Consider the following 62,652-nt stretch of genomic DNA (forward strand, 5'->3'; position numbering starts at 1 on the left):
AATTTCCACATTTTTAATAATTCAAAAGAACTGGCAATGTTTCAACCGCTGAAAGTACACAGATATTTACAGTATTTGTCACTGTATAACTACTATATTATATATTACTAACCCAAAACAGTTAGGTTCTGTATAAGCAGTTAAAAAACAGGCAAACATCAATTAATCACCTTTTTGTAACCCTCCCATTATTTAAAAAAGGAATGTGACCAATATCACCCAGCAAGGAGTTTATTTGGAAAAGCACATTGTAATAAATAACTGTAATGTTAGTAATCCATTAGAAGCCAGAGATTTTTTTTTCCTTCAGACAGGTTCAGTATATAAATACTTGAAATATAAAAGATTACTGTATTTATATTTTATATTGTAACTGTACTGTAGTTACTGAAAATAAAGTAGTCTATCAATAGAAAACAAACTTTCAATACATACATGGTCTGTTTCAATATTAATTCACTGAAATAAACCAGTGTAATATTAGAATAATGAAACAGCTCAAGTACTGTGGAAACTGGCCATGGTTATTTCAGACAAAGGTACGTGGCGGTTAATAAAGTAGTCTGAGAGCAATGAGTTGTGACCCAGTTAAGGCATCCTAGCCACTGCAAGCTATTTAGATAGCATTACTCAACCTGTGGGCTGTGGACCACTGCTGCCAGACACCAGAAACTGGTCCACGAACAATCTCATTTAGAAGATAAAAAAATGCACATCTATCCCCACACTGTTGGCAGCGACGCACCAGCTGGCAGACAGAGCTGGGAGCCAGTTTCTGGATGCTGCCAGGGACTGCCTGCAGGTGCAGACAGCTCCTTTCCGGGCATGTGAAATGGTCCAAGATTTTTGTTTCAAAGGGGCTCCATTAGAAAAGGCTGAGAAACGCTGACACAGCCAGCCTGCGGGGACCTGACGCTGCCTTCCTCTGGGATACGCTTGCCTACTATGCAGGATTTTAAATCTTGTTCTCCTTGAGCTCACCAGATCTGATCCTAAAGAAAATAATTTTAGGTGCTATTTAGATTCAACATAATGACATCTAGAATATTTGGTCAAGTATGTTGGCTACAAATAATGGTTACAGTGAAAAGTGAAGATATTCTTTGATGCATGCACAGACTTTTAACATAAGATCACTAGAGTTGCCAGTAGGGACTTGGATATCCAGTATCCACTAAAGGATTAAATGCAGCTTTGAATTGATTTTTTCAGATTTCTCCTTAATGAATCCTCCCAAGAAGGTCACAGGTGTCATTGACATATTTGAAACCTCTTTCTTGCAAAAGAGTCCCCATTGCAACCTCAGGCCCTTGTCCTGCCATCATGGCAATCCCCAAACTCCTGCTCCCCCGGGAGCTCCAGGCCCTGCTTATTCAACAACAAAACTGTTTTAAGCACCTGTGAAGCGCTGTCCCCGAAGCAAACTGAGTACAAATACCCGAAAAGCTGCAGAAGAAGAGTAGCTGAAGCCTTGCTCACGACATTAGGGCATTGGTTCAAAAATCATACACAAAATCTATTTCAATAATCAAAATTTACTTTTCTCCTTTCTTTTTTAATTATGGGAAAAGATGGATAATGTGTTTAATTTGACCAATAAAAAGACATAAAATTATACATCTTTATCATCAAAACAATTCACATTTTCATCATTATTTCCCACAGAAAATAAAATCCCAACATTCTCCCAGATGACCGTGAAATAGCACCAAAGTTATGGCAATTGGCAATTTTTTCATCCACTAGCCAAAAAAGAAAAATAAGGCAAAAGAAAAATGTCATTTGGCTGAACCTGGAATGATTTTTTTTAAAATTATTTTCTAAAGACAAAACACATTCATTTTAGGTACATTACAAGGTATTTTTTGGCCTAAAACAAAAAAAATTTGTTTCTTTTTTGCTATTATTATTATTATTGCCTGAGGGCAATTAAGAAAATGAAAACAGTATTTTTAAAGAAAAAATTAAGGTTTAAGTCTGAAAATATTAAAATATTTTTACTTCTTGGTTATTTACCCAATACTATTTGCTGCACTCAGTTGAGCTTTGTAAATAATTTCAGTTCATTCAAAACTGCATTTTTCAGCAAGCAAACTATTCAGAAAGAGTAACTGCCTGACTCTAATCAGGCTAACGGAGGGATGGGAGCTGCCTTACACTGCAGGCTCCAGAAACCCATCTCTGCACCTTTCCAACCCAACGGGGAATTTGTTGGAAATTCCACTACAGAAAACTGTGGCATTTCCTCCATCTCTTTTTTCCATACTGTAAAACAAACTTCTAGATGCCTAGATAAGCTCAAGAGCACATAGAGGAAAAAATAAATAAATCATCTTCAAAAAAGTAAAGGATCAATGTGAAAGAAAACCAGGTATAGCCAGCCAAACCCCTCAGCTGCAATCAAACATTGTACTTTCAAAATCAGAGGCATTTGATAGAGAGAGAGCAAAAACCACATACATCAACTAACTCACATCCTCTCCCTGTTTAAATAGTTGTTATTTAAGGGGGTTAAGATATGGATTTGAAAGAAAAAATGAATATACATAAATCATAATGCAAGGAAAATATTAATGCTACCAGCATCCCTTGTTTCTGAATTGCCACTGGATTCAGAATAAAGTCATAACAGCGCTGGAAGGACAATAGTAAAAAATTCCTGCCCAGCGAAGAGAAGCATTAGAAAATGTGCAGCTTCCCTGACACAATGGTATTTAAAAGTCATTCTAAATTTCTCATCGTTTTTGCATACATATAACTCAAAATGACTTAAAACACTTGATCTTGATTCTGCTGCTGTTTACAAAATGTAATCTAACGAAGCTGACAGAATTACTCTGGTTTAAAGCTGGAGGAATTGAGGAAGAATTTGGCATTTTGATTCAATCTTTAATGTGCTATTTACCTTTCATGTATACAAAGCGTACTGGCTCTCAGGCAGAAGATAAGCATGTAATAAATCAGCTTACATTTTTTTCAGCTCTTACTCACAGTGGAATCCCCAAAATTCATTTTATTTTATCTTTTTCCCACTCTTCAGCTTTTTCTCTTTCATTTTCCTTCCTCCTCTTCAATCACCACAGGTTTGCATTTCTCATTTTCTATTTTACATCACTCCGCTTTGTTCTCTACAACGGAAAGACAGGCAGAAAGAAAGGCAAACAGACAGACAGACAGCAGGGAGAGAGATACGGCCAGTCCAAGGTAACAATCTCGGACACCCACATTCTGGAGGATCTGTTTCTCTCTCAAAAACATTTTAACTTTATAAAGGGAAGGGAATCAAAAATCATTTGCATACGGATTCATTCCATCTATTCAGCTCACATGTTTGTAGCTCTGGAAAGTCCCTTTCTGATTCCCTGGTTGATAAAGAGCCAGGAAGGTAGCACAACAGCGGGGAGAAGTGAGAACTGTTTTGCTGACCTTGCAAGCGGGGCTTAAATAAAGTGCTCCATTCGCCTTGCTCAGAGGACCCAACTGGGAGATTTGGGTGCTTTTTAGCGTTTAGATTTCAAGGCTCAGACCATGCATGTAGAGCTAAAGATTCAAGCCAGAGAAACCCCCACTCTTGCGCAGGAGGAAGCTCTGGTCAGGCGCTCAATACTTCAGCTTCCTGTCTGTACACTCCGCGGTCTAATCTGGGGAAATCCTGAAAACATTATCAGATGCCTGATAAGCTCTTTAGCTTTCAAGTACATAGTGATTCAGTTTCGGTCAAAACCTCATTTGAATACAGTTTTAAAATCTAAATAAAAAACGAGACCCTAATGGAGAAGAGATTAGACTTGTAGTCTAACATCACTGGTATCCAAAATAATGTGACTGATGATTAAACTGGCATAAACAAATCTACTTTTCCATACCTGCATCAAGATGCTCAGTGTGTGTAATTCAAGCTTATTAAAAAGGAGTGGAATTATATGTCTGGTTAATTAAATGCCTTTATTTATCCACAAATAAATAACGCAGCAAAAGCAGCAGCACGGATTGCTTACTCCATCCTGACGTTCACCATTGACTTGAGGCAGATTGTTTCTGAGCAAGAGGGATTGCTTGAAACTCTGGTGCCCACTCATCCCACAGGCTTCTCCGGCAAAGCTGGCAGTGTGGCAATGCTTGTTTTGTTCAATGTAGTCTCTTGTTTACTGGGCATTAGACAGATGTTTCCAAACCCATTTCACAGCTGCTCATCGCAGGCTAACAGCAGGCTCTACACTTTGATCTGTGGATTTAGCCCTGGAAGGGTAAATCTCCACCACCACAGCCTGAACCCCCAACATTTTCCAGTTCAGATGGGTACTGAATCGAGATTCACCCACAGGAAATCACTCCCACTCCACTGGTCTCCTTCATCTCAGTCAGGCCAGGAGGTACATTCCAGGAGGTTCTCCTTCACACACAACTTCTGAAGATCTTGGAGAAACTCACTCCATCTACGAGTCTGGAAGCAACTGGGAACGTTTTCCCAGGTATTGCAGGTCTGCAAGCAGTCAGGGCTTAATCTACTTTCCACTCCCAAAGCATAAAACACATCAAATGCTTTTCATGAGAGCTCTGATGTTTTCTGCTGCACTCACCCTAAGGGTTACCACAACAACAAGCTCAGGTATGGACCAGCTACTTTGGAGAAGACAAAAATTGAGAAGATATTTATTGTTAATAACAACATTCCTCCAAGTCAGTACAAAGGCTCAGGTTGTCCATACTCAGGGCAAAAGTATGTACCATCTTTTGTTTCATCCCAAGATCTGGTTTACAGATCTCCAACTAGGCTAATACACAAGATACATTTGTGTATTAGAGCAGAGGTTTCAGACACAAAACTGAATACATCATTTTCATACCCATGTTAAAACACATAACAACAGTAATTAACACTGGAAAGCAGATCCATTGACATTGAGTCCACATCCAGATGGGAAATAATCCCAAAGTTTCGAAAACATCTGGAACTGGTATTTTGCTTTTCAGCAGCATGAGAGACTTGGTGTTGGCTAATAAAATACCATGTCTGAGCTCTCAGATGCTGCCCTGGGTCAAGTTTGGGCACGGAGAAACAAAGGTCCTAGTAAGACTTAGGATAAGGATGGTTAAATGAATTTGCATAAGTCATTGCACAGGAAGAGAGGAACAGTCATATTTCAGGCTGGGATTCAGCTGTATTTGCAGTGCTTACTGGTACGACTCTCAAAATGCATCCTCGTTCCAGCCCCAGGTTTAAAAATGCCTTTGTAAAAGACACTGAACTAAATTAATCTGTTCCCTGCTGACCAATACATCCTTCCTAGTTCTTTAAGTAAAGATTATTCAAATTTCTTAGGTCCCAAAAGGTAGGTTTCATTACGTGCGTGTGTCACAGCTGGATAACCTAAAGCAGAAAGTAGCTAAACACAACCTGAGTCCCATGGTGAGAGAGTCACATGCTTCAGTCCTCGGCACATCTTCCAAGCAAAAGCAGAAAAGTGACCAGTAAAGCCTAAACATTTACACAGGCCTTTAGAAAGGAAAGATGACAGGACAGGTTCTCCACTTTGCCTTGTGAAACAAAAGCAAAGACTAAAGGGGGGGGAAAAAAGCAAGCTTGTACACAGTGACTGATAAGGGAAGAGACAGACAATATACTTTGCAATGCTCTTGACAGCTGACATCGGTCAGGACGGTTATTATCATCTTAGCATCTCATCTGGAAAGTTTTGACTAACTGAATTTGTTTTTTGACAGGAAGTCTAGATCTTACCCTAATTCAGTGGCTGGAATTTCTTGAGGCAATATTATGTTAGGCCAAACAAGATAACGCTACAGCCCTGAGTGCAGCACTATCAGAAACATAATGTGTGGTCATGCAGTGCTTTCTAAAGGCATTAAATCACAGCCCAGGTGCCGGTATCATCACCACCAGGTAGTTCCAACTTCTCTGCTTTATTTACTGCTGTTCACTGTTATTCTGCATAAATATAAAGGCTGACTTTCTTCTTTCACTGGGGAGGAAGGTCCTCCCAGAAGGGAGGATCTCTCCCAAGCTAGTTAAAATCTTTACAGCAGTATAAAACATGCAGGCATCAGAGATAAATCAGGTCCTGTATATAAAATATCTTTCACAAAAATATAGCCTTCAGAAAGCACAGCAGACATACAGTTAGTTCGTGTATGATATCATAAATCTTCCCTCCCTGCTTATAGTATTTCTTTGTGACAGACAGTGAGATAATACCGTGAGTTATGAATTCCAAGAGGAGCTGGAGCTTGGTCCCATTGAAAACTATGGCAAAATCCACATTACTTTTGAAGACACTGGAATTTCTCCCTCAATACCATTAAAAGCAAACTTTCACTTGGTTTCCCTTGAGAGATGAGGTCTGTGGGTCTTTTTCTACGATAGAGCTCCTTATACAAATGTATATATAATTTTCTACTTTTGTGCATCTAGTTGTCAAGTTTCTTTAAGCTGAATTGACTTACAAATTTTATGAGCTCTCCTACTGATTTCTGTCTCGTTGCTTTAATATCCAATACAACTGATTCAAAACAGATTAGGCTGACAGGGAAACCTAGGAAATACTTTATAAATCATGCACCTTTCATAGACCACTTTGCACATTTACAAAAGCTACAGTCACATCACAAGCCAGGTAGGATTTGATTAGCCAATTCTTATTTTGCACTGTGATGGGCGTATAAATTAGGACACAGTGCTCCCACCTCTTATGCAAGCAGTGAAGAGCTATGTCAGGCATGCTTGGGTAGCAGAGCTGAGAAGGGATGGTAAACAGCCCTTCTGCGTTCTCCTGATGGTCTGTGCAGCCTCCAGAAGCCACAGAGCTCTGCTTGTGGACAGGGCTCACAGAAGAGGGAGGAACATGCCAAGACAGGAGAGCTGCAGCTACCCCCCATGACATGTTTTTCTAAGCTGGGAAGTGTTCCCAGTAGGAAATGCCTGCAGAGATTCATACAGAGGCATTAACCTTCCCCCCAGAGTCTGTTTGTGTACGTGAGTCCTGTGCATGCACATATTTCTTATCCTAAAGGAAGAATTTTGCTCCGCAGTTGCACAGAGGGCTTGGATGTTACCAGAATGGCCCACAACCCCTGCAGCTTTGCTCAGGGTCCCCCACAACAGCCAGATTATCCATCCTAGTGTCTTAAACCCTGCTAGAGTTATTCTCTGCACTCAGGTTTATCATTCTCTTCATTATTTTGCTGTGGCTGGCTTTAAGATCTGTGAAAGCAAGACTGTGAGAGCTGGCACAAGCAGTCAGACCCCAGACAAACTACAGTGCACCCACAGATCTGCCACCGGACCTCAGTCCTGGCCTGCAGCACCTCTGCTGCCTCGCTCCTGCCTGAAAGCTGCTGCCTGTGATAAGCCCTGGGCTTCTGTGCACCCTGCACTTGTGACAAATAGCTCTCGCTAAGATGAATGCAGCATTTCAATGGGTAAAAAAAAAATCTACTGCTGCCCTATCTGCCAGCTTGAGTGAAAAGAAATGATGCAAAGTAGTATCAGGCAGCACAGTACAATTTCTGTAACAAGCTTCATAGATGGCTTCACTAGATGCTTTGCAGTCAGAAGTTAAAGAAAACAGGAAGGTTTCAAACGAGTTACGAAGGCAGGAAGTGAGTCAGCCCTGAGCAGGAGGGACAGCAAACAGCAACCCCTTCCACTGCAGACCCAGTCACGGGACATGGACATGGATGTCCAGAACCAGAGTGAATGAGCCTGAGAGCAGAGAGAGCTAGCAGGGCAGGAACAGAGAGGAAAAGAGATCCTTCTTCGCCAACCACAGCCCAAAGGAGAGAAGGTTTTCTTCATGCAGAGGACTGTCTTCTAACCAGTTTTCCTTCTCCCTGTAGAAACAGCCTAACCACCAAACCACCAGCTCATCCCCTCCCTGGCCAGGCACATGAAAACCTCCTTGCGCAGTTCTGCTCAGGAGGAGTGAGGCTGAGAAGAGTCCTCCAGAATAACTCAGCTGGGATCGGGATTTCAAGTCCCCTTGAGCATCGTGAAATTTGAACGCTGACCTCTCACACACTCAGATGAGTACCGTGCTATTGGAAATAGAAACACCAACACCTCCTCCTCCGTTGCCATCCTACTCTGCTCTGCTTCTTCAGAGAAGAAATTGCTCTGAAAACACTGTCACATCAGCCTCCACAGAACAAGGAGGCCAAGGAACATCTTAGCAGGGCTTAGGCATAAACGAGACTCTGGCTGCTTGCCTAGAAACAGATGCTTATCAGAGAATTCATCTGGAGTAAACAGAAGAGCCATAAGCCATCAGCACTACCGCAGCTCAGCAGCATTATGGCAGGAGTTCTGAGGATCTGCATTTTGGGGATAGGTACAAAAGAGGCCCAGGTCCTTTTGTAGGTGTACCTCCAGGCACACAAATTACATCTAAAAATAGAACCTGGGTTCTGAAGTCACACAGACAGTTTTGAAAATTACGCTTTAGATATTTGACAGTATTGCCCATCACACAAAAATGTTGCATTCCCGGTTGCAGTACCAGGAAATAACATTCAGCCCTTAAGCCTGGACAGACACACAAGCTCCGAGACCTCAGATTGGTAACAAATACCCACCAACATTTGCAGGTTCCTAAATAGGGCAAAACAGTTAAACAATTAGCTGTTCCACAGGTAGTGCATCAGGTTCCTAATATGTTGGCCTCTGTTTCAAGCATACTGTTGAAGCTGTTAGGAGGACAAATCATTTTTTGCTCTCTGTATTAATCAGAAAAATAGGATGCTAGTTCCAAATGAAAAAAAAAAAAAAATCTGGAGGACAGACAGAACTGGCTGAGTTCCAGTGCTAGAAAAGGCCCTTGCCCTCTGCTTCTTCCGAGAATAATCTTCTATAAAGCAGCAAACCACTGTAGCAAAAGACTTAAGAGGCATAGCATGGTCACATACACCAGGTTGGGGAACCAGGACACAACTGAAGTAGAATATGAGCTTCCTCGAGGCAATTAGATTGCAATGCAAAGCATTTCCAGATCCTTCCTAGTTTCAAAAGAAATTCAGAATAAGGTGTGGGAAGATGGGCGCAGAAGAACAAAACACTTCAGAGGAAGGTTTACTAACACTGAAAGAAGCTGTTGAGAACTTCTTATCTGAACAAAAGGCTGGGGCAAGACTGGGTAGAAAGTAAAAAGCAAAATCCAGTACCTAGTTGCAACTTGAAAGTTTTGAACATCTTCCAGTGGAATAATTATTCTTAGAAAAGTGCTGTGCTGTTGGAATCCATTTCCCACAAGAATGTTTCCATTTTCATTTTGATTTTGATTTTTTTCTCTCACACATGCTTTGATAGGTCAGCACGCTTCTGGAACCAGGGAATATTGCATTTACAAAATGAAGTTTCATTCCTAAGTTTTACAGAGTAAGATTTTGTAAGTCAGCTTTGGAATTAGAAGTCTTGGTTTCATAAGAATGGGACACTTTAACTGACAATTTAAGATATCTAAAAAGAATTTATAAGCTCCTTCACAAAATCCAGGAGATGAAACATAATAGGCTCTACTCCAAGCAAAGGATCATGCAGCTGCTAAAAACAGCTCTCAAGGGTTGTGTATTTTTTAAGAAGGAAGGTGATGGGGAAGGACTAGGCAATACCTAAACAGCCTTAGAAAGAAAACGGTACAGGCAAAGCTTTCAAGCTGAAAAGAAGTTCAGAGCAAAGAAACCATCACTCACTGTTTGCTGCTGGATATGTTTAGATGAACAGAACTTGGTACATTCCCTGAAAATAAACAGAATCCATCAGAGAGAATCTGCCTGGATTTTCCACAAGCAGCAGGTACCCAATTCTGGCTAATCAGATTTTTAAAAGGAGGTTGCTACCATGCTGAATGAAATGCAAAACCCTCTGAACTAACAAATTCCCACAGCACCTTGTATTTGATTGAGGAACAAGATGATAGGTTAGCTAAACATGATGTTAGTTTATTGATTCCTGAAGCTGGAATGGTTTTGCTCACCTGGCTTTCAGAAAACTGAAACCAAACAATAACTGATTCAAGCTTGGTTTTGTTGTTTTTTTTCCTCGTTCCAAAACTGAGTCATAGAGACTTTGCAGAACCTGCACTGGATCAACAGCCAAAGAACATATTCCTGTTGAGGACACAGTTCCACTGAAAGCTGATATCCCCCGATGGGGACATCCCAGCACAGAGAGTGTTTGTGCCTGCTGAGATCTGCCACGTGCCGCAGTCCGTCCCTCTCGAGCCAGATGATTCACCAGCGCATGGAGCAGCCGTTTTATCGCTGCCCTGCAGACATATTTGGTGCTGCTCTTCAGATCCCAGCAGGGACCTGTTGACCACACGGACTTCTCACACCTGCCCAAGCTGCTTCAGAAGCAAGGCTGGCCACGGTATTCACCCCACAGGCTGGAGGACTGCGTTATTATTCCGGAGAGCAGTAAGGGCCTGCAGGGCCCTGCGGTTGGGATTTCCCTGCAACAGTCCCAGGGATATCCCTTGCTGCAGGGACAGGCACACGTTGGTTTTGTGTCTCTGTGGACAGCTGGGAGTTTACCAGAGAACCAGGAACAGGATGACTTGCACTTCATGTCCCCAGGAACTCTGCTCGCTCTCCCCCGCGCTCCCGCTGAGGCACAGTTCGTCTTCTCTCCATCTTCTGAGATGCATGCTCGCACTGCAGCTGGAAAAAAACTGTGGGGAACGTGAAAGTTTTGGGGATTTTTGCTTAAACCCACTAATATCCAGTATCCCAGCTGGCTATTTATGGAAGATTAACAGCAGCATCTTGCTTGGATGTCAGAAGAAATTTGAGCAGCAGCAGTGGAGAGAAAAGTGACAAAGAAATATTAAAAGGCACTCTCTGTTGTTGCACAGCAATCACACTGTCACAGTTCACAAGAAAATACGTTTGATTTTTGAAAAAAGGGTCAACCTCTGCCCTCTGGGAAGACAAGGCTCTATAATTCAGGATCAAGCAGAATTCTCCTTCTTATTGGGATCCACATCACACGCACAGACTGCTGTGGCCATAGAAAGAAATGGCAATGGGAAACACAGGGAAGCCCTGCTGAGAGCTGCGGCTGCACGGCTGGCAAAGCTCATGGAGCGGCAATGTACGGAGAAGCCGTAAGGCAGAGGCTCTGCCCCGGCCCTGCCTCTCCCAGCGCTGGTCCCTGCGCTGCAGCCGCATCCTGCACTGAGGCCGGGGCTGGGGCCTCGGAGGTACACCCGGCAACACGAGGAATTTAGGAGAAGCTTATTTCTGCCCGCCTTTTCCCGCTCGCCGGCAGCAGGGCTCCCTCCAGCGGCTCCGCTTGCCGCCAGGCTCAGCTGACAGCCGGGAAAACCCTGGCTGCCAAAAGCCTCAGCCTCGTCCCCTGCTGCCACCTCTCACCTGCTGGGCTCGGTACAGGGTTGTCGCTTCCTACCCCCGGCTCCTTTAGCCCCCTTCACCCCTCCTCACACCAAGAGCTGTCAGCCATGTCCTTACCTGTCCCCTCTTGTCTTTTCACAGCACCCACACTGAAGCCCCTCAGATGCCATTACCGACTTTGGATCCTTCCACAGTCGTCCTGCGTGATCATTCACGGTGATAAAACCCTCTCTCACCGGTGAAATATGTTATCCTCAAGTAACCCAAATCGTGTCATCAGCCTTTTGTCCTCATCCTTCACAGCTCCCACCCTGAGTTTTCCATTTTTACTCAGGGTCTGGCTCTGCCGTCCGCTGGAGACTTGTTTGAACAGCAATGCAGCAAGTTCAACACCTCACCAGAGAGCAAACACCCTGCCTTGTGACTCCTGTGACGATGCACGTATTCATGACATTATAGGAATTATGAACAATTGTCTTTGCAATAAGTACATACAAACATGTCCATATTTAAATTCATATTAGCTTCTGTATTCACAGATGAAGACTGAACTTACACAACACTGAGCTCTTGATCATCCCTGCAATAAAAAGGGCCCGGCTTTCCCCACAGGCAGCAGTCTGGCAGGAGGGGTCTTTCCTCCAGAAAGGCAGCCTTGTCCTTCGTGCCACCACAGGAAAGGGCCGCCCATGCAGAAGGGATGAGGTCTGTCTCTCCTGCCAGCATCAGGAGCTTCCACCTCATGGCTGTGGTGAGGACAGCCCAGTTCTCCCAGTCCCACCTCCCCAGTTCGGCCACTTCCCAGGAATGGCGAGGGGCTGCCTGTGCCAGCCCTGGCATGGCTCCTCGCTGTTAGTGTGGTGACATCCAATTCTGCTCCACACGGGCTTTCCCACCACACATGCAGTACCAAACCTGAGAATTTCGACTAGTTTTCAACCCACAGCAGGCAACAGGGGAAAAAGGCACCAGGAAAATGGCGGCTCCCACCATTACCGCTTAGCTCTGCAGAGACTCACTCTGCAGAGACTTTGTGCGCAGTTTGGGTTTCGAGACATGGCAGTTTCACTACCTTGTGAAGGAAAGGCCAGGACTAGAGGTAGCATTCCCAAAGCAGTGCTAGAGGACAATTCAGGAGAATTCAAAATCCCACACGAGTGCAACGCACCTCACAGATACTGACAATGCCGAGGCCGCAGTCCCAGAAGAAACACCCCGGAGCCGTGCTGCCGCTGGTGCAGCCCCCCAGACCCCCCACCGCAGCCCCCCCGGCTTCTCCCAGCTCCACGCGCCGTCAGGAAGCCTCAGCCGGGAGCTGCGGAGGCAGGTGCTGCCCGGCCCGCGGCCTCTCCCCCGCAGCGCTGGCAGGGGCCCTGTGCCGGCACTGCCCTCCTCCAGCACTGGCTGTCACCGAGGGGCAAAAGGGCCGGACAGCGCAGGCTCCGGAGCGAGGGAGAAGAGCCAGAGGACTATGGTGTCTAAGCCATGAGGCTCAACAGGCCTAGAGCGAGGCAAAAGGGAGCTTGGATGTGTCCCTCCTGTCTGCAGCACTTTTGAAATTCCTGACTGTTTTTACTCAATGCTCTGTGAAGGTTTTGCTTATGGAAATTTTGTCTGAATTAGGAAAGAGCAGAGGATGCAGGTTCTGGTCTCTAGGAAACACTGGAGCAGATCCCACGGGGTTCTTGAGCACCCACGTGAAGGTAGGGCTCAGCTGAGGCTGCAAAAGGCTTGGATTTACAGCATGCACCCCAAGGGTCATTTTTAATTATGCTGGTGTTTTACCTCTGGACTGCTGGGCAGAGGAAATGAGGTCAAATTTTCCTTCAGAGCTGCCCCAACCATGCTCTTATTTTTTTCTGCAGGACTTTTTCTCAAGTTGAAAATATGCTCTTGCCACAGAGAGGCTGTCTGACAGTTCAGCTCCAAAAGATGTTTTTATCAAGGAGGCTCAGGGTTAATTGTGAAAATGAAACCAAATGCATATACCTGAAGCCAAACCGAATGCCTGAATATAAAAGGTTCTTTCCTAAATGTTTAAATAGCTCAAAAAACAGCTGTTTGTCAGGGATTTTCTCCAGGAGTTGTCTTCCTGAGGAAAATATTCAACCCCAAAATACCACAGTTGTGAGCTGAAGCGTGAGTGCCATATAAACTGGGCACTGCTGCCAGAACATGCCTCAATGGTATGGCAAGGTAATAAAGGTTTTTCTCAGGTCAGAAATCAGTGTTTTCTGGGACATTTTGTTGGCTGTTTTAAGATCTATGAAGCTTACTGTGCTGGTTTTGGCTGGGATAGAGTTAATTTTCTTCACAGTACCTAGTATGGGGCTATGTTTGGGATTTGTGCTGAAAACAGTGTTGATAACACAGGGATGTTTTCGTTACTGCTGAGCAGTGCTTACACAGAGCCAAGGCCTTTTCTGCTCCTCACCCCACCGCACCGCTGGGGGGGAGTGAGTGAGCAGCTGTGTGGGGCTTCATCGCAGGCTGAGGTTAAACCACAACAGTCTTTTCTGGCACCCAATGTGGGGCTCGAAGGGTTGGAAATAACAACAGATAGCTGTTATTGCTGTTTAGCTATTAACCAGCAGACTTCTGCGCTTGCCATGGGGCTTGCTTGCCTTACTGTATGTTAGAGTCTAGTGCTTGTTAGTGGCTGCTTTTTGCTTTCTTTTCGCTGCTTGCTGGACTGCTTATCATCTCACTGTGCTGTGCCTGGGAACAGTCTGATAACAGCAATGGCCATGCATCTGGGCTGGCAGATGGCCAGGGCATCGCTGGTGTTTCTGTGCTGCTGCACTGGACAGGCTGGAACTCCAGTGTGAACTCGAGTCGAAGGGACTGTGACCTGTGGATGAGTCCACACAGGAGCAGGAGACCCCGAAATACTTGTGGCCGTGAATAAATCCACACCAGAGCAGCTACATCTCAAAGCGTCTGTGGCCGTGGTTATGCCTGTGCCGTGGGGATTGTGGCCCACGGATAAGTCCATGCTGAAGAAGGTACACCTCGAAGCATCTGTGGCTGTGGATAAATCCATGCTGCAGCAGGCACACCTTGAAGTATCAGTGGCTGTGCAGGAGGTCATGCTGGAGCACCTCAAAGCATATGGCCATGTAAAAGCCCACGACAGAGCAGGTACACCCCTGGAGGGACTGCAGCCATGGGTAAGGCCATGTTGGAGCAGGTTTACTTCTGAAGGGACTGTGGCTGTGGGTAAGGCCACACTGGAGTTAGAAGTTGAATTTAAGATACAATGAGGGAAATGTTGTCACCCAGAAGGATATGTCTCCACACACATCTTGTCTATCACCCTGCATCATTCTGGCTATCCTTTGAATCTTCAGTGTCCCATGCAAAAAAGCTTTCCTGCCCTTCTTTCAAATCAATTTGTGTATAGCTACACCAATCATTATACCATCTCAAAGGAAGCATCTCTAATTCCGCTTCAAATAACTGAAAAATGATACGAGAAAAAGAATCTCCATCACCAAAACAGTACCTCCATCTTACTTGATCTTAAAGGTCCTCAGCAATTCTTAAGACAAGTTTAGCGTCTCAGTTAGTGATATCCTTGCAGACTGGATCTTAGATCTTTTTCAGTGCTATGTAAATCATCATTACTAGTCATAATGAGATCAAACAAAGTCTGATCTTGTTCCTGGTTTAAACTTTTCCAAAGTTAGTGTTTGGGATGGGTTTGGGTCACTTCAGACAGTGATATCAAACATATAAAGGACATACCTGATATATACCCTTAAGCAAAGAATTCAGATCTGCAGGAAAAATACTGACTCGGAACAGTTTTTGAAGCGAATATATATATTATCAACTCCAAGCTCTCCCCTCTTCCAATCTTTACATGTTCTCCCTATGCATAGTAATCTCAATTTTGTCCCCTGACTAATAGAAAGGGGAATCACTTCTACTGGAGCCTGTAGCAATTCACTTAAATTGGCTATGCGATACAGAGGAACTTACAAAATGCTTTTACCCATTGGCTACATATTTTGAGCAGAAGTGCTCAAAGGAAGCCCAGCCTGAGCCACTGAAGAACCAACATCTAAAGGCCTCCAAAGGCTTCACCTTCCATACGGCTTATGGAAATAATTTGGCTAGCACAAAAAAATCAAACACAATACCTAGAGCTAGAAGTATGCCTTCAGCTCCACGAACCTCCCTCCAACTTCATTAACTGGGAGAAATTACCTCACCTGTTAGAAAAAGCATAAAACACCCACCCCAGTAAGTTGTTTGCACACTCCTTTTTCATCCTGGCATTCTTCATAATCCGACTGCAAGAAAATACACATTAGGGCCATTTTGTAACTTTTCCCTCTAACTTTGTAGATCATTCAAGCACAACGGGCCCACCATGCTTTTAACTTCTCCCAAACTGCAGTTAGAGGTAAATTTATCAATTATGCTTTTCTTACATGCTTTGCAAAGTTATATGCAAAAACCCATGCTTGCACAGTCAGATCCCAAACAACCAGTTACTAAATATATATGGTGTATATAAACCTCATTATAGACACGTTGATCTGATCAGTGCCTGTGTCTCTTGGAGCACCACTTTGGGGCTAGTTAGAGGGACATTATTGCATTTCTATACAGTACTTTGCTAAAACTGATAAAACTACAGTGAAACTAAAAGTTACAAGATTCATGGCTTTGCTAACCCTAGAGAGACCAATTGCCTCCAGGCTTCTAATTTCTGTTCTTTTAAAAACCCCTCTAGTCACAGGGTAAAGGCACACTGAATTCCTTAGTGCTGACTCTTACCCTCCATCTCACATTAATGAAGCATTGAAACCCATTACAGACGCCTGCACTGTGCATGATGTACCAAAGGCAAACATCATCACACCACAGCTGTCAGGCTGCAGGAGTGAGAAGCCGTAATACATGCTGTTACCATGGTGCCACCCGCTGCCAGAACATTACAAATAGGATGAATTATCTGACATGCACTGAAGTAATTTTACTCAGCCTGCTAAGAGATTATTTTTATATGAATCTCCAAGTTCTCCTTACAGAAATTCAGGTAAGGATTTAAAGTGATTTTCACAGCCAGAACGCTGTTAAAGAAGATGCTTTACAGAGTGATAACCAACGAAAAAGGTGCCTGCTCTGTGTACTTGGTTACAATCCAGATTTCCCAATCATGATACACAGTTACACTGGCCTATTAAGGCTTGTTCAAACTGAGAACAAGCAACCAAGCAAGCATTCGTTTTCATCACAGCCATACATTTAAAATCACAAATATCTCAAATCTTCGCAGGAAGCGTAAACTGATCAAGCAAGTAAACCAAAACAGTAGAAGCAGTTTTAAATATGACTTCTGCTGTGCAGGGTAGTGCTCAGACACCATTTTGAACTGAAGTTGCATCTATTCCTGGCAATACCCCAACAGAAAATAAAACTTTATAAGTATAAAAAGCTGCATACGTTGTATCAACATTAAAACAGTTAAGGAAGTTGATTTTTCGGTCACCAGTAGAAGTCAGTGTTAACGCCTCACTGAAATGGGACAAACTGCAAAATTCCCAGCGACCAGGCTCCCTGCGTCTCAGGAAGCCAGCACTTCATGGGCTGACACTGGCTAGTTTTGCAGACCTGAGGCTAAGACAGTTGACATTTTCTAAATAGCAGACTATGCTTTTGTGACTGTGATCTTCTCGAGTCACTGCCAACAGGAAGCTCAATCCACAGATTGAGTCTCATCACAGCTTTGTTCTTGTGCAAGTCACAGGAACATGTATTTCCCTTTACCCCAGCCAGCCGAGTTGAAAAGTACATGAAATGAGGAAAATAAAAGCCAGCTGAAACAAATAGATCTTTCTGATGAATGTTTACAAAATAAAGCTTTGTAAAAGCAAAAACTTGGACCTGCATTAACCAGAAATGCCAGTGAGAACAAAAAGCCCCAAATGAGGTACACTACTGTGGGAAACGAAAATATTCCCAATCACCTAAAATTTAGTGCGGAGAATTAACATCTAACCAAAATTGAAGTTAACTTCATCATTCATCTGCTATAGAGACTTCTTACCTCTGGGTTTTGTCACGGATGTGCTTGAAATTGGACATTAGCATTTATTTATTTTTAACCTTTTAAACCAAAAGGATCATGGCCAACATTTTAAAAAGCTAATCAATCTTTAAACACTAAATATTAATTAGCTGTAGTGGTAGTATAAAGAAAACTGATTTTTGCATTGTGTTGCAGAATACAGATTTATATCCCATACACAAGATTCCTAGCAACACCCCTCAGAGTGGGCTCAGAGACTGGCTACGTGATGAAACATACCTTTTTGATCTTAACTATTTACAGATAAAATCTTGAAAACCTTGCTTGCTTCTTACTTCGACTGGCTTGTGTTGCTTGCCAGCAGCTATAAGAGACAGTATCTGTAGAAAATCAGATGAAACATCTAAAAAAAAGGATCCTACACAAAATGCTCATCTGCAGCCAAAACACCCTTTCATAATTTTACGGAAAAAAAGAACATTGGGGGTGGGTGAAGGAAAGGACAAAACCTATGACTGTCTTTTTCCCTAGACTTTGAAAGGATTTAATAATTTAAATAAGATTACACAAGTATGAAGTAATTTAGTTTATTCTAGCATTATTACCTTATGTTCTACACTGCAGCAGCATAGACCAGCAATATTCCCAAGTCTCTGACTCACAGTGTGCTTTCTGCACACCCATTCCACTGTCCCCACAAGTAACAAGTTTTTGGGCTTCAAGATCAAAGTCTATCTATACCAAGAGGCCTATCTGAATCATTTAATTATCACCTTTACAAACATTATACAAATGCTTGTCCATTTTGGTATGAAATCCTACAACTAAAAAGCATGTTTTAAATGTTTTGACATGTGTGCATGTATATACACATGTGGACATAGCACAAACAGCTTATTTCTGGAGGTCCCAATAATAGATCTAGGTGAATATTTTAAATCAGCAAAAAAGAATTATTTTCACCATAAACTTCCATCACACATACAAAGCACTAGTGTCTCTCTCCAGACAAGATGTCTGTTTGTATATACAAGAAGTTACAACCTACATTTATGTTGATTTAGTGTCATATCCTTATGGTATCTCATACCCTGTTATCTGGTGTTTTGCATATCAATAACTATTTTTACCTGTATGGCTACATAACAAACAGCCACATGATGGCACTGTGTAACCAGTTTCAGTGCCTTAGTTACAGGCAGTTTTCCATAAAATTGGGCTTGGACTGTTTTCTCTCAGCTCATTTGAGCTGGTAAAGACAAAAAGTCAAAGGAAAATGCATTTTGTCACTTTCTTTTATAGTTACTACAGCTTAACTCCTGTGGCTGGTAAGCTATACCCATCAAACTTCAATCTCAGCTGAGATGGCCAAGTTATTTCAGAATTTAAAATTATTAAAATACAATTAAGGATCAGCCAAAACCTGAAGTCTCTATACAGGATTTCCTTAATCATATCTTTTTTCCTGTTTAGTTTGATATTCCTCTGAATTCTTTGAACTTTCAAACCAAAGACAAGAAACTGGAGATAAAGTAAAAAACAGCCATTGTATAATTCATTACAGTTTAACACTTTGGCTGATACCCTGACAAGTTTGAGGAAGAAACAGAATAAATATCTGTTTTCACTTCATCAGATGTCTGATAATTCAGAAACAGCAACAGCAAATTTCTGGTCCTGACAGATTGAAGGTCAGAATTTGCAACAGGACGATTCCCAAAAGGCCCAACTACCTCCTGATGAGTAAAAAGCATCAAGGAAATGAAACATGTCTTGAGGAAACATCCAAAACAAGGAAACAGTGAAAATGGGTATTCTTTGCTCTGCCTGTTACCCTTTTCAAGACTAAAAGGAGCCTTCATTACTTATGTCATCATAGAAAGGCCTTCTACCTTAATAGATGACCAGAACACAGATACAGCATTGTGATTCATGTTAAGGATGAGCTAAAAGCTGAAGGCAGCTCAGACTGATCAGAGTACTGCCCAGGAACTATAAAAGCAGTTTTAAATTAAGTGAAGGCTGACCACCTCTTCAACTGACTCGTCTTATGTGATGAAGAACTGGAGTTGAGGCCATTACAATGCAAAAGAAAAGATTATTGAACCTGTATGCTTATAATTTGAAGGATGGGGTTCCACCAACCTTTCCTCAGAGCACAGACAGTACCCAGCAGTGAGAGCCACATAATGCTGTGACAATTAAATGAAGTAGTCTACAGCTGCATAAGAATCCAACATATACCATCTGGGACAACCGCTGTGAAGAGCAAACAAGTTCAAGAAAGGAAAAATGCCAGAAGAGTACTAGCTCTAGTACTTAATTTACACTAGATATACAGATCAGTTTTAAACCCTTGCATGTTTGATGGATAAAGGATAAAGTTATGTAAACAGTGAGGTCAGAAGGGCCACTTAACCTATCATGACCACAGTCTAATCAGCAGGTACTAACTCCTGGATATGGTTCACAACAGTGAATTATAGTCTTGCTTAGAAGCTTATCCAGGCTCTGCTTTAATTGCTTTCAGATAGCCTCCTTTTCAAAGCACTATTTTACTACCTACATCTTGGGTCTACTGAAAATAAAGTCCAGTATTATACAGGTTAGATTAGCCTTTATTAAAATACAGAACTACACGAAATTTGAACTCAATAGATGCTTCAGAATATGCATTAAAGGTCATAATTCAGAGGTGGCATGTCAATGATCTCATCCAGGGTAGCAAGGAAGTCAGCAGTTGATTGTAGCAAGTCTGAAATAGAGCAAATCAGTTTCTCATGAAACCCGGAATTTATACTCTCTAACATAAGCTAGCTCCCAGTGGATTACCATAAGCATCTTGAATGACTAATTGTTTGATTGCACAAGCCAATTCCGCCTAACTGATCAGTTAGCAATGCGCTGCAAGAGACTGCTCAGCAACATCACTTTGAGACCACCACCTGTAGTAGTAGGGTTGAGCAGTAAATTCAGCTTGACTACACACCAAACGCTGTTTGATACTAGTAGTATCTGGCAGTTAGGACAGCAGTGGCAGTTCACTACTGCAGCCCTCCCAAACCACTAATGAGCACTGTATGTACTGAAACTCATGCTAAGTTTCCACTTACTAGATTCCCACGAAACCTCTTCAATCTTCACTGGTGAAGGAACCATGTTCACATATCTGTCATATGTCCTTTCAAATATCATGAGGGGAACACCACACAGGTTGATATTGCTTACTTTGTGCTCTTCAGGAAGATCAAAACTCTCAAAGTCTGTTTGAGAAAGACCCACTGTAGTTTAGTAACTGTATAGTAGCAGTAGCCTGGGAAGCTGCAAATTCTCTTAGATTAAATGAAGTGGGAGCAGGTCCAAAACAACACAATCCAACAGTCCCCTCTTATGGGATATTTATTTGCAGTTACACCTTAGTTGTCCATAGAATCCCATACACTAACACTTATCAAAAGACTAGACTGCATAACATAATTGCTAATGTAAAGCAGGAGCTTTTAGTAATTTCTTTCCAATCACTATACTAAGTCAACTTCATCAAGCACAGCATATCTGTTTCACCAACACTGAAGTAGTCTTTGGCACAGTAGTTTTTACACACTCACTGCCACAAGAACTGGATGGTTTAAGGACACAATTTGAAGGACTGAGATAGCGCAGCCCATTGCAGATATTCTAAGAACAGCTTTAGAAGTTTCATCTTCAACTATTATGTCCTACAGCAGTATGAATCTTTTCAGTTACAAATTACTATCTTGGCATACACTCTTAAAAGAGGTCTACTCTTCTTACTTAAGTATTGCTTTACATGCAAGTACTGCTTAAGTATTCCTTTGAATACTTCTCTATTAGTTGCCATTTAATGAATTAAGAGGCTATAGCATGGTTATTTGGAACTAGTTTCCTGCCACCATAATAATGGACTTGGACTCCTACATATCTGGAACACAGCTATTGCAGTTAGAAACATTTAAACAAGAATGAGATGGCATTTCAGAAGTAGCAAGCACCCTTATGTTTAAGAAAGGACTCTGGAGAAATGCAATGCTAGCTTGTTTGCCACAGTCACTTGGCCAAAGTCTTACAACAATATCAACAGTCATGAAAGCCTAATTGTTCATTTTAATAATTACACCAATAGTTCTTACCTCGAGGATCAAAAGGAAACATATTTTCTATTTCTGGCCAGTCTTCTTCAGCCACTGCATCGCAGCTTTCTAATCCAGCAGTCTTTTCAGTAATCTTAAAAAAAAGAGAAAGTCACATCATTTGAGCTCCTGTGGTTTCCCATTTTAGTGGCTTTCCTGTGCTATACAGGTCTACAGACAAGAACGCCTGCCATACAGTCCTCAGTTATGCCTGAATTCTAATACCTTCAACACAAATAAGCTAGAGATGAGCAAATGCTTCAGTTGAGTTTATATAGTGCAGTACTATATACAGTGGCAACAAATCACTGCAATAGAACATTTAGGCTCATAATATTAAAATCCTGATGCTTAACATGTGAACAAGACATTAACTCAGACTATTTTCTCTAGAGCCACTTCTTTGCCATTAGGTACCCCCCTAAGCTGTTGTACTCCTTGTGCCTATGTAGGTGTACTGGTTTTGGCTAGGATAGAGTTATTTTTCTTCCTAGTAGCTCATATGATGCTATGTTTTGGCTTCAGGATGAAAACAGTATTGATAACACACAGCTGTTTTAGCTATTGCTGAGCACTGCTTACACAGCATCAAGGCCTTTTCTGCTTCTCAGGACCCCATCAGTGAATAGGCTGGGGGTGCACAAGAAGTTGGGAGGGGATACAGCCGGGACAGCTGACCAAAGAGATATTTCATACCATAATATCATGCTAAGCAATGAAAACTGGTGGGGAAGTTTGCCAGGGCTGCCATTGCTCAGGGACTGGCAAGGCATCAGTCAGCTCATGGGAAGAAATCAGTTTTGTTTTTCTGTGAGATTTTAATTATTAAATTGTCTTAATCTCAACCCATGAGTTCTCACTTTTACCCTTCCAATTCTTCCCCCCATCCCACTGAGGGGGCAGTGAGCAAGCAGCTGTGTGGTGCTTAGCTGCCTGCCGAGGTTAAGTCACAACAGTAGGTAAACTATGCATGCCCCCCACCCCCCATAGAAGTGTGTTGTACTCACTTTGTCTGCAGTGCAAGGCTGATTTATCTGTCTTGTCTTTTCCATCTTGCTCATGACTTCTTCAGTTCTATTCACATTTCCAAGAACCTTTCTGACAGAGTGAGACATGGCTGGAGATGTACTGATTGTTTTTTTAGGAAGTGGAGTGTTAACTTGTGTTCTTTCAGATAAGACTTTTGCTGGAGAGTGGGGGAAGAAAAAAAGCAAACTTTAGCACCATATCAGCCCTAAAGCTTGCTTCAGTAAGTGCATGTGCTGGAAAACTAGTTATCATAGAAGTCATTGTTCACCATTTATAACTCAGGAGCATAAGCCCCATCTATGACAAAAGCACAGAGTTATTTTTGTTTTTATAGTAGTTGATTAGCTTAGTAGAATTGGTTAGATAAGTAGATATAATAATAGAAAATTACACTGTTCAAAACAGTGAATAACAAAACAACATTTATGCACTTCACTTGATTCCCTACTGGCTTAGGGGAGCATATACGCACAAGATCCTGAAGGGAGTCTTAGCTGATTCTTAGTAGCACCAACTTCACCATTCTCCTTATCAATAAAGATTAGCGTTGCCATCTTCAGGTTGATGAGACCACTCTGGAAAGTCCACACAAGAAAAAGAGGAAATCGTTCTTGTCATTTCTTCCACCCCAGCACACTTTTTAAACAAACCACATTAAAGACAACACAGTTACCATGGGCTGGTCCCTAGAGGAGGGGGAACAAATCCATACTTCACATAATTTCATAGTAGTTTAGCTACAGACCCTTATGTTTGAAGGCATTATTAGTGCACATGGTAGGTTCATAATCCCAAAGGAGCTTGTATGAGTTTGGGAAAGTAGCAAGGTCTCACTAGCAATCCTACAGTGAAAGATCTAATACCTTTGGTTTGCTCTGTCACTTCTTTGTAGAGTTTAACTGTTTCCTCAGTACATGAAGAGTACATCTCCTAGCTTAGCAACTCAGACCTTAGTCAGCTTGTAGCACTTGAAGAGCCAAGAGTAATACCAGTTATTTTACTAGCAGAGACATCTTTTCACCAGAAAAAGAAGCTATTAGAGGACACCCTACTCAAATAGATCACTAGTGTTTTTCAGCCCTATTGAGACAACGAATCCTTTGCACTGTTAAGGACAGCCAGGCAGCTCCTACCTGGAGTTTGTCACTGCCATTACATAGATGCAGAAGTGATTCCTCATTCAAGAGAAGTCTTCTGAAAAAGCTGCTTTTGATTAGTACAGCTTGAAGTCAGAAGCTTAAGCACAAAGTCAAAGCAAGACTCACAGCCACAGATCTCAGCACTTCCCTTCTTTAAGCACCTTCTGGTCACAGCTCCAGAAGCCCTCTCCTCCCTCGGGGGGGGGGGGGCCGAGCCTTAAGCAGGTAACACCAACCGCCTTCCCAGCGCTCCCCGACCGGCCACGCTTACCCAGCCGAGGGCTCACCTCAAGAACTACGGGCAGCGCTGAGGCAGGACACCAGCCCCTAAGAGAAGAGGGTTAGACTCGTGCCAGGTCAGGCAAAGGGCGGGCCGAGCACAGACACCCCACCTCAGAGAGCAAGGCCGCAGTACCCAGCACCCCAACCGCCGGCAGCTTTTAAACTGCCTCCGCATCGCCCATTGGCTGCTTCGACTAACGCTCAGCAGCCGATTGGCTCAGCAGCGCCGCTTCCGCACCGCCTCACCTGCTCGCCCGCGGCTCCGCCCCTGCGTTGCGGGGGCGGGGCAGGCCCGGGCAGTGGTAGGCCTGCAGCCGCCCCGCAGGCCCCGGCGCCGCGTTACCGTGGTGACGGCGTGGCACCGCCCCTGGCAGTGGCGGTTCCTTGACGGGGCGTAGCTGGAGGCGGGGCCGCGGTGCATTGTGGGGCGGCGGTGCGGCCTAGCTGGTAAACAAGCGCGGCGGAGGTAGGGGGTGTCCGGGAGGGCGGTGGAGGCGGCTGCCTGGGCCACTTTGGGCTCCGAGGAAGTACCCGCGTCCTCGCGGGCCGGGCCCGGCCCGGTCCGGTCCGGTCCCTGGCGGGGCGCTGCTTCTTTGCAGTCTCTCTCTTGCCTGGCGTTCGGGGTACGCGTAGGCCCAGGCTGGCGCGTTGTGCGGGGCCCGGCGGGCTCGCGGCGCCTTCCGGCAGCCCCGGCGTGTCCGTGGGCCCTGCCTGCCCGCGCAGCAGCGGGTGAACCCGTGTTCCCCTCCGCGCGGGCGGGGGAGGCCCAATAGTGCGTGTCCTGAGACTGTGTGCAGAGCTGCTGCTCTTCGTCCCCATCGTGTATCGTATTAGTTAGACAAGAGAAACGTTATTAAGGTAATTTTTTTTCAGCACTGGTACTTGTTTTTGTGAAAAGACGTGTTAAGAATGCATAATACAGCGTTACTGGTTTAACTGGATGATGCAAAACCACGTTGAAGAACTGTGCTGTCCAATGGTGTTGATCTGTAAGGCTTTTTTTTCTTTTTTTTTTTTCTTACAGAGGAAAGAACAAAATGGCATCAGGGACGGTAATGAATGCCACTTCTTCGGGAGGATCAAATGATGTGAGCCTGGAGGAACCAAAGAAGATGACAAGGGAAGACTGGAGGAAAAAGAAGGAACTAGAAGAACAAAGAAAACTAGGAAATGCACCTGCTGAAGTGGATGAAGAAGGAAAGTAAGTTTTATTAAAGCTATGGCTATTCTAAAGCTACTGGTTAAAAATGGCTTTCTTCCTGTTGTGATTACAGAATAATCATGAGGGTGATACATGGTTTCTACATGAGTCATTGTAGAACTAAATAGTTGAACTTTGTGAATTTGCTTTTAATATTCTAGTCATCCTCAGAAAACAGGTATTTTCAAAAAACATGTAGGTTCAGTGTTTATCTACTGTGATCTACTGATGGTACTGCTAAAAAGTCCCGTCTATGCGGCTACTTACAAGTGGTATTTTAAAAGTGACCGAAACGTAGTACTGGGGGACTTTACTGTGTACCTCATCTGTTCCCTCTCTCTTGCTTATGCAAGGCTCATTGTTTCTGAGAAGAGAAATGTTACTATTTTTGTGCTCAGTAACATTACATCGAATAAAGTATTTGATTTGGAGTCAGGATTTTAGGTGAATTAGATGGCAACAAAATCTCAATGAAAATTTGTGCTTATCTAGTTAAATTAGAGCTTATTTTGCAATGGATTGTAACAACTTCATTATTTTATTATCAGTCCTAAAGCACTGAACTTTAATGTGAGAGATATTTGTTAGGCTAAGTTGTTGTGGGGTTTTTTCCCTATGCTGTGTATTTATTACACAACATCTTTTACAGAGATATCAATCCTCATATTCCTCAGTACATATCCTCAGTACCATGGTACATAGATCCCTCTAAAAGACCTACACTAAAGCATCAGAGACCTCAGCCAGAGAAGCAGAAGCAATATAGCTCCTCTGGAGATTGGTACAAACGAGGAGTTCAAGAGGTATGCAAAATATTTTTGTCAAAAAGTAAAGATTTGGTTTGATTTCATGAGGTAATAAGAAAAGAGACATTGACTCTCTATAAAGGTGTAACTCTGGTTGCATGTTTTTGAGAGGGACAGGAGCTGGGAATTCTTATTCAGCAGGCAAGTCGCAGTGTTTGGTAATAATCAAAATATGTGTTCAGGGTTTGGGTAGACCACGCACACTTTAGTTGTATTGAAAAAATGAATTAGTTATTGGGAACACGTATATGAATCTTGCCACAAGTTTGTACAACCCTCTCTTTTTTTTGTTGTTTAGCATGCTATAGCAACTAGATATCGTAAAGGAGCTTGTGAGAACTGTGGTGCATTGACACACAAAAAGAAAGACTGCATGGAGGTAAACTTGACTTTTGTTGATGTTTTAATGGTTTTGAAAACGATGTGAATTCTAATCTTAGTGAAAAATAGCTAGCTATAGTTAAAATAAAAATTACTAGTTTTGAGAAACATTACAAGTATAGAAAGGCGGCTTGAAGATTTCTAAAAAAATTGTTATGTAGGAAAAATTAAGGGAAAAATTGCTACTATTCAGGCTTTTGCTCATCAATTCTGTTTGTGGTAAGTGCTGCAATAGTATCTGAAAATATTTAGCTTTTCATGTTAATTTGCGTTAACTCAAGCGCTGCAGTGCCTGTCTTTCTGTTTCATGTCAGCTAGAAGCATCCCCAGAAACTGTGTTTTAATTGCTTTCTTAATTGTGGAAAGTAGAGTTAGAAATTGATGGGGTTTGGAGTCAGTTGCGCTACTTTAAAAAACAGAAATGAACTACTTGCATTTATTTACAATTCACAGGCTTATAGTGCTGAATTTAACTGGCTCTTTTAGAAGAGCTCGATTGATACTGTTTTTAAAGAGATACCTGAGTGAGTAACATATTTTAGTCTAATGGACTGATCCAACCATTTTTTTTCCTTTCAGAGACCCAGGAAAGTTGGAGCAAAATACACAGGCATGAATATTGCACCAGATGAACATGTGCAGCCTCAACTGATGTTTGATTATGATGGAAAGAGAGATCGCTGGAATGGTTATAACCCAGAAGAACACATGAAGATTGTAGAGGAATATTCCAAGGTTGACTTGGTATGTAGGTGCTGTGGTTTACTGGGGAAAGCTTCAAACGGCTTGGCTGGGAAGAGGAACGTTTGTTATGTGCACTGTTAATATTAGACCTTGTGCTGTATTCATAATGGAAAAATGAGGTGGATTCTGTGTTTGATAGCAAACTGCTTAAACTGAAAATTCAAATCAGAACTGGCAACTGAGTATGGATCTGCACAATAAATGAAGTGTCTGTCCAGATTGCTTACTTTTTAATAGACAAGCCTTAGAATTTGTTACCCAAGATGCAGATTGAATTGCAGGCAAGAAAGGAATTTATTATTTGGCCGTATTAGAGCCGATAAATCTATATCTATTTTGTAACCTCATTCATGTTATTTTACTTATGAATCCTTTTTGTTACCATGATGGAGCAGTGGACTATTTGTACATGTCTCTGTGCAGATCGGCAGCTTGCTGTTGCAGTTAACTTTCTGTCTGTATGCATCAAATCCATGTGGACACTATTAACTTTTTAGAAGAAATTAAAAAAAAAAAGAGTTCACTACCTTGGCTGGATGTTAGGCCAGTTCCAAAAGGTAGTTGGGTGCCTAACTAACTCCCTTCGGTGCCTGGTCCTCAGTATTTTCCTATAGTGCATAGGAAAGCTAATGCTAAATGTCTAATGGGAGTGTTTAAAGGCAGAGCCAGACTCTTCTCAGTAGTATCTAGTGAAAGGACAAGAAGCAGTGGGCACAAGAAATTCTGTTTAAACGTAAGAAAAAAGTGTTCTACTGTAAGGGTGATAAAACAGGCGAGCCTGCTTTGAGCAGGGGGATTGTCCTCGGCGGTCTCCAGAGGTACCTCCAACATCAGCTGTTCTGTGGTTCTATGATGTCAAACACATCCAAAAATTCACTGCGTGCTGCCTTAGAATCTCATTTCAGATGCTAGACTTTGGTGCTTCTTGGATGAAACATAAATGTTTGCAGCATCAGTCATGAAGTACCTTAAGCAATGAAGTTCCTAACGATTATGAGGACACAATAATAAAACATGTTTGTTCTTAAACACTATTGAAGTAAAATAAGCTATCTCTTAAATTAGCATGCATGTAGTAATGGCATAGCTTCATAAGCTCTAGTAAACTCTTTTATTTAACAGTATAATGTAAAATAGTAAAATGGTTAGTGTATATATAGCTTCCTTTCCTTGAAGCTCAAAAAACAATATGGTAAAGGATAGGAGTGAAGGAGAGAAGCTCTAGGCTGCTGATTTTTTACAAGCACCCAGAGAATTAAAACCTCATTTTTTTTGTAATAAGAATACATTTTAAATGACAGCAGTCACAAGAGATGCTTATGATAAGTATTACTACACTCTTGCTATTAAAAAGAAATATTAAAACAAATGCATTTTCATGATACACAGGCCAAACGTACACTGAAAGCCCAGAAGCTTCAGGAGGAGTTAGCATCAGGAAAGCTGGAGCAAGTGGTAAGTAAACTAAACCCTAATTTATCTTTGTGTAGCTGAATAAAAATGCAGCAGATTACTTCTGCTCTCTGATGCTTTTATTCTCTATACACGGTCTGCTATTGGTTTTTATGCCCTTCAGTAATTTAAAGATTTTCCGAGCACCAGCATATTCTGTGTCACATTCAAGAATTTGAAGCATATTCTTTCAAGTGAGAGTGGCTTTGTTTTCCCCTTATAAGCAAAAATTCTGATTATTATGATTAATGAAGTGGATTTTTCAGTCAGAAAAACTTGTTTTCCATGTAGTAGTTTTGTTTATGTACTGAAATGCTTTTTTGTATTTAAAGATTGTAACATCTGACTAATGTTGAGGTAATGACTATTATGTGACTGTGGATTGTTTTAGTAATGCTTAGTATAAATTGGAATAGGAAGGTATTTTCTTTATCTTGGAACCAAAGTCATTGCTATGACTATTTGCAGTGTCTCTTGTTGTTTGAAGGCAGAGCATATGTATTTCCCTCTGGCTTGTAACTCTGCAGAGTTTGCATCTTGACTAACTTCTACAAGCTCCTCGTATAAAATTCTAATTTTAAAAGGCATTTCTGATAATATTCTAAGTTTATAAAATGGAGAAAAAGTAGAGACTGCTCCTGCTCAGAAGTAGGTTTGTTTAATCAATATGCTAAGAAAGAAAACACCAAGCAAAAGACTACATACAATTGAGCCTCCATTTTCCAGAGGTTGTCACATTGCATTTTGTCACTAGATGGCAGAGTGAACTTAATCTCCAACCCAGCGCAAACTACAGCGTTCTGACCTTCCCGATAGAAAAGATTCTTTCTCTTTTTGATGCCTGTTTTCACCAAAGGCAACGTTGTTGGCTTCATATACTTAGTCCTTACAAAATGGAGCTGAAAGAAGAAAAGTATGTTTGAAACATAAGAACTGTCTCTGATGGAGAGGACCAAGACTGGTGCCGATTTGCATAGTCAGTGCTGGCCAATTTGCTCGTCAGTCTTCCAGGACTCACAGTTGTTTCCATCTTTACCGCTCCAAGTATTCTCAAGTTAGAGGCTAAGCAGGTTGAAAAAATAAATTCTGGCTATGTTTTTCCAGATTAAATGATGGCTTCTGATTCATGCTCAGTATTTCTGTCAATCCTAACTAAATACTTGAATATGCATATCTTCTTAATAATTTTTCTAAGCTTTCAGAGTTAAATCTTGGTTATATTTGCATGATATGAAATATTCTAGTCTAAACCATTAGTGTTCAAAGGCATAGCAAGCTCTAAATAACAGTGACAGTTCTAGAATTTGCCATTCTTGCAAAGGCTTAGAAATGTAGTTGGCAATACATTGAAAAGCTCTCCAACGTGCGTCTGTAATAGAGACGCTTACAAGCTCTTTCCTAGAACATTCAGACTATAGTACTCTCTTTGCATTTTGTGCCACAGGTAAATTGTATTTTGCATCCAGCATCAAAGCTCTGCTTTGATTGCTCTTTATCTCCCTGCCGTCTTTCCTCTCTCCACTATCTTGTCTTCCCTGCTGATGTGCTCTTTCTTTGCTGCAGAACTCCCCAAGACACCAGTGGGGAGAAGAGGAACCAAATTCACAGACAGTAAGATGATTACCCACTGCATCACACCATGGCCAGAAAAAAGGACCTGTAGTTAATGGAACAGTGAAACAAGGGTGGCGTAAGGGTTTCAATGTTGGGTTCATGCCACTGGCTGCCTATTCTTTTGGGCAGAAGTTGTTGGATTTCATAGAGGGGTTTTTGGTTTTGTTTTAACTCCTGCGTGTTATCAAGCCTTAGAGATGCAAGCAAATAACTATTTTTTAATATGTGGTATATTTTGCCCAAGATGATTGTTTTCTTAATATCATCACAGTTATGTTTTCGTAACTTTCCATATGAGGAAGTGGAAATCCTTTAACGAATATTTCTGAAAACTGTTGAATGTTAGATTAGCATGTTACTAGCATGACAGCACACTTAAGCCCAAGTAAATGATCTACCTTTTAACTACAGGGATTGCAGAATTTTTAATGAAACCACTAAAATCAGATTCTCATACTTGTCTCTAGAGCGAATGTCCTCTTTTATTTAGAAGTTTCCCATCTCTCCTCAGGAAAGAGATCATAACAGTGAAGATGAAGATGAAGATAAATATGCAGATGACATTGATATGCCTGGGCAGAACTTTGACTCTAAAAGACGTATCACAGTTCGAAATTTACGTATTCGGGAAGATATTGCAAAAGTGAGTAAAGAATTCTTTACAGATGTTCTTTTGTATTCAGGAGAGTTAATTTAAAAAAATTGTACGCTCAATTATTAATGAGTTTGCATATGGGTCTTGCGGTTTGGAGGTTAAGGTCTGTTCTCAATTCTATTCCTGCTCATGTTATGAGTTCATCAAGGTCATCCTTTTACACAGATAGATCTTTTCAAAATGTCTAAGCTGGGGGATACAGTAGTAACTTCAGTTCTTTTAAAATCGTAAATATCTAATATCTTGTATGCTGTTTTCTTTCCCTAGTACTTGAGGAATCTAGATCCAAACTCTGCTTATTATGATCCCAAAACAAGAGCAATGAGGGAGAACCCATATGCCAATACAGGCAAGAATCCAGATGAGTAAGTTAAAACAAGGTCATGCTTGTGTATCCAACAAAACTGTGTTAAAAATGAGATTAATAGTTTTGTATTTTCTTTTATTTCTATGTCCTTTTACTAATGAATCTCTAGTCGGTTATGGATAGAAGTCGTAAACACAGAAAAAAATTGTTTTGGCAGCACTTTCTGTTTTCATATATAAAAGCGGTATTTTAGTAATACTGGCCCTTAATCTTCAGGGATATGTGGGCCACCGTTTAGTGTAATGACCTGTACAAAGATTAGAACGCTCTGCTGTATCTAGAGGTGATACCTGTAAACAATAATGATGTTTATGTAAAGTATTTCAGTAACCAAATCTTAACTTCATCCCTCGTTTGTTGGGAGGCATTCAGTACTGGAGACTAGCATGGAGTAAATGTGGTACCTAACTAAATGCCTGAATTAGGAGCAAAAGCTCCTCATATATTAATGGAGTCTGCATAGAAAAGGTCTGAAAACTGTGGCATTGTCTAGACAACTTAATTAAAGAATGCCATAGGCTGGCTTTTGGCTGCACATAAGGCTGTCTCACTTAAAACCCGAGTCAAGCACTTGAGCTGTCACCCTGCCGTGACCTGTGTAGTGCTGTGGACATACAGAGTAGACAGGCTGTGAGTAGAAACATTTATTTAGAGTACAGTAATTGGGTTAGCTCACTGCCTGAAATAGAATAGCAGTGGCTAAATGCTAGCAAATAATGCTCTTTCTACCTCTCCTTGCCCTCAGCTAGAATAATGCCAGTCAGTTCTTTTTTTTAGATGCAGATGCTTTCACTTCTCTCCAGAGTCATAGTTTGACCTTTGTTGAATATGTGTTTCTGCCACAGCATTGCAGACTGTAAATTTTTCAGAGTGGGAGAGGAAAAGTGTGGGAAATTGGATTGTTAACATTATTTGATTTTCAACCTGTGTTCCATATACTCATTGTGAATCTTTTCAAGGGGCGTGCAAAAGGTAACTGAGAGCAGTAAAGCTATTACCAGGCTTTAACCCAGTAAAATACACTGGGTCTGGGCGGGAGGAGAGATTCACAAATCCAAAAGCTGAGAATCACTATGCTGGAATATCACCTACATTCATGCATATTTATTGTGCAATTAGATCCAAGCTTGACTCATGGCGCTTGATATCCCAGACAAAGCTCCAGGTCTACGTCATAAGATGGTTCCATATAAATACAGGCATCAAGTACGCTGAGTTGCTGTCTAATACTTTCATGACTCCATGGGGAGGCTAGACTTTCATTTCATGTATTGAGTTGAATGCTCCTTCCTTTCCCTCCATTCTTAACTCTCAGGGCACAAAGGAGAATTTTTACTTTCCTGTTGGTGTTCTATGATTGTATTTAAAAGGAAATCACTTTACTTGAATGCTAAGAATGATATTGTTCTTTTCTGCAGAGTTGGTTACGCAGGTGACAACTTTGTTCGCTACACTGGAGATACCATTTCAATGGCACAGACTCAGTGTAAGTGGGTTTTGTTTTTTTTTTTTTTTAAGGAAATGGACTTAAAAGACTTAAGTTAACAATGCTTCTTTCTCGCAAAAGAGAAATAGATCTTTTTAGATGGAGGGTTTCTTTCAAATTACTACAGAATTAAAGATCCTAATTTGAATGCACATGTCAGTTTTAGAATAAATATTGAGTGAAACCTCTTGTGTACACAGTGTTTGCTTGGGAGGCTTATGACAAAGGCTCTGAAGTTCATCTTCAAGCAGACCCTACAAAATTAGAGCTACTGTATAAATCCTTCAAAGTGAAAAAAGAAGATTTCAAGGCACAGCAGAAAGAAAGCATCCTAGAGAAGGTAATAGACATTTGGTTTTATTTAATAAGAATTCTGTTGAGTTTGAAGTCTGAGTCTTGGGGAACAAATAAGATTAATAATGCTATGTGAAAATGCATCAGCTGTTCTCAGCAGGTTAGATTTATAAAAAGATTTTTATATCTATACACACTATCTCATCAATTGGATTCATTATGTTATTTAATATAGGAACCTTTGAAGATCTGCTGGTATTTCTTCCCTTAACTATAAGAATTTCTGCAGTGAAAAATCTGACAGCAGTATGTAGGAGGAGTGGGAATTTAGATTTTTTTTTTTTTTAAAATAATAGAAGTGGTTGGAAAAAATTCTTTTGCTATTTAAAAGTGCTATCTTTTGTAAAATAACCAAGTAACTGTCTCCCAAAATTATTTTTAAATTTTTCTTTTCTCTTAAATTGAAAAGCAGAATTTTCAGACTTGAGTTTTGAGTGCAGTCTTCTAGATAACTATTTATTTTATATTTTGCTACTGGTTTCTTGGATAACTAATAAAGAACTAAATAATCCATTTGGATTCTAACCTTGTCAACGTTCAAGTTTGGAGGGGGACAGGAAGTACTGCTTTGGTTATGCCAGAGCCTTTTGGTTTGGTCTGAAAAGTTTTCCTGCTTTGAGTGAGGAATATCACTGTTGTAACCCTCCAGGCACGAAAAAATAAAAAACCAAACAACCACCAAAACAAACCCAAAAAACCCAAAACAACAATCAAACAAAAAACCACACCACCAAAAAACACCACAGTGGCCATAGGAGGAGATGCATTTCTCTCTTAACTATTCACTGAAGATTAAACTGTCTCCATCCACTTCTTTTGCATCTTCAGAAGGTACTGAACGTGAAGATTTTGAAATGTACGCTTAACTACATAAAAGGTGGAGGGTTTTGCAAAACTTTTAAATGTCATTTCTGTATGCATTTTAGTATGGAGGACAGGAACATCTAGATGCCCCACCAGCTGAACTGCTGTTAGCTCAAACAGAAGATTACGTGGAGTACTCCAGACATGGAACAGTCATCAAAGGACAAGAGAAAGCTATTGCTTGCTCTAAATATGAAGAGGATGTAAAGATCAACAACCATACAGTAAGTCCTAGCTTATGTAAAAATTATTAAAAAATTAGATTCCTTCCTATTGGAAGGGAATGAGGTATGGTAGGATACAGTACAATATAATTAATACAGCAAATAAATTTCTCCTATCTCAAACATGACACTCTCCCTTTTCTACTAACGATGAATTTCAAGTTGTCATGGTTGCAATGTGAATTTGAGGAGTTGCGATGGCAATCTCAAACTAAAGGGGGAGTTACTGTATTTCCCTACAACTTTGAATATGAGTTGACCACATACTGTTGCTTTTCTCTTTCTTGAAACTGTAAGGCTAACGTAAAATTGCAAAAGTATTTCTTATAACTTTCCCTTGTGGATTGTTTGAATAATTTATTTATCAGGATATAACCTCAAAAGTAAATTGCAGCCTGCCTATTATGGGAGAATCATTGTGGACATAACTCCTATGGTGTCTTCTTTTTCTTGCAGTGCATTTGGGGTTCATACTGGAAAGAAGGCAAATGGGGTTACAAATGCTGCCACTCATTTGTCAAGTACTCATACTGTACAGGAGAAGCTGGGAAAGAAATTACTGTAAGTATTGTCTTATTTAGTCACTTGGAAAGACCTAAATACATTCATCTTCCTAGCTAAGTTTTAGACTGTTTTGCTTTTTTTGGGGGGTTTGGTTTTTTGGGTTGGTTTTGGTTTGGGGTTTTTTGTTTGGTTGTTTGTTTTTTTTTTTTTGTCCTTCCCCTTTCAAATGTGCTTGGTAAATGGGTATCCTTCCTCTTGTCTATTGTATAGAATACTGAAGCAAGCTTACTGGAAGAGCAACCCAGGGAGGAAGAACACATGACAAAACCCAAAACACTGATGGAGGTAGGTTGTTTCCCTTTCAGGAAGGCCGATATTTTTCCTCAGTATTTTAAGAGATGGAAGGATATGTATAACTACAAAATTATGTAAGTCATAATGAGCCTGAAAATTATTAGAATGCATTATTAGATCATTAACCTCTCTATTGAAAACTAAGGTTTCAAATAGCATTAATAGATGCTTGGGATTTAATGGCTTGAATATTACTAATATTTGCAAGTTGAATCTTAACAGTAGCTGGCTTTCCACCTTACAGATCCACCAAGAGAAACAGAAAGAGAAGAAGAAGAAGAAGCACAAGAAGAGCTCAAATTCAGATAGTGAGGGTGAAGAGAAAAAGAAGCAAGAAAAACTTAAAAAGGTGCACTATATTCTTCAGTGGTTTTGTAGCAAAAAGATCTTGAAATGTATTTTACAACAATGTCAGTTTTATGAAGCTTGTAATACAGTTCTCGTGGTATTCTGTGGGATGTTCTTTGATGCTAATTTTGAGCTAAAGCAAATTTAAAATGCTGTTAGATGTTTTAAAGTACATTCCCTATTTCTCAGGCAAACGTGCAATAAGCATTTAGTATTGGAAGACTTAGTTTAGAAGATTTAGAACACTTCCTTTCTAGGCACCTATTACAGCTGTAGATCTATAGAAGACATTGCAGAACACAATGATTTGGGTATTGAAGAAAGATGCGAGAGATCAAAGGCACTGTCAAAGCTTAACTTAGCACCTTTTATCCCAGACTTGGGGTCAGTCTCACAGTTGATGCAATAAATCCATCCACCAAGCTATCTACTGACTGCTGCTGAACACCCTTCCACAAGCACAGCAGCCTGCCTCTGGATATTCAGAGTGTAAAACTAATATTAAACTATGATCAATCAAAGCATTGTACAAGTGCAGCTTCTTTTCAGTAGCAAGAAGGAGCAACAGTAGTAGTTTGAGGAATGGGATAACACGTATTTCAAAAAGCATTTAAAAAAAAACCCGCACCCTGACTGGGAAAAAAAAAAACCACAACAAACAAACCCAAACCCCTAAGATCACATGCTTGCTTATATGCTTTCGTACTTGCTGGGTCATGATTACATTTTAGGTAAAGCCAAGGAGTTTCTTACTTGATTTGGGCAATTGGAAAGAGATTAAAGTATCTTGTTTGCTAAATTGTCATTTTAACATCATTTTATGTTAAACACTAAAAAATGAGCATTAAATGAAGTGTGCTGTAGGTGGGCCAGACAGATGTGCATTGCTTATCCCACCATTCTGCCTGCTGCTTGTTCATTATACTAGAACCTAATACAAAGTCTCATTGTGGTTTTTTGCTTAACTTTCATTGTGGGTTTTTTTCTTTGCTTTCATTTCAGGCACTAAATGCAGAAGAGGCTCGTCTTCTCCACGTTAAAGAAATCATGCAGATAGATGAGAGGAAGAGACCATACAACAGCCTGTATGAAACCAGGGAGCCAACAGAAGAGGAAATGGAAGCCTATAGAATGAAACGTCAGAGACCTGATGATCCCATGGCCTCTTTTCTTGGACAGTAGTCACGGTGAAAATCATTCCAGTACACAAGACTTTTTTTCATACTTGTTTACAACTCTGTAGACACTTGCTTACCTTCCGCGTGTCTAATAAGTGCCAGAAAGAGCAGAGACCTTTTTTTGCACCAAAGAAGTTGGTGAAAACTTCTTTCAACAGACATAAGTATTGGACTTCCAGCAATTTTATGTATGTGTGTATGTATACATATACAGTCACAAATATATATATACACACATATATATATAAAAAAATTATATGTATATATAAAATATATACACCTATTCTGTAAATTCTTTATTGGAAGAGAAAAGATCTGGTACTGGCTGGAATTCTGGGTTCATTTGGCCAACTAATATATGCATAAAGTCATGATACATTCAGTAAAACTGACTACTCAAAAGAAATGGTCAGCAGGTGTCAATATAGAACAAAAATTGTTGAAAAAAAAATTTAATACAGCTACTGAAGCCTCTTATTTGTAAAGGGGGTTGCCTGTCACATGGCTTTAAAAGGAGAAATAGTTTCTTTCTTGATCACTTTGTAGTAAGTATTTTGGAAATGTAAAAATTGATTGCTTTGTACAGTTTTGGTTAAATTAATACAAAGGTCTTAAATGCTGTCCAGCCTTTTTAATGAAGAGGTTAGGAGAAGCTGACAGGAGAGATTTTAAATTCTAATTCTGTTTCTGCAGATGTTAACATGTAAATTTCAGTGGCAGAGATACGAGTTCTTTGGTTTTCTGTTTGATAACAGTATTCATCTTACCCTTTTAAATTCCAGAATCCTGTTACATGGTGTAATACCTTGGTCAGGCTCTAATACCTTGTGATAATGTGAAGCAGCATCTGCTTTGTGTTTGGCAATATTAGTCCTTAAACTGGGAGTTTTCCTCTTTCATTATTAAAAGTTGAAGAAATGGGTGAAAAACTTCACAGCATGACTTCAGAGTGGGAAGGCTTGAGAATTATTATGGCTTAAACTGTCCTATTGAACGTGGCTTTTATAACCACATTTAATGGTTATAAATTTAATGGACAAGGAAGACTGTAATCCTGGCTTTTCTTCTTAAAGTTAAGAACCTGATTACAATTTCCACTGTGTAAACAATGAAGGAAATTAAAGTTACTGGAAGAAAATGAAACAGTATGTTATGCTTGTAACATGTTGTACCTGTAATTTCCACCTGTAAAGCTGGTTTCCTTTTTTTATTGGGTTTTCTCCCAAGTCTGCTTCCCCTTCATTTTTGTTACAGAAATACTTATTCTGAATGCAGACTTTAATTTATAAAACTTATAAATCTGACTGTGGACTTTTATTTTATAAAACTTGATTTTAAAATCCTCCTAGCACTTGCAAAAAAATACAGCCAACTAGTGAGATCAAAGATCTGGGGGTGGAATTGTTAATATAACCAAGTACCAGGAAGGAAAAACTTTAAAGAGTAGAAATCAGCTTTTGCAGAAATTGCTTTTATGTTTTCACAAACAGTGTGGATTTAGACAGTCAGAGGGGGAAAAATATTAGGGATATAGTTTTCCTTCCACTATTCTAGTGACTCACGTTCTAGGTTTCCACATCAGCTCATGTCTTGACCTTTCTGGGTTATGGATAATTTCAAGGGAAAACTGCTCTTTTCCACGAGTAATTACATACAATAAACATACATCTAAGTGTCGCGTGTGTGTGATTTCACAGCCGCTTTGAGGATTGAGTATTTTAATTTAGCATACAGAAATGCTAATAATGGAAATTCTGCATTAGTCTGCAATGTAGTTCTATATTAAAACTATTTGTGATATTCTCATTGATGATCAAAATTTTAGGTTATTTACTGTGTTCCAGAGATCCTCTGGTATGACCTGAATGCAAACTGTCCTTGGGTGATTTTTTCTGAATGAGCTGAACTGTAAACTATCACTCTTCTCAGGGCTGTAACATCTGAAGTTCTGGCCAGCATACCTCCAGCTGCAGATACCAACTGCTGTTGTCTTAGTCAGTGCCAAGTTCAATTTGAGGGAAGATGAGACGTCAGAAGGGTCCGTGTTACCAGTTCCTTGAGCTATTTAGATACCTTTCTAAAAGTAGCTAGAGGCTTGATTCTTTATAAAGGAGGCAATTCAGAAATACACTGAAGAGAGCAATTTAGAATGAAGAACAAATAATTCACCAGTCTAGGCAGCCTGTAAAGTTAAGATTTAAACTCTTGTTTAGTGAGTATTTTTCTTACATTCAAGAGAAAAATGGGGAGAGTTAAAGGTACATGTATTTTACAAGCCAATATAACGTGTTCAGTACTACAGAGCCATATGTTTATTACAAATACAGATACTGAATTCCACCTTAAGCATACTCATGTGGATGGATTTTCTTTTCAATACCTGAAGACACGACTGTAACTTACTTTCCGGCATGCCCTGTCTGCCTCTGCTAAGAGAGAGCCTATGGGGAAGATGGACCAGTTTCTTCTCTGGTGGAGCAGAAAGGCAGCTCCAGGGTAAAAAGCAATTAGCAGTGTTTTATTCAAAATACAGTTCCTTGTGCTTGTGAATGATGCAGAGTACATCTCGTCTGGATCAGGCTCAACAGTTAAAGGACAAATAAAGCTTAAAACATGTTGTCCTATTTATATCATAAAGGTTAAATGTTAAAGAACATTGTGGATCTGATCATGAGGATTAATTTTCCTCCATCTGCTTCCACTTGGATTTGGCATGCAATGTGACTGTGCGTATCCAAAGACTGCTTCCTATTGCACAAGAAGAATTTTTCCTTTCTAAAATGAGTTTGAAACAAGTTTGTAGGCTAGCTTGAACAAAAACGAACATGCAATGAAAATGAGCATATTCTAGCAGAGGCAGCTGAAGTTGAGAACTCCTGTTACTTGCATGCACAAAGGTAGAAGCGGGGCGAGAGGAAGTTCCTTGGCCTGGTAACACAGGCTGGTCAAATTCTCAAATCATAATACACGACAGACCCTCCCAGCACGGTGAGGGCAGCTTTCGCTGAATCTTGCCCTTGGCAAAGCTCAGAAATTATTTTCTCAACTCCCTTTTCAACAATTGCTTCAATTGTCTCATTTTTCATCCTGTTGAGTACTGGTTGTCTGAGGCATACTGGCTGCACTGTCAGCTGCACTAGCCAGCTGATTGGAAGACATTTGCATTTTTAAAACATGCAGATTAAAACATTCTCCTTTATTTTTTTGTTGAAAAGTTTAGCATTCTGTGTTATCTTTCAAGGCATGCCAGAAGGTAGTTCTTTTACTGTCTCCACATTTCTTTGTAATTGGATCTTTATGGCTTTCCTGAGTGGGTTAATGAAAGAGATGCGCTGTTCTACGCGAGCGTAATTGTTTTAGGCTGTTGAGGGATCAGAAAAAAGCAGGAATGATAGCAATTAGTTAAGGATGAAATGGAGTTCAACTTTTAGGAAAAAGAAAAAACAACAGAAGAGACAGGATTTTCTGTGCCCACTAGTGCCTAGTGCAACCTAGGAACTGCAGTTTTCCATACCACTTTTGGGTATAACTTTAATTACTCCGTTCAGGCCAAAATACTGTGGCCTGAAGTACGTGCAGGCAACTCCTCGTTGTTCCGTTAGCACTTCTGTTTGCATTCGTTTTGCCGGATGCAACAAAGAGAGAGACAGAAATATCATTCTAACTTAAACTAGTTATTTTACATGAAACAAATTTGTTCACATCTCTTAGATGACCCAACCAGATGACCCACCGGGGTAGTAGGTAGTGATGATTTTTGCTTCTGCAAAATGGATTTCAGACCTCAGTGAAACAGAAAAAAAATTCACTTTGCCTAAGAAAACCTTGCTCTTTGGACAGATTAGCAAACCCAAAATTTCTAAGCTACAAAGTCTTAAAAGTAAGTCCAGTAATTCCAAAGCATTTTAGAAACAGCCTCCGCCCAGCCACGCATTTGCACTGCATTTGGATCTAAGCACAGTCCTTGGCCCGTTGCTCTATAATCTCCCACCGCATCTCTTAAGAGTGGAACCTTTTTTCAGATGCATTTACTTCCTCAGCACATTTGCACATGCATTTGTTCTTGATTTTTAATATAAAGCTAAGAACTACAAATTTGTTTCCAACACCACCTCACAGCAGAGTTTTAACCCATTACTGCTTTTTATTCACAAGCTGCCACAACGTATGCCAACAGTGCATCGGGGAAGTGGTTGCGCAAGGCCTGAGGTTGAAGTCGCCGGCTGTAGTACCCCGTTAGCAAGACAGCAGCACGGGTGAAGGAGCTTTCTCGTGCTGGCATTGCTCCCAGTTCCGCACCTCCTGGTTGGGAAGGGGTTATGCCATCAGCCTCTGGGCTGCACGAGACCCAAGCTGGGGGAGGAAAATGGTGCCTTCAGCTGGCTTCTGGTTTTGCTCGGCTGTCCCTTCGTGCTTTAACAAGTCTCATGCTGGGCGTGTGCAGAAGCAAAAGCACTGGGCTGCAGGTTTTAACACCAGAGAGGCAGCACAGCCCCACAGTATATTCTGCCAATATACTAATACTTTCTCAATATTTTAGGAATAGCCAAAAGATCATTTTTAGCAAATTATCAATCCTCTGAGAACAGAAAAGCCAGCTCTAATGCAAAATTCTCTGCTTGGAAAGCAGCAGCAGGAGAGGGGATTTTATCTGTAGCTGTTACTAGCTGCGCAGACTGTCACTGCTCGCACGCAGTGGAAGTAATTTTTCACTCGTCTCTGAGGGCTGCTGCTTTGCCCTGAAGGATAGAGGCACTGTGCTGTGACACGGGTAAGTGACATTTGTCGCTGGCTTTCCTGGCTTGGGCAAATGCTGCCCGTGTCCCCAGGTGCTGGGATTGCTGCTGCTGCTGATGCTACGGACTCCAGAAGTGGGGCTGGAGTTTTTTGTATTTTGGGAAATACAAGGCATTTTCAGAAGAGTCTTTTCTTGTCTATTAGATACCTAGGCAGGAGCCAATTATGGCAAGTCAAAAAGATTGCTGACTTTCACTTTGAACACGTCTCCTGCGCTGTGCTTGCCGTGGCTCACTGGTGCTTGGGCTGGTTCCCACTTCCCTCTTCCTAAAATAAGCTCTATTTATTTTTATCTTAATGGGTCAGGACTGCAATTCCTAAGCAGAGCTAATGGTCTCGAGGGCATCCTTTAAGTTTAAACAGAGATTTGACTCATTTTTATGGGGGCTTTTGGAGAGGGACAATCACTCTCTGAAGACTGCTCACAGACTTCCAAGCTCCTTTTAGGCAGGGCAATAAAAATCACTCAAATCAGCAGTCCTCACCAAGCCAGGAGGCCTGTTGGGTAGAAAAACGCTTTTTCCCTCCCGTTAGTATCTCCCAAAAAAACTCCCAAAGCACCTACATTCATCTTTGAAGGGAGGTGCCCGTTCATTGCCATTGCCGAGTGCAATGGGAAGGCTGTATTTCAGGCTGCCTCCAGCCTCTGGGCGAACTACAGCTATTTTGGTGTTTGCTGAGTCATTTTATTTGGTTACAAAGTCGTTGCTGCAAGGTCGGTATCTGTAGCGGTAAAACGCATTAGCGCTCAGAAAGCAAACAAGGGAAAATCCTTCCTCGCTGGGACGCAGTCCCGTCCCGCTCTCCGGGGGCGGGAGCCGGCGATGCCTCGCCGTTGGGCACCCGCGTTTGCACGTGCGCAGGAGGCAGCGGAACTACCGTTACACTTTTTACTCTGTAGGTGCTGGACGATGCACCTTGCCCTTGCCACACGAGCCATGCGTTCCCCCATGCTTTGCCTAAAGGACGTGAAGCCACGGCGCTGTGCTGGGGGCACGCGGGGGATGCGGGCAGGGGGACAGGACCACCCCAGCCCGGAGCAGTGCCCAGCCCCGGCGAGGCAGCACCTCCCGGGCTGGCGCAGGGGCGGCGCGGGCAGGACGGCTTTGCTGCCACGGACGAAGCACAACAGGCCCCGGCAGCCCATCCACGGTGGGGACCTGCACCCCCAGCCCTGCGCGTGTCCCGTGGGGGTCTGCCGAGGTGGACGTCAGCCCGAGCCGCCTTCCCCGTGATCAACGGTGAAGACCGCGTTAGTCACGGCAGGAGGCTTTTGCTGAAAAGCAGCACAGACGGGACACGATTTCTTGTGACGCTTCCTTGCAACGTCTAGCTGAAAAAAAATGAACTGAGAACCGAGGCTCAGGGCTGCTCTGTTTCACTGTGAACGGGCAGTTTATTTATTTAACAAAGTGCGCTGCCAAACATGTTCTGCAGCAGAGCTGTCTGGGACCCCGGGTGAGCTCGGCTCGGCCTTGCAGCACAGACATAGTTTCCATCTTTCTGGCAGGAGCTTCCCAGCGCTGCCTCTCCCCACGCCCCCGAACTAGGTCAGGCTCTCGCTGCCTTCAACACACCGCGGATCCGGGCACAAAATCACCAGTAACTGCGACTTTCCCGGTCACACCTTGAATTGCCCGGCAGGACCGCTGTATTTTCAAGCATCGTTTCACCCGTGGCCCGTTTCGCACCCATCCCAAAGCCCCGGTGCCCCAGCACGGCTGCCATGGGGCGGGTTCGGGATAAGCATAAGGGTTTTTTCTTCTCAACACCGTTAGTGCCTGAGGAAAGCGCTGTGGTTTCCCAGGCCAATCCGACTGGCACCCTGGCAAAGCCCACGGGAAGTTTTCATCTGGTTTCATAAGAAACCTGGGGCAGGACCCCTGCACGTGCAGGGCCTTGAGCCGTTCGGCTGACCCCAGCCCCGCACCCGGGCGGGAGAGGCTTCCCGAGAGAACTGGCTTCCTGCAAACTTTATGGAAACGGGCAAAAAGTGAGAATTCATATTCGACCGATCACCAGAGCTACCCCAGGGGAGAGCGGCTCTGGGAGCCGTGTCTGGGGGTGTCCCCACCTGCGCTCACCCCAAAGCTGGGGGGCATGGGGCTGGGGGCAGCTCCCCACGGGCACGCCAGAGCTCTGTAGCCATATGGCAGCCTTTCTAACACAGCCCTCACTCCAGGGAAATTTAAGGTGATGATTGTGGGGGTTTGGGGAGGGGGTTGTTCTCCCAGAGGCCGTTCAATGGCAGGGAATGTCGCTGAGCCGTCAGGGAGCTGGGGGCCGGGACGCCGGCTCTGAAGAAGCCCCGCGGGACCATCGGCACGGCAGGAAAACAGCCCTGTGCTGCCTCGGCCAAACACGCCCACCCCTCCCGGGAGCAGCTGAACCGACTACAGCTCACGAAGCTGTGCACATACTTCATTTTTACGTTATATCCATTCCCACCATGTTCCAACAGCAAATGCAGGAGAAGGCTTAAAAAACCCCCACAACAGCTCCAATAAGGATGAATTCTGGCAGAGTAAGGAATGATACTTCCAGTGTACTCCCAATCCGCTGATAATCTGCACGGAGCAGAAAATATTTACTGGCTGGAGAGCAGCAGGGCAGGATCTGGAGCCCTGCCACCGAGCACACGCCTGTCCCAAGCCCCACACAGGATCCTGGCCAGGGCAGAGCAGGAACCACGCACCCACAACCAGGACCTGCAGGCTGCGGCCAGGAGCACCAGCAACCCACTCTGCGTGGGCGATGATGGCCCCAGGGCCATCGCTGCCCTCCTGGCAGGGCGAAGGGTGCCCCATAACCTCCCACGCTGCCAGCCGGGCACCCGCGGGGCCAGGCTCTATGTCTGGGTCATCTCGCAGCTCCTGTTTAGGCTCTCCCCACCGCTCCCTTGAAAAGACGGGTCTGGTCTGTACCAACCCCGGCAGCACCACAGAGCACCCTGCGCAGCGGGGAGGGAGGGAAGGGGAGGGCAGGGGGGAGCGGGGCCAGGAAACTCTTCGACTGGGGCTGTTAGGGAAGCACTGTCAATTTTGAGAGTTGTAAGGCATTTGTAAATTCTGGCCTGGTATAAGCCAGGATTTCAACACTGCTCAGAGCTACACCACCGTGACTTGCTGCAGCGGAGGGACGCAAAGGGACAGGGATTTACTGCGACTCAACACTTCTGTGTTGGCAGAGCTGAAGCTGAATTCCGGCTTTAGCCACTGCTTCTGGTGTTACTGCCTTACTTTCAGCAATTGCTAGGGCTTTTGTAGTTACTTTGCAAGCTTAAAACCAAATCCCAACCCTTTCCGAAAACAGAAGCATTCCCGCCTTGCCATCCCTATAGCAAAATCTCTGTTTTGTCTCGCGCATCCACCTGAAGCAGCGCTGAAGAACATGCAGTTTCCTCTCAAAATTCGCATTTGCAAAGCTGCTGCTTCACAATGATGTCCTTTAATTCAAGCCTGGAGTGATCTACCATTACCCGTTTGTCTAAATTGTCTTAGAAGGGAGTTTCCACCCTTAGGACAAGATTTGCTTCCCTTGCTAGTGCTCCAGGATCAAGTGTCAAAGTTGTTCCCTAATTTGATCTGCGTTCCCCATCGCCTTACAAATTCTGCTTGTGCAGGCAGCAGCTACAGCAGAGAGGGGCAGAATCGGTCAGAAATGATCCAGGGAACTCCTGAGCCTTTCATACAAGACTGCAAGGGAGAGAGAGAAAAGGAAAAGCTCCCCAAGCATCAAGAGCTTTCCAGCCATATGTGCGTAAAAATTTCTTCCCGTGCCACGTGACAGAGGAAGAGGCGCAGACCCATTACACAATAATAAAAATATGCCTTTGGCAACATTGAGCCAAAACCTGGAGCTGCTGCAGGAAGCTAGCAATCTGCACAAAAAGGAGTAAAACGTTAATAAAAAAGAAAGACCGAAGTCAATATTGCACACCCCTCAGAAGGACGCTGCCGCGGCAGGACGGGGCTCGGGCTCTGCGCGTGACAGCGATCGGCAGCAAAACATCTGCTTAAAATTGTGTAGGCTTCCAGCGCCTGTCAAGATCTCACTGAAGAGATTAGTCGTGGTGAGTAGATTCACTTTTCCTTTTTCTTTTTTTCCCTCCTCTTACCCTTCACTTTGAAAACTTACCAAATAAGGTCTAAATCATTGAGCACTCAGGTTTCCAACGCCCGCGCAGGAATCCGTAAAGGCAACAGTCACCAGATAAAAGAAATACTCCAGGAAGGAAACATTCCTCAGACTTTTGCTGGGAGCACCCACCTTGTACAGCCGAAACCGCAGCCTCTCCCTTCGCTCTGGTACCGATCGGCAGCTTCTGTAACGGGGCTCTAGCTCAGGGCTGGGAAAGGTTTGCCACGGCATCCCCGGCTGCCTAGAGCGGAGACGGTGATGCAGGCTCAGGCACAGGGGATGCATCGCTCTCCTTTATCTCCTTTGACATTGCTTTATGCAATAGCAGATAACAGGTCACACTCATACCTGGTATAACTGCTTCACTGGCTTATATCGGAAATTAAATACATCCATTTCAGCTGCTGTCACCGGCGGCACACCTTATTTTATCTAAATCAGCCCCGCGCGCCCAAGGGCTCCTTGTGCTTCCACCCTGGGGACGCTGCAGGGCAACCACCAGAGCTGAGAATTAGGCTCATGGGGATAATGATTATTTTGAAGACTAATTAAGATGCCTTGAGGTACGCTGGGAAATCGTGAAACAGGAAGATGTTGTTTTGTTTAAGAAAGCCTCAAGTACTGAAAGGCAACAGAGTAGAAAGCCAGGGTCGTTTGGGTCCCCTCTGGGGCTACCCCGCTCCTCCCTCCCTCCCTCCGAGCAGCAATTCCCCAGACTCTCTCCCCTTCTCTCCCCGCTGCGCTTTCCCTCCCCGCGGGCAGGCACACGCCACCGCTGCATGGCACAGGGTGGCTTCCCTGGCCAAAAATCACCGTCCGGCCACCGCGTGTGCCACCAAACCGCCCCACGTCCGGCAAACCCTCTGGGATTTTCCCTCTGACGGGATTTCAGCCCAGCTGCCCTGTAACCACCAGAAAGTACCAGATCCTTCGCACCTGGGGCTCACTCTTACAGGCAAAATCTCTTCTTACAGAAACACCTTTTTAAAGCATATAGATCTATAGAATTGGTCTGGCTTCTTAACCACGAAGTGGCTCCAGAAGCTCCCCTGCAGCGGGGCTGGGATGAGGGTGGTCGCACGGGGGCTTGCAGGAGCCACGCGGAGCAGGGATGTTGTGGCAGCCAAAGTTACAGGGGAGACATGGCAAGAGATGTGTCCCCCCAGGCTCCGGCCCCCCCAACAGCCCAAGCCCATCCCGCGCTGCAGCGGCCAGCAGAAACGGGAGCTGCAGGTCGGGACTGGGGGCTGCGAGGAGCCCTGCGGGGACACAGCTCCTAAGGGTGGAGGCTCTTGGGTGGGAGGGAGATGTGCTGCAGCTCTGGGGACAAGGAGCGTGCACAGAAAAGCTGTTAGAGAGCATGGGTTTGCAGTCCCCTTGCACAGATGCTCCATGTCTTATGAGCTTATGAGGAGCAGCTGAGGGAACTGGGGTTGTTTAGCCTGGAGAAGAGGAGGCTGAGGGGAGACCTCATCGCGCTCTACAACTACCTGAAGGGAGGTTGTAGCGAGGTGGGGGTTGGTCTCTTCTGCCAAGTAACCAGCAATAGGACGAGAGGAAATGGCCTCAAGTTGCGCCAGGGGAGGTTTAGACTGGACATTAGGAGAAATTTCTTCACTGAAAGAGTGGTCAGGCCTTGGATCAGGCTGCCCAGGGAAGTGGTCGAGTCACCATCCCTGGAAGTATTTAAAAGACGTGTAGATGAGGCGCTTAGGGACATGGTTTAGTGGGCATGGTGGTGTTGGGTTGATGGCTGGACTCGATGATCTTAGAGGTCTTTTCCAACCTTAATGATTCTATGATTCTATGTGCTACAGAAGCTCGTGGGATGCTCAGGTTTCAGCGCGGAGGGGTTGGGTTCAACTCCTGCTGTGCCTGCAAGCGTCTGCTTCACACAGGCTGGTCAGGGCAGCAGGGGAGACAGGCAGCCCACCCGCGCCCGGCACTTCTCGATCCTGAGGAAAGCTGCACCCTGGTCTCCCCTCCCAGGCACCCCGGCAGGGAGAGCCGGGGCACGGGGCAGCCTCTGCCAAGGGCCTGAGCTCCAGCAGGAAGGCAAGGACCCACCAAAGCAACGAGCAATGACAAGAAGACATCCTAAACCAGAAAGGGGGTCACATAAAGGCCATGGGGCAGACTCGGAATATCCCGTTTCAAACACATGGCTGCTTTGAGTCATTCATTACATTTTATTACATAGCCATAAGCAAAGGCCCCTAAACACGCAGCTCATTAGGAAGAGAAAAGCCAGTAAACGCTCAGCTCTGCGTGTACCACGCTTGCAAATCAGAGACGTTCTGTCTTTATTGCTTTGTTTGCCCTGAGGTATTTTCTATAAAGCTCTGCTCCAGCTCTAAGATTCAGGAGTGAACATCTTCCAAAATCATCCCCTCCCTGGTTTGCTTCCTGACAAGTATTCCCCAAAATTACCCAGTGGGGATCCACAGCACAGTTCTACGGACTACATTGATCCCAGGGGATGCCCTGGACCCCACAGCAGCAATTTCCATTGATTCAGCTGAAGGACACAGGGAATCATTGCCTCTAAAATCCAGCTGATGGACACCTGTCACTCCACCTGTCTGAGCCTCATCCTTCCACCTGAGGGCCCAGACATTTGCAGCACATTTTGGAGCCTCTTTCCTCTCTTGGGGCCCTGAGGCTGGCAGAGATTTGACCACCTGTGATGGGAACACGGGGTCTCAGCCAGAGCCTGCCCAGCATCTGGGAGCCCAAAGGGTCTTTCCTCCAAGACCTCTACCTCGGAGTGACTCAGCACTGCCCTTGTCCGTCACATGCCCATCATGAGTTGCACCACCTCCTGAGTCAAGGGCTTGGTCATCTTTGACCAAGTAATCTAGAAAGCACCATTGCTGCTAAATATTTCAGAGTGCATCAACGGACGGACGGGATACTTTTAAGCATCGGGAAGAAAAGCATTTCTGCACGCATGAGATCTTGCCCATCACCAAGACGCTGTCACCGAGAGGCACTCCACACGTGAAGGGCCGGAGCACCTCTGCCCTGGCCCAAGCTCTGCACCAACACGCTCAATAACCTCAAGCAAGTCCTAGTGCTGCCGCGGGCTGTGCCAGGGAGAAGCCGGGGCACGGCAGCCCTAAGGCCTGGCCAGCCATGCCTACGCTGCAGACACCTGAGCTAGCTTGGTAAAGTGAAGCTGCTCCGCTGTCTTTTCCCACGCTGAATACCGCTGTGCCCTCCCCAGGTGCCGAGGGGCTGAACATTTGCATTTCAGTGGCAGGTACAAACTGCAGCCACCGCTGGGTCCCCTCGCTCAGACAGGAACCGCAGAGCTCCCCTCCTCCCCAAGCAGCCCTCCGCCGCCAGCCAGCTCTCGTAACCCCCGGGGCACGCTCCCACACAACAGGCATCCGTCATGGCCAAAAAGTCTCCAAAACCCTATTAACAAAGGCGTTAATTAAAATGTCATTAGAAAAGTAAGACCTCAGCTGAAACCTTGCTGCACGGCCGCCGGTGCCAGGCCTGCCGCCCGCACCGCAGAGAGGAAAGATGCTGATCTGTTTCCAATTTGCTTTTTGGAGCTCATCCTACGTTCTACATCGAAGAGCAATTTTCCTTTTAAGGTGGAACAGCATGAGGTTTGTTTTCTTTCAAAGAGATTTCTTTAAGAGGTTATTTATAGATCCTCTTGTGAATGTGACTGTGCTTTGCGTCCCACACGCACTGCTGTGATGTGGGATGAAATGCTCTCGGGGAGCCGTTAATTAACACCGACTCGGGAGCTGCACCAAAGCACGGCTCCAGGTAGTCAAATATTCCCCGTCTGTCCAAGTATCGGTACTACAAACCTCCCAGCCTGGGGGTATTTTGTGTTTGCCACTTTTCATCCCATCAGGTCATCTAGCTGGGTTGTCTGAAGGTAACAGAAGTACTTATGGTAAGAAACTGTAAGAGGAGGAGCTGCCCTCCTGCCCTGTGCTCCCTCTTGCCCGTTTCCTCTCTACATGAAGCAGTCCCAGATTTTTTCCAGGTTATGATCCAAAATGACATTTTTCCTTGCCACAACTTATTAGTGTCATCCACCTCCAGACGCCTCTCACTTCTCTTCTGCCCCTTTTGAGGTGGTTACTGGGAAGCAGGGATGTAGCTTTCCGTGGGATCTCCCCACTCCGCAGGCATTTTAACATTTTGTTTCCATTTCCGTGAACCGAAAAGCCTTTATTCAACTGTCCACATTAATACTGGTCGGTGATTTCAGTCTCACGAGGCCATTAAACTAACACCTTTCACCAGCAGCAAATAAACTTACGTATAAGAAAAGCAAAAGAGAGCTGAAGAACAAAATGGCTTAGCAGCCGAATCCAGGCCAGAGATCTGTTTTGCGTTTCCCACTCCTCTGCATGTTCTTAATTATACATATTGCAGAACTGGGGGGCTCCCACTCAGCATTAATATGTAGCATATTGCTCGCTGGATTTGGAGCATGTAATATGCATTTCCACCCGCTCCAGGAGCCGATACCAGGATGAGAGTGCCAAGGCCAACATGAAACTTATACAATACTTTAAGCATCTTATTTCCAGTGCAGGAGTGAAACATAACATTACCGGGGGGATGCGAAAGTCTCCCAGTATTTGGCTTAACGCTACGCAGGACCTGGCCTGGCCACAAGGCCACCGACAGTTAACAGGTCTGGGATATCCCAGCTCATCTTCTATTGCATCTGTGTTTAACTGCAAACTTGCTTCAGCACCAAAGCTTGAAGAAGTATGTGAAAGGCAGTTTGCTTGCTTTTCAATCCTTGTCTATATTCTGTATTTCGTAGGCAGGACTTTGGGATGTGATAAGAAAGGCCATGCAAATGGATGATTCTTGTAAAATATTTAACCCCCTACCATCAGAGGTAGCTGTAATAAGGGAAAAGACTAAATTTCATAGGAGTCTCTTCCCTCGAATGAGAGCATGCCCAGGGGTAGGAGTTATATCAAAATGATACATGGCTAATTCCTTTTAAAAAAATCCTTTGGCTGTAGCTTGATCTCTCCTAATCAGCGAGCTACCGAGCAAACAGTGAACCAGCCACAGATTTGTATGGGGCAGTTCTAGGTTTCATGTCTCGTTTCTCCAAGGGCTACTTCAGCTACAGAAGCTGAAAGAAGGAAAATTGGGCTGGGGGTGCCTTTCAACCCCCACCAGCTCCTTTCCACATTCATGCAATTGGAAAAGAGCCCGACTCCATCAGCACTGGGGAGCACTGGCCCTGCTGGGGAGCTGGTGGCCATGGCCGTAGCCTCCCTCACCGGCAGAGCAAAGGGAGGAAAAAATCCTCAGCCTGGGCACAGGGAGGCCTTCAGTCCTGGGGAGGGGGTGGCAGGAGCACCCTCACCCATGGGTGGTCAGAAACTGATACCGTAGGGGAAATTCTCTTTTTTACTGTATCTGTAACCATGTGCAGAACCCAAATTCCACTTTAAACATTTTTAACATTCAGAGTCTCGTGTGGGTCATGCATGAAGATGAGCTCTCATCAATCAGCCTGATTTTAAGCATCTTCTCTAAGCTGCTGATGCATCTGAGCACTATTTCGAGACGCAGTTGCACATGGACCATAGCTATTTGCAAACAGCTCCACATGCAGACATCCAGAGGGATATTTTACTGTATAATAACTGCTCTGTATCATTAGCAGGTTCATGGGAATAGCTTTATTCCAGAAATTATTTTCTATCACTATCTCCCCATCCAGGAGTGGAGTGAGACAAGCCCAGGAGGCTCAGCCTCCGCTGTGAATGAAGGCAGAGCCAGGGATGCTCCAAAAAAGCCCTTGGCGTTTGCTATACTTAAAGCAATGGCTCACTTACAGAGCCAGGAGACAAACAACGGCCGGGGTTTTAACAGTTATCTCTCTTTCCAGGGTGAACGTTAGTAACAAACAAAGGCTGAGCTCCCGTCCCCGCGGAGAGGCGGGAGGTTAGAAAACCACTGGCGGAGGCTGCAGCGGGGCCGGTCACGGCTGCAGCCCCGACACCGAGCCAGAGCCTTGGCGGGATTTGGCCGCAGGTTGTGCGGTGCCGCGCAGCCGAGCTGCGATGAGGAACGGGGCATTCTCAGCTAACTAAGGCTCAATTCATGCTGTCGGGCAAAACCACAGTATACTCGGTGTTTTGGGAGGCTCAGGGAAGGGTGAGAAGGAGGGAAGCGGTAAGGGAGGATGGCAGTCCCGGGGTGGGGGCAGGCTGGGGAAGGAGAGCGCAGGGACATTTCTGACTCTCCCTACCTCCCAGTCCTTCATTGCACAAAGAGACCAAACAGCCACAGACAGATGGACTTCAGAGAAGAGATGGAGCTGGCAGGTACATTAGCATGAGAAAGAAGGAGGAGGAACAAAACAAAATAAGGGATGGCCACAGATACAGGCTTAGAGAAGAGGAAGATTGAAAAAGAAGTATTGCTCAGACCTAGAAAACTCCATAAGTCAAATCCTTGAAGTCACATCACACCAAAGCAAACAGCTCCCCCACCCTGCCAAAAACAGCCTAATTATCTCCCGGTTTTAATGCAAGCCTCTACAACACGCGGTGGTGGCGGAGGGGACACCGCCGTACCCCCACAAGCTGGCTACTGCAGGTTCAGCCAAGTCCCACCTCCCTTTTACAGCCTGTGCCATGATCTCCGCTGTCCTCCTCCTCTGGACCGTGCCCTGCGTGGCAAACCACATCCTCGGGGGCTTTGCCAAGGGAGCGCTGCAGGAAGGTCCCCAGCTGGCGTGCAGCCTGCCGGGACCCCCCGGGCCACCCGGCCCCCCCGGCGCGCCCGGGGCTCCAGGGACGGTCGGCAGGATGGGCTTCCCGGGCAAGGATGGCAAGGATGGCAAGGATGGGGATAAAGGCGAGCACGGCGATGAAGGTAAGAGAAAAGCGCTTCTTAGCACAACAAGGGTAAGATGTAGAAGCAATAGTGCAATAGCTCGGTTGACAGGATATATCATCCCAAATCTGAGCCCCAGGACAGATGACATCTCATGGGAAACTCTTCTAGGAATTTCCACTTTCCCCTTTCCAACACCTCCCACTTGTCAGCTCCTGCCGGGGGGTTCAGACTGGCACTATTTGCTGATCGTGTCCCAATGCTGCACGCAATTCCTTGGCTTCGTTTTGTTGTGAAGTGAGATTTCTCCTGTTTTGACATATGCTCCCTAGATGGGACAAAGCGGTGGTCTCCAACTCCCGCTCTCAAGGCAAACAAAGCCAGGTAAGAAAATTAAATACTTGCTCTCCGGAGCACTCTAGCTGGCTAACAGGCACTGCTCCGACCATGGTCAATCTAAGTCAAAGCAAACGACAACCCTTCTTTAACCCTGAGGTGGGCTCTGCTTTACATCCAGCCTTACATCAGTCAGCACCAGGACAGCTATGGTGAGAAAAGAGTGATTTCCCGTTGCCACGCTAGAGTGCACTCCTGGTTCAGCTAACACCCGCCTGCCAAAGCTGCGTCTTGCTCTCTTCTCCCACCCCCAACACAGGGAATCTGGAGAACAGGTTTCCACCCACAGCTGCATTAAAATCTAGACTTGCCACAGCAGGACAAGAGAAGGATATAAATCCCCATGAATTTGTCCTATATCAGACACCACCGCAATCACCACTGATCAGCAGTTTCAGCATCACTGTGACAGAGCCCAGCTCGCTTCCCAGCTCAAGGCAATCCCTGCACTGGGTATCTTTTGGTTCACTAGTCTGGCTCCCAACTAGGCTGGGCTTTTTACTATATCTAGAGTTTGGTTTTGGTTATTTTTTTTTTTTTTAAAAAAACAATGTAGTTTCATGGTAAATGTAAAAAAAAAAAGAAAACAAAAAGAGACAAGAGATTAAAAATGTTCCATCTGCTCAAAACTAGGTTCCAAAAGCTTCACAAACCCATTCCACTCCTTTAAAACCCAAAGAGTTTAAAGCTTGCTCCTGGCTAACTTTATAAGTAATTCTCATTTTTCTCAAGTAAGACAGATAATTGCACCAGCCTTTTGGTCCTTAGAAGGGACAGCCTGTCCTGCTCCTGCACCCCGTTGTTATCATACCGACTACCTACCCAACATGGTTAGTCAGTCCTGACACATGTCTAGCCCCCGGTGGTATTTCATCGGGATTCTCACCAGCAAGGTTTTCCTCCTAAATGAAAACTACTACTGCAGCAATACAACCCCTTTCCACTCACCGTATGATCTCTTTCACTGAAAAATTACAAAGTTATTTGTCTTCTAGGTCCACAAGGCAGAACAGGAAACCCTGGCAAGCCAGGACCGAAGGGGAAAGCAGGAGCTACGGGCAAGGCAGGCCCACGAGGGCCCAAGGGTTTAAAGGGTAATCCTGGAAAAAATGGGGCACCGGGAAAGAAAGGGCCCAAAGGGAACAAGGGCGAGACTGGGATGCCAGGACCCTGCACCTGTAATGCCAACAAAGCCAAATCTGCCTTCTCCGTGGCAGTCTCAAAGAGCTACCCAAGGGAAAGGCTGCCCATCAAATTTGACAGGATCCTGATGAACGAGGGAGGACACTACAATGCTTCCAGTGGGAAATTTATATGCAGCATCCCAGGTATTTACTACTTCACTTATGATATCACTTTGGCCAACAAACATTTGGCCATTGGCTTGGTCCACAACGGGCAGTACCGGATCAAGACTTTTGATGCCAACACTGGGAACCATGACGTTGCCTCTGGATCAACCATCCTTTCTCTGAAGCAGGAGGATGAGGTATGGCTGCAGATCTTTTACTCGGAACAAAATGGGCTCTTTTATGATCCCTACTGGACAGACAGCTTATTTACTGGCTTCCTGATATATCCTGATCAAGATTATCTCAATGAAATATAGGATGAGAAACTAGCCTGTGGGAAAAAATAGGAAATGCATGAGACCTCAGTCCAGCAAAGCGTAGCCTGTACACGGACATGTGTGGGATTATCATACGATTCCACATTTTTGGCGCTAACAGCCTGTATTGGCTATTTAGATATTTATTTGATGTCCACAGGGTACCAGGACCAGTAGGACTCGCCTTTAAGCAGCCTCATGAACCTCTCAATCTCAAATCTACCCATTATGTTTTCCATGATGATTCCAAAACACCATGGACATGTAACTCAAATACTGGTGCAGAATGCTTTGATTATTATATTATTATTATAAAGCATGGAAACCAACAACCCTGAAAGCTGAGCTCCGAAGTGCCACTGATGCTGGAGATTGTGCCACTGCACCTCCTCCCTCTACGCCCTATAATAGTAATAATCCATGTTAATACAGAGTTACGCTTACTTTACCAGCTACTTAAGAGTCAGGAAGTTGTCAGCTAAAGTTATAAAAGTAAGAGTAGCTCCCAGCCTCATCAAAGCAGTGCCAATAAGCAAAGGCATCCAGTCTAAATAGGGAACGACAGAAAGGAGAGATCTCATTTTTAAGGTTAAAGGTAAAACCCCTTGTAAGACACAAGCTGTTGCACTGAGCACCGCTGGCGTTTCTCAGATTTCAGCCTTGATTTGCCAGCGCTTGAGTCCTGCATCTGGTTTCAGACCAGCGTTGGTAAGCTGTGACCAGAGCCTAAACTGGACTCTGCAAGCCAAGTACCTGTGGGCCTCCAAACCTCGGTGGAGGATGATCTTTACAGATAAGACTCAACTGTCAAAGACAGCATGAGCCATCGCTCCAGAAACAGATTCATTAATAACCCCCTTCCTTCATCCCTGCCAGCTTTTGCTGGAAGGAGATACTTGTGGTGCTGCCGAGATCTGACTCAAGGGCTTAATGCTACAGCTAGACCCTATCTTACTGCTGCTTTGCTTTTTTGATGTTGTATGTCAAATATTACAGATGCACCAAAATCAATGTTTTAGTTCTAAACTGTATGGAAAAAAAAAACCAGAAAAGTCAAAAGCTGAACTTTCGCTCAGCTGAGCTTTTTGCTTTTGCTAAGCTAAGCTTAGCAATTTTTTTTCCTCCTCTGTATCAGCTAATACAGGGACATGGTCCAAAATGGCTCGCTATTACTAGAGCAAAGAGATCTCCTGCTATAAAGCCGCTCAGCCTGGCTGCCTGCCCCAGGGTGTCCAACACTCCTGTAACACAGAGGAGCCAGGTGGAAGGAGTCTCTTCCTCGCTATCAGATGCGTCTTCTTGGTTTCCAGTCATATTTCTCATCTCCTTTATCACTTGGTGAAAACTCCCATGAACTTCCAGTTCCTCTAATTCTCATATTTAGACATTGAAGGGATATCCCACAAGAACAAAGATTTTTTTTTTTTTAATCTTACAAGTAAAAATTTTTTGCATGATTTTTGTGAACTACAGTAATTGTGTTATATGTTACAAAAATATTTTCAAATACATTTTATAAAATAAAGCTGAACAACAGTACTGCTGGAATAGTCTTGATATTTATAAAAGCTGTTTCCCAGAAGGTATTTCAAAACTATGTTACAGATTCCACAGACACTGTTGGTTTTAGCGATGGATTTTGTAGGGGCGGGTGCAACAGGATTATTTCCCCCCAGCCCAGCCCAGCCAGCTGGGGAGTGCACAGAGTTTTCTGCTCTCTGTGCAAGAAAATCTGCAAGGTAGAAAAATAGGATCTGCCCGTTCCCCTGAAGCTGCTCAGCCGATGGCAGGTGTCCTTCCCCTGGCAGTGGTCGCTCAGATAATATATTTCTCTTTCCAAAGCTCCCTCATTTAGGGTGTCCCAGGGTGCATTTGCAGGCAGCTTCCCAAAGGCAGCAGTAGTTCAAGAACTGTGTTTTTCCCTCAGTGCCCAGCCCCGCGCTCCCACCCCGATAGCCAGGAGCTGGCGGGGGAATAACCGCTTTTTGGCTGGGCTGAGTTGCATGCGGGTCTCTACCCCGGTGCAGGTCCCCAGCACCCGTGCATGTTAGAGGCACCTCGAGGGAGGTGGTGGGACATATGGGAGGATGTTGCCTTGCCACAACAGCACCCAGCTGTGCTGCACCCGAACGGGAAATTACATAGCACAGCTTTAATTAATCCAGTAGCGCTCACAGCCCACTACTGCCAAGAGAGAGAGACCTTGCTTCCCTCCTCAGCCCTTTCCCCTTCATTCAATGCATTACCCATCCCCAGAAGGGGGTCTTTTTGGGGTGGATTTCTTTTATTTATCATTTGGGTTTCATTTGTAGTCAGGTTAGTTCTCCACTGATTTTGTGAGCTGAACCCGCTTGGCACAAGGCAGGTACCAGAGCTGGGAGGGGGTGGGAGAGCACCACAGGGAATAAGCCTGAAAGGGAGGGTGGTGGGGAAGCAGCAGCGGGCAGTTAGATCAGCTCAGCCGCTCAGGCTTCCCTGGTTATCTCCAGAGAAGGCCCCAGCAGGGAGCGTTTCCTCCCGGTGTCAGGGCTGACAATGAGCTGGTTTCCCCAGACGAGAAGCAATGGAAGTTATTAACTGTCTGGCAAAGCATCTTTTTTATTCTAGCGAAAAGGAAAACCTGCAAATGAGTCTTATGTCTGGAATATCAAAATGCAAATTATAAAGAAAACCACTAACCCCCGCCGAGTGCTCAGTACAATTGCGTTCGGTTTGGGGCTGCGAGATCCTTCCCGCAGGAGCACACAGGAACGCTGGGCTCCTGCCTGCTCCCGTCCCCCCGGGAACTGCCCCAGCCGCCCCACCAGGTCACGGGGCTGCCCTCCGCGCCGCACAGCTCAAACCCCAGCCCCGGGCATCTGCTGCCATCGAGGACTCGGAGCAAGGGAAGACTCAAACCAATAAAACACAGCAGGCAAGAGGGAGAGGAACAGCTTCTCCAGATTGTTTAACCCCCCACTGGGCTGAAGTCATTTAAAGATACGACGCATCACAAGTATTTCTGTGAGAGAGGCGTGAGTGTTTGAAGGGGTACATGTGGGTTCCTCTTGCACAGGTTCCTCTGAAAAAGAGGAATTTCCTCTTAGGATGCCTTAAAAGCAACTTGCATGCCGAACAAAATGTCTCCACTCAGCCCAATCCTGCAAGAATCATCATCTCGGGCAGCCGTGGGCTCCCCTCCTCCTGCCTCACCCAGGAGGGGAGGGAGGGAAGGGCAGCTGGCAAGGCACAAGTGTGTCGGGTCACCACAGGGCCAGTCGCTGAAATATTAAACGGGGGGAAAAAACCCACGCAAAACTCAAAATGACTGGCTTAGACTTCGGAGAATATTAAAAATAACATATTCTGGCTCGCTCCTGCATCTTCAGGCTGTATTTTGGTTTGTGCTGCCATTGTCCTCCAGCCAAACAGTTATTTACTTTGTTTTTAAACTAAAACTGAGATTTACATAAAGTCTCTTTATTCCAGAAACATGAAGTTTCTGGAAAAACACCAAATAAAGGGCTCTGGCTTTCACAGCCAAGCTGTCTCAAGAGAGCACCTCTTCCCGGCAGGCAGCTCCCCGCTCCTCTGGCGCTGCGGGGGAAGAGCTGGGGGTGGCGGCGGCTGGGCGAGCACGTGGGCAGATGCCCCAGGAAGGAAGGAGGAACGTCCTGGCTGAACAGGACACCCACATCTGCCACCCACGCACAAGACCTGTTATGCCGCAGCAGCCTCCTTCACCACAAGTGTCAGAGCTGCCCTTTGCACCACGTTTTGGCACAAGCGAGTCCCTCCGGCACATTCAGCGTGCCAGGGCAGGGAGGCAAGGAAAGGCAGGAGCACCCACCTTCAGTGTTCAGTTAGCAACAGAGAAAAGGCTCAGCTGGTTCATCTCGTGGCTCATTGGAGACCGGCATGGACCTGGCTGTGAACACATGTGCCTGCCCAGGTCCCCTCCAAGGCGGAGGAGGGTTCCCCTGCCAGAGGGGCTCATCTCTGCTCTCTCTCCCGCGTCCATCCCCCGTGCCATGCAGCAGTGCACTTCCAGCCCAGGCAAAGCTGTGATTTCACACCGTCTGAGCACTCTGCGCAAGTATCAGAGTGGGACGCGCTCGGCACTGGATGAGCCCGAGTCCCAGGACAACTCCTCCTGCCTGGTGCAGGTCCTCACCCCCTAACTCAGCCTCCCAAAGCCCTTCCCACCCCCTTCAGGGCTGGTCTACACAAAAGGACCTTGAGGTTTATTTTTGTAATTTTGTTTTAAACCATACATTTCAATCCTAACAATGAAAACAAAAGATAAACTTAAAAAAAAAAGATTTTCATTGTGAAAAATTCACATTAACCGTGGACTCACCGTACATTGAGTGTCTGGGAAGTAACGATGCGATGTCACAGCTGGAAGTGAAGGTGCCAGAGCAAGGTGCCACCTCCCCCGTGCAGCCCTGGCCACGTGCCCAGCACGCCGCCCCGAGCACCCAGCGCTGCTGAGCTTCAGCACCCACCCGAGCAGACCAACGCCTTCAAGTCCTGATCACGTCTTCCTTCTGGGGGACTAAGGAGGAGCCAGGTGAATTTACCGGTCATCCTGGTTTGCCCAGCTCCCCAGGTGAGCGCGCTCTCAGTTACACTGATTAACACTCAATAGTCAGCACCCCGATGCTAAAAAAAAGCACTCAACAGTTGGCACCCCAATGCAGAGTTACATCAGGGCAGCACAACCCCCCGTGCCCCACTCCAGCACGGCCGTAACCCCCGCAATGGCCCTGTCATTCCTCCCTGCGTTTTTCAGGGACTGTGTGCAGGAGAGGCCGCGTCGCCCGGGTGCTTGAAGAAGTGAAAGACCTCTACAGGGAAGGGTATGTCCACAGAGCTTCTAATTTCCACATAAACCACCAGCTGAGAGGAGGAACAAGGAAATGAGCGCTCAGACCAGGGAGGAGTGGGGACGGTGCGCTTGAAGGGGAAATTCGGGGGGGGCTGGCTCGTGCATCGTGCCAGTTCTCGGGCACAAAGCTCACGTATTTCAGGCTGCTGGGCAGCAAAGGGCCCACGAGCCTCCCCTGGGGGCTCTCAGTGCCCCAAGGCAAGGCACAAGCACCCCGACACAACCCACTCAGCATCAGCAGAAAGCTAGGAACTGCAACCATTTAAAAGCCTTTGAATAAAACAGGCTCTTCCAGATACATAGAAGCGCAGCAGTGTTTCCCTTAAACCCTAGAATACTAGCTCCAGTATTGTTCTTTCCTTGCACTGCCACAGGCTTAGTCTGGCATGGATACACACCAACAGCAACTCACTGGGGTCAAAGCCCTTCACATCAGCCAACCTTAGTAATTACAGCTCCTAAGGACAGTCCTAATCCTGTAATATTGTCTTAAAAAAAAAAAAAAACATTCATAGTTTGCTTCTGCCAACAGCAGAGGAAAGCAGGTTGCAGCTCTCCAAACCCATGAGCCCCGCATGGAAGGGGGCAGCCCTGCTCTCACCCTGCCCTCATCTCTGCCGTCTCCAAAGGCACAGAGCTCCCGTGCCTCTGATCAGCTTGGTAACGGTTCTGTGTTAAACCTGATCCATCTAAGTCAGTAACATGAGGGCACAGCTCCACACAGCTCTCAGGATCTTCCCCTGGGCATTTTTTGCTGGATCAGGCCCTCACTGCCCAGCCCCACCAGTGCTGGCTCTCAGAGGGAACAGGACAAGCCAGGTTTGGGCACAACTCCACAAACCACATCATCCCAGTTTAACGCTGCTGAAGGAAGAAACCCTGCTTACCTCTTGCTGCTCAGGGCTGTGCCTCCTTGCTGCTTGCTTTGTGCCAGCTTCAGATCCCTCTGTGAACAGATATCACTCTCTTAAAATTGCAAAAAACTATCCCAGTAGAAAAAACTAGGTTCAGTAGGTAGATGAGATAACAAAAATGCATGAGGAGTGACAGAGGAACCACAGAGACAGGGCAGTGCAAGGTATGGAGGGACAAGGAGAACCAGAATTAATAAAGCTCTTCCTCCTCATCAGCAAAAAACCATTACAGTGTGTAAAAGCACTCAAATTGGCTTAAATTAGTGCTCAAGCTGTTGCTGAGCCAATCTAGCTTTGGGATCCTGGTGAAATGGGAAGCACCTGGGTAACAAGCTGGGCTGCTCACCTGGGGAAGGAGAGCCCTGGGGGGCTGGGCCCCGTGCCGGTACGAGGTGGTCCCTGTTTGCACGGGCCTCCTTGCTGGGCAGGAGGGAAGCTCCTCTCCACCTCCGGTAGCAGGTGGGGTAGAGGGGTGAACAAGTGCCTTCTTGATGGGTGTCCTCCTGACACACACAGCCTCCCTGGCAGGAGCACAGGCGTGAGCAGATGCTGGTGCTGCCCGTGTTATACCTGAGACTTGACTAAAAAGCCCATTTTTTCCACCCAGGCCCAACCAAGAGCGGCCCAGCTCCTCGCTGACGCAGGCGCAGCCTCCCCTGCACTTGGTGCTCTTTACCACGGTGTTTCCACTGCGTTGCTTCCCCAGCTCAGCCCTGCCCCTTCCGAGCCCTTCGTGCTGGCAGGTAAGATACGGGTTGCCTGAGCCACTTTTTGGTCACTTTGTGTCTTCAATTCTCTTCAGATAGCTTTGTCACCTAAAAGCAATTTTATTGCCACAGCACTCAGAATGGTAGCACTAGTGGTAAACATGTTAACTTGCTTAATTAAACTGATATTTTTAAGAGAAAACCCCCTCAGCATTGACTTACAAACTTAACTTGCACCAGTGAAGTTTTACTGACTCTGCACTTGTGCTTTACCCAACCATGATTTACTAATGAAGAAAGAGTAACATAAAACTTCTCAAAGTTAATATGAACTCCGTGCAAACTTACTTTGGGAATCTCCATGGGATTTTACTTTTATCTCTCTCAGCCTATTTTTTAAAACACTTGAAAATTAAATCAACACAGTTCTGTTGTGGCTAAAGCCTATATTTTAACTCAAACTTTAACCATTATATCAGAATCTGATGAGGATTTGAATGATCCCATTTGGATGGAAAAAGATAGACTGTAGCTGCAGTCAATTTTTACAGTATCAACGAGTTAATGATAATGTCTGTGTGTTGTTCATTTGACTATCAGACTGAATAGTACTGGATTCCCTGTTTTACGTACTTGGCTTTGCTGGCACTCCCTCCTTCAAAATAAAGCAATTCCAAGGTTCAAGGCTATGTCTGAGCTCTTATCAAGTCCAGAATTACTGCTCTCTCTAATTCATTACTGTGAATATTTTATTATATCAAAGACAGTGATGGCTGGTTTTTTTTTAAATCAACAGGGAGTCTATTTGAGCCCTGCTAACAGCCATGCTACAGAAAGGAGATCCTTATTCATTATTTGTTTCTATTTTTAATACCAATGCAATTACTGAAGGAAACTTTTGATACATCATACCTAATTAATTTTCAAATGGAACAAGTGAAACACATGGACTATATTCTGGAAAAATAAAATCTTTCAGCTGCAAAATTAAAACCAACAATTATATGGAACAGTTTTCTATTTCACGTGAAATCTCAAGATTTTTTTAAATAACTCAGATTTTAAAAATACAAGTGTTTTAAATCACTAGATGCTATGGACATGACTTTTTGAAAATCCATACCATGTTCATATTATTGAAACTTTATTTCAAAGAACTGATACTCTTTCTTTCAAATAATACTATTGGTTTGATTTACACTGTAAAAAAGTTGAGAATTATATTGCTATAAAATATGTATATAAAAACTATTATAGAAAATTAATATATTATTGTATGAACCATGAACAGACTACTTGTAAAGAAATGCTTCGGCTGCTATTCAACAAAATAGTTAAGCACGTGCTCAGTTTTAAGCAAAAAGACAAGACATTTTTTTCTTTGCCTTAATTTAAGGCAAAGTACTTAATTTAAGTACTTTGTTTAAGGGATACCAGGATGTACTTAAAAGAAAATAGGGGAAAATTATTTCTGATGGACACTTGGTGGCAGCTTTTATCTGTAGGCTTAATAGCTGTTGCCACTTAACTCCACTGCTTCTCTTTTATAGCAGGGGACAAGCCAGCAAACATAAACAACTGGGGTATGTTTTCCCTAGAAGATTTGGTCAACAACTTTCTTTGATCACAAAAATATTTTCCCAGGAACACTAAAATCAACACAAATATTTATTTTGACTGAAGCCAGCAGATTTTTGTTGTTCTTTTCCTTTAGGAAATCAACCGAGGAACAAATGTTTTGTGAGGTTCTTTTGCAAATTTGAGTGCAGAATGATTGGCAATTTTTTTTAAAAAAAACACCTAATTCTAAAAAGTAAATTTAGCTCTTTA

General features: G+C 44.2%; 3 protein-coding genes across 14 annotated transcripts; 2 read left to right on the forward strand and 1 right to left on the reverse strand.

Annotated features, from left to right (window-relative positions):
• Positions 1–20,004: 20,004 nt before the first annotated feature.
• PTTG1 (PTTG1 regulator of sister chromatid separation, securin) lies at positions 20,005–24,297 on the reverse strand. Of its 7 annotated transcripts, none has more exons than XM_075164141.1 (7): positions 24,014–24,192; positions 23,451–23,554; positions 23,060–23,162; positions 22,566–22,744; positions 21,559–21,652; positions 20,521–20,670; positions 20,005–20,162 (listed from the first exon to the last, which is right to left on the reverse strand). In XM_075164141.1, the coding sequence occupies exons 3-7, from the start codon at positions 23,139–23,141 to the stop codon at positions 20,083–20,085; spliced, it is 585 nt and encodes a 194-aa protein (XP_075020242.1). In that variant the 5' UTR covers positions 23,142–23,162; positions 23,451–23,554; positions 24,014–24,192; the 3' UTR covers positions 20,005–20,082. The 7 variants fall into 7 exon arrangements, with proteins under 7 accessions (XP_075020242.1, XP_075020243.1, XP_075020244.1 ...); XM_075164142.1 differs by lacking the exon at positions 24,014–24,192 and adding an exon at positions 23,853–24,002; XM_075164143.1 differs by lacking the exon at positions 24,014–24,192 and adding an exon at positions 23,721–23,745.
• On the forward strand, positions 24,288–38,217 carry SLU7 (spliceosome associated SLU7). Of its 6 annotated transcripts, none has more exons than XM_075164136.1 (16): positions 24,288–24,455; positions 25,033–25,209; positions 25,859–26,012; positions 26,314–26,394; positions 26,976–27,140; positions 28,530–28,595; positions 30,156–30,203; positions 30,718–30,849; positions 31,129–31,226; positions 32,647–32,714; positions 32,915–33,054; positions 33,995–34,156; positions 34,613–34,717; positions 34,931–35,005; positions 35,259–35,363; positions 36,365–38,217. In XM_075164136.1, exons 2-16 carry the CDS (start codon positions 25,046–25,048, stop codon positions 36,542–36,544), a joined length of 1,743 nt encoding a protein of 580 aa, XP_075020237.1. In that variant the 5' UTR covers positions 24,288–24,455; positions 25,033–25,045; the 3' UTR covers positions 36,545–38,217. The 6 variants fall into 6 exon arrangements, with proteins under 6 accessions (XP_075020237.1, XP_075020240.1, XP_075020239.1 ...); XM_075164135.1 differs by having other exon boundaries at positions 24,401–24,474; XM_075164134.1 differs by having other exon boundaries at positions 24,428–24,866.
• Positions 38,218–52,121: 13,904 nt separating this feature from the next.
• C1QTNF2 (C1q and TNF related 2) lies at positions 52,122–56,028 on the forward strand. Its single transcript, XM_075164150.1, has 2 exons — positions 52,122–52,365; positions 53,718–56,028. Exons 1-2 carry the CDS (start codon positions 52,125–52,127, stop codon positions 54,329–54,331), a joined length of 855 nt encoding a protein of 284 aa, XP_075020251.1. The 5' UTR covers positions 52,122–52,124; the 3' UTR covers positions 54,332–56,028.
• The last annotated feature ends 6,624 nt before the right edge of the window (positions 56,029–62,652 follow it).

Source organism: Calonectris borealis, chromosome 15 (genome assembly GCF_964195595.1).
Source record: "Calonectris borealis chromosome 15, bCalBor7.hap1.2, whole genome shotgun sequence".
Taxonomy (NCBI): Eukaryota; Metazoa; Chordata; class Aves; order Procellariiformes; family Procellariidae; genus Calonectris; species Calonectris borealis.

Excerpts from the sequence above, each read along its gene's own strand:
- PTTG1 (XM_075164144.1), bottom strand. The coding sequence starts at position 23,141 with ATGGCAACGCTAATCTTTATTGATAAGGAGAATGGTGAAGTTGGTGCT. Across the intron at positions 22,745-23,059 it reads AAGACTCCCTTCAGGATCTT|CAAAAGTCTTATCTGAAAGA; the intron begins GTGCGTATATGC and ends CCCACTCTCCAG. Across the intron at positions 20,671-21,558 it reads GTTTCCTTTTGATCCTCGAG|ACTTTGAGAGTTTTGATCTT; the intron begins GTAAGAACTATT and ends TTTCTCAAACAG.
- SLU7 (XM_075164136.1), top strand. The coding sequence starts at position 25,046 with ATGGCATCAGGGACGGTAATGAATGCCACTTCTTCGGGAGGATCAAAT. Across the intron at positions 31,227-32,646 it reads ACAGGCAAGAATCCAGATGA|AGTTGGTTACGCAGGTGACA; the intron begins GTAAGTTAAAAC and ends TCTTTTCTGCAG. Across the intron at positions 35,006-35,258 it reads AACCCAAAACACTGATGGAG|ATCCACCAAGAGAAACAGAA; the intron begins GTAGGTTGTTTC and ends TCCACCTTACAG.
- C1QTNF2 (XM_075164150.1), top strand. The coding sequence starts at position 52,125 with ATGATCTCCGCTGTCCTCCTCCTCTGGACCGTGCCCTGCGTGGCAAAC. Across the intron at positions 52,366-53,717 it reads AGGCGAGCACGGCGATGAAG|GTCCACAAGGCAGAACAGGA; the intron begins GTAAGAGAAAAG and ends TTTGTCTTCTAG.